At 46.0% G+C, this 69,057-nt stretch overlaps 5 protein-coding genes across 10 annotated transcripts; 3 read left to right on the top strand and 2 right to left on the bottom strand.

Moving 5' to 3' along the window:
- Positions 1-4,982: 4,982 nt before the first annotated feature.
- On the bottom strand, positions 4,983-9,507 carry LOC142600093 (cell surface glycoprotein CD200 receptor 1-B-like). Its single transcript, XM_075742910.1, has 5 exons — positions 9,372-9,507; positions 7,837-8,145; positions 6,809-7,060; positions 5,891-5,990; positions 4,983-5,070 (listed from the first exon to the last, which is right to left on the bottom strand). The coding sequence occupies exons 1-5, from the start codon at positions 9,505-9,507 to the stop codon at positions 4,983-4,985; spliced, it is 885 nt and encodes a 294-aa protein (XP_075599025.1).
- An 11,676-nt stretch (positions 9,508-21,183) lies between these two features.
- On the top strand, positions 21,184-28,206 carry GTPBP8 (GTP binding protein 8). Its single transcript, XM_075766002.1, has 7 exons — positions 21,184-21,514; positions 21,946-22,044; positions 22,561-22,691; positions 23,008-23,107; positions 23,525-23,643; positions 24,089-24,215; positions 24,822-28,206. The coding sequence occupies exons 1-6, from the start codon at positions 21,230-21,232 to the stop codon at positions 24,171-24,173; spliced, it is 819 nt and encodes a 272-aa protein (XP_075622117.1). The 5' UTR covers positions 21,184-21,229; the 3' UTR covers positions 24,174-24,215; positions 24,822-28,206.
- Positions 24,234-41,261, bottom strand: RMP64 (ribonuclease MRP subunit p64). 6 transcript variants are annotated; one of them, XR_012837652.1, is made up of 12 exons: positions 41,145-41,261; positions 40,782-40,936; positions 39,919-39,995; positions 39,680-39,811; positions 39,259-39,336; positions 37,970-38,331; positions 37,213-37,274; positions 36,546-36,796; positions 30,840-30,929; positions 28,500-28,624; positions 27,627-27,780; positions 25,902-26,237 (listed from the first exon to the last, which is right to left on the bottom strand). XR_012837652.1 is itself a non-coding variant. In XM_075765972.1 (10 exons), exons 1-10 carry the CDS (start codon positions 41,233-41,235, stop codon positions 26,189-26,191), a joined length of 1,347 nt encoding a protein of 448 aa, XP_075622087.1. In that variant the 5' UTR covers positions 41,236-41,261; the 3' UTR covers positions 24,234-26,188. The 6 variants fall into 6 exon arrangements, 3 of the variants coding, with proteins under 3 accessions (XP_075622087.1, XP_075622096.1, XP_075622080.1); XR_012837651.1 differs by having other exon boundaries at positions 25,902-27,780; XR_012837650.1 differs by lacking the exon at positions 28,500-28,624.
- On the top strand, positions 32,109-34,912 carry TAF13 (TATA-box binding protein associated factor 13). Its single transcript, XM_075766016.1, has 4 exons — positions 32,109-32,241; positions 32,453-32,531; positions 33,043-33,140; positions 34,035-34,912. Exons 1-4 carry the CDS (start codon positions 32,215-32,217, stop codon positions 34,203-34,205), a joined length of 375 nt encoding a protein of 124 aa, XP_075622131.1. The 5' UTR covers positions 32,109-32,214; the 3' UTR covers positions 34,206-34,912.
- A 2,387-nt stretch (positions 41,262-43,648) lies between the features above and the next one.
- On the top strand, positions 43,649-60,510 carry LOC104631656 (protein spire homolog 1). The gene is given in 16 exon segments (XM_010298211.2): positions 43,649-43,675; positions 43,678-43,731; positions 44,224-44,388; positions 45,138-45,263; positions 45,545-45,607; positions 48,484-48,645; positions 51,041-51,109; positions 51,598-51,724; positions 52,171-52,295; positions 53,627-53,702; positions 54,251-54,402; positions 55,530-55,661; positions 56,967-57,031; positions 57,882-57,909; positions 58,320-58,462; positions 59,607-60,510. Coding segments are annotated over 16 exon segments (1,686 nt in total). The 3' UTR covers positions 59,779-60,510.
- The last annotated feature ends 8,547 nt before the right edge of the window (positions 60,511-69,057 follow it).

Raw genomic sequence — 69,057 nt, 5'->3', positions numbered from 1 at the left:
ATAGCCATGACCTAAGCCGCCCCAGCTGCTCACTTGTTCTCTCCGTGGTGGGATGGGAGAGAATGGGAAGAGTAGAAGTGAGTGTTGTGGTTTAACCTGGCCAGCAGCTAAAACAACCACACAGGCATTTGCTCACTCACCACCACCACCCCCTGCAGTGGGATAGGGCAGAGAATCAGGGGGTGAGGAAGGTAAAACTCATGAGTTGAGATAAGACGGTTGAATAGGTAAAGCAAAATCTGCGCTCATAAGCAAAGCAACATAAGGAATTAATTTGCTAATTCCTATGGCAGGCAGGTGTTCAGCCATCTCCAGGAAAGCAGGGCTCCATCATGCATAACAGTTACTTGGGAAGACAAATGCCATCACTCGGCATGTCCGCCCTCTACCTTCTTCTCTCAGCTTTAATTGCTGAGTATGATGCCATATGGTATGGAATATTCCTTTGGTCAGTTTGGGTCAGCTGTCCTGGTTGTGTCCTCTCCCAAGTTCTTGTGCACCCCCAGCCTGCTTGCTGGTGAGGCTGTGTTAGAAACAGAAAAGGCCTTGGCTCTGTGTAAGCACTGCTCAACAATAACTAAAACATTACTGTTATCGACAGTGTTTTCAGCCCAATCCAAATGAAGAAAATTAACTCTACCCCAGCCCAAGCCAGTGCATTCTCCACCTCTTATTCCATACCATTTATGTCATGCTCAGGTCACACACTATCCAATCCATCCTCGTTAACCACCACCCCTCTTCCCATCCTTTGACATATACACACAGATATCGTTCCCTTAGTTTGTTGGCCACTGCCCTGTAAAATGTCCATAAACATCCATAAACTATTCACTGAGTTCATTTAGTCTGTGACTTTGAGCTCCATCTGTTATGGTGGTCACTCAGGACAGGAAAGGTGGTGTGTTGCATGGAGTTATTGGGCACCAAAGCCAGCTCAGGTTCAGTCACTGCTGCACTTGCTCTGCTTCTTGTAAGGTTTGTCCTCCATTGGTTTGGGTGGTTCCTGCTACAGTACTTCCTATAATGTGTGACTCAAATCAGGGGTTAGAACAATTTAAAGGTATTTCCATTACAGTCTCCATCCCTGGTCTCTTTGGACCAGGCCATAGGGTTTAACACTGCAATGAACTCATTCCTGTTACCCTGTTCCAGCTTGGACTTATCCATGGACTGCAGTCCCTTAGGGGTGTACCTGCTCCAAGAGGAGCTTTATCTATGGGCCTATCTGTGCCCATAGATAGCTTTATCTGTGGCACAGACCTATCCACAGCCACAGTTGCTTTGAGGTGCACCTGTTCCAGTGTGGCTTTATCTGTGGGCCACAATCCCTTCAAAGATGTACCTGTTCCAACATGGCCCTACCCATGGCCACAGTCCCTTCAGGGGTGTACCTGCTGTGTTGTGGACTTATCCATGGTCAGAGACTTTGAGGTGTTCCAGCATAGCCTTGTGCACAGCTCCTGATACTTCAAGGTGTACCTACTGCAGTGTGGACTTATCCACAGCCACAGATGCTTCAAGGTGTACCTTTTCCAGCATGGACTTATCGTTGGGCCACACTCCCTTCAGAGGTATACCTCCTGCAGCACAGATGTAACCACAGACACTTTGAGGTGTGTCTGCTCTGGCATGGGTTTATGCATGGTCACAGATGCTTCGGAGTGTCCTGCTTCCACGTGAACTCATGGGCAGGTCACAGTCCCTTCAACTCAAGTTCACACTGGAGTTCCAGTCTGTCCAGTACAGCAGCACAGAAACAGCAGTGATGCCCTGGCCATCTGCCAGCCCAGGTGCATGGCCACTGCTGTTATCAAAATATTCCCAGGCACAGCAGAGTAAGATGATAAGCAGTTCAGCAAGCAGTGAAAGCAAAAAGCAGCCACTAACAAGCACTAGACTCTAATATACAGTAAAGCAGGCAAGCCCCAGGGCAAGCACAGAAGCCTGACAATTAATACCTAAACAGCTATAACAGCTATAATTTACTAACCGCTCCAATCAAATCTGTTGTTACCATGTGGTAAACACACCAATAAGAAGATAGGGCATCCGGTGAGAGAAAGGAAGCAATGTTCTTAGTTGTTCCAGTAGTTGCCCAGGAGACTGGGCTGAAACTCCGACTGTAGAAAGCTTAAGTTGCTTTATCCTCCCTCCTGCAGAAGAATTTGCAATGGCTTTGAGAGTAAATAGACCAAAGAGTAGGGGCATGGCTGGTTACAGAATGCTGTGGACTCTGGTATGTGAGTCTGATCACTTTTATTCTTAATGGAGGATAGAAAGACTGAGCCGTTTGAATGGAAACTGCAACAAAGGCTGTGAGATATTTTTCTTTCTGGCTGGAGACCTGTCCAATCTGGAGACAAGGAAAAGAAACGTACTAAGTAGAGCTCAACAAGAATACATCCTGAATACCACTGGCACTGGTAGGCTGTTACTAACCTAGGGCGCATCTTTGTTGGTATCTCTGAAATTTTGACTTGGCCTGCAATTTGTGAAGAGAGGAAAGAAAGATGGGTTTTCTCTGTGTACTCTCTTTGCCTGTAATATACTTAGCAAGAGCTAAGCGGAGTCGCAGCTTTGCAGATGGTCTTAACGTAAAATGAGACTGCTGGTGGAGAAGCTACACGTTTGCATGTAGGTTTGTACGCGTAGGTGCGCAACACTTACTTAGCTGCTGCAGAGGTGAGATTTAGCCAAGTGCAACTTGCGTGCAGTCAGTTGATGTGCACTGTGGAAATTCAGTTACCAGGATAGCTACAAATATCAGCTAAAGTCAGTGTGGTTTTCTGCTTGCTGGCCTTTTGATAAAGCAGTTAGGTTACCACAAAGAATTTGCAGTAATTCTGTTAGCCTCCAAATTGTTTATTCTTCTAGCTCTTGCCTCTGAGTTCATTTGCACTGTGTGTCAGCTCTGCAGAGTTCAGACTCTGTTGTGACCAAACAGCCGTATGGGACAACAGATGGACACAATAGGGCTGTGTCTGTAAATGTGAAAGGAGCAGTTTCATGGCACTGTGCCAGCAGAATCAGTGTCTGCATCCTGCTGGTGTCGTTCTGCAGAAACCAGCCCAGGCAGTGATTTACATGAGTTTATCAGCTGCACCAGGAAAGGGTGAGGGGCAGCAAGGTAGTGGTAGAAAAGCTGCACAAGGGAGGGAGTGCGGTGACTGTGGCATTTCCTTTTCTGTATAAAGCTCGATAACTATTTTCTATGTTAGAGTGCTGAGATCAAAAAGCTTGATATTTTTTTAGGTTGTTTTTTAATTATTGAAGTTTATGTGAGGTTGTGGCCCTGGCTCCTTCAGTAGCTGGTTCAGATGTGAAATGAGGCTCAGAAAGCTTGAGATGTGGTCAGTCATGGCTACAAGCAGTGAATGAACAACAAAGATTGGGATCGTGTTCCAGCTTTGTGGAAGCGGTGGAGTTCCCTGCTCCCTACCCTCCCCTCCTCTCTGTGCTTGCAATGCCATCTAACTCAGCCTTAGACAGGTATTCTTCTGGCCTGGGGCTCTGGGTGATCGCCCTGTCTTGTCAGCCTTAAACCTGGCCTGTGTGCACAAGGCACTACAAACAAAACTACTAAATCTGGCTGAGGTTCATTGATGCCCTCAGAACAGCTGAGTTTTGTGGACACTTGTGCAGGCTTGCGCCCCACAAAGCGCCCCCAATGCCTTGAGGGGTTTAGTACCTTGGCTTCTGTGTTTTACTTTCTCTGTAACATATTAATGCTCCAATTCTAAGCCCGGCGTGCTGGCTGAGGGCTAGAGATCCATGTAACTGATGCTCAAAGAAATTAAATAAATTCTTGAGTAGCTAATGGAAGAAAAAAATAGAAGGAAAAAAACCCCCTTAGCCTGGGATTGGAAGAGTTGCAAAGAGTGTAGAAAGGCCCAACAGCTCTGTAATCTGGGCATGTGAAATGCACCAACATAGGGCAGCGTGCCTAGCAAAGGTGCTCCTGCAGTACCTTCCCATTTCTGCCCTTATGTAAGCTGGTATCTCACAGGAATATCATTAACATGAAATTGAATGACTGTATCAAGTGGAAAAGGTCTCCAGGGGTATTACAGTTTGGAATAGAGTCTTCTGTACGGTAACAATGATGAGATGTGGATTTCTGCTGAGCGTGGAGGAGTGAGGTGGGTCTGAAATACCTGTGGTTCCTTTGAAATTTCAGGTGCATAGTAACATTCAGCTCTAGTCGTATCTACTCAAAATAGAAGTTAAGAAATGGTGAAGAGACACAGTTATGTTTAGAGGCTTAGCAGCAGCAGTATGTCATCAAATGAATGATTAAACTCAAGGGTTCCCTTGTGATAGGGCCAGTAAGATGTGTTTAAAGACACTTTAATATTAGAGAGCTATGTTTTGTGGGCTGCAGCTCTCTGGATTATGCAAAGAGGTAAATGAGTGTGAGGCTTAGGTCTCAGGATTGTAATAAATTCTATGCTTCAAGTAGCAATAACTGCTGAAGCTCAAATATTCTCTCTCCCTTTTTTGTAGCTATTGGTGAAACACTTTCAAATTCTTATAGTGAAAATGAGAGTTGCTCAAATCTAGCTTCAGTCTTGTCTGATCATCCTGGGAAGGTTGCTGCTCATTAGTATAGAAGAAAATGTCTTCTGATTTTATTTTATCCTATAAGACATGATACATAAATACTAGAATACAATGTATTTGAAATGGAGTGACCTCATTTTATATAACATGAATTAATTTCCTATTGCATATATGTTAGATTTGGTTTTATAAAAAAAGATTGATACTTGCATGAGTAATAACACCATCTATAGTTGCACTAGAGAGATGATGGAATACAGATCTGGCACGGGTCAGGTAGGATCTGCCCTGCATGCTATGTTTCTTCACAGTAACACTGGCTGCATTGCAGATGTTTGCTTCTTTCTCCGGAATGCTTTGGTGCTGATGAGTCCCTGCTGCGTGTCACACTGGTGGCTGAAGCATACTGGTAGTTTCTTTCATCTCTGCTCGGGTGCTGAGTTAGAAATAGGCCCAGACAGCTTTGCAGATGGAAGATGCCTTGGCTTGTACTGGTTTCTTATTGACCTAGGAAACAAGACATCAATACTGTAAATGTGAGAATGAGGCTACTTTGGGAATGTGATTTTGGGCTCTAGAACATAAGAACAGAATTCTTCCCCTTTATTTGGTAGAGAATTAAAAGAACATAAAGCTTTATGTCTGTAACTCACGTGAGCATGACCAGAGCTGGCCATGCTCCAGCCAGCACCAAACAGAGAGCTGCCAAGAGCACCGGCAAAGTGTGGAGCTCAAGTGACTTGAACGCAGTAATTAGTTCTGCCTCTGTGGTGTTCGTACCGTGATTCTGTGCAGCAATTGCACCTTGTGACAGCGAGGCTAGTTCAGATAGAGTAATCGGCCAAGTTTCTAGACTGATGCCAGAACTCCTGAGCAGTTACAACAGCAGACCTGTTCTGTGCTCATGCAATACTTCCTGCATTTCTACATTGGCCCTTTCTTCCCTGGATTCCTTTGAGTAGGACAAACTGGACTAGAAGTCTGGGTCCGAGCTCAGAAAGATATTTTGCTGCCTCTTAATCTTCACAGCCTGGTAGTCTTTGTTCAGATCCCTCAAGCAGGTAGAAAAAACTACTATTCCCTTTGTATTTTTGCTCCTGAAAGAAATATGGCAGCGGGAAGAAGGTCCCTAATGCTCATGTATGGACTCCCTCCCCCTCTGCCCTAGCTGTGGTGGTATGGACCTTGGAGAAATCTCCATGTGCTGAACTGGTGTGTTTGTGACAGACTGAGGTGACCATCCACGACATGAAATAGTACCAGAAGCCCTTTTAAACTTCCCCAGGACTGGCCAAAGGGGTTTGTGGGTATCATGTTCCATACGTACCTGTTATCACAGAAGGCGTAGAGTTGAAGAACAGCAAGCAGGAAGAGGAGGCCCTGGAGACTAGCAAGGCTGACCACACAGTGAAGAAACCGTGTACCTTCTCTTCTCTCTGAAGAGAAACAGTTGCTTTTTTAGGTACATCTCACAGACTGTTTATTTACCCTGTGCCTCTGTCAGGATGGCATCTTCTAGACAATGCCCTCTTTGTGCTGTGCTTTGGAGGATGACCTAAGGTAGCTGGAATACAGTGCTGGGCACAGAACTGGGAATAAACAATGTGTCCTCATGCCCTTGATGGAGGACCATTGTCTTTTGCTGTACGGGCACTAATTAGATCCTCCTCTCCACCAGCTCCCACAGTCCAGCTGCAGGCCTTGCATGTGCATCCCAGCAAATTTCAGCTCTGATTCTCTTCCAATCGAGTACTTCAGTGAAATATATATGATTGCATGCAACTTCCCAGCAACCTCTTCAACTTTACCACCTAAAGCCTTCACCTACCAGCCAGTCTTTGGAAGCTGTTTAGGGGGCTTTCAGTCTTCCTGTCACACCCTACGTGTAACCCAACAAATAGCAATATGTAGTGGTACCACTGGATTACAATACGTGTATCTGGGTGATCACACCACTGACATCTTTGTGTGTTGTGAACTTCTGAATAATCCTCCCTTTCCATTTAGCCCTGTTGGTGGAAGGGAAGACCACTACATCTGTCTCCTTTCCTAGAATTTCACAGAGGACTTTACAGTTCTGACAGCACTTTTTTTTTTCCTTTTTAATCCTTCCTTCTCCTGACAAATTTCTCACTGGGAACTTCGGCCCAGCTGCAGTCCTGCCAGTGCCACTGATGTTCCTTTTAGCACATGAACAGAGAACTAAATGGGGTTTTGAACACCGGGCGCACAAAGGGAAGCTTACTTGAGGGATGACAGGCTATGGACTTGCTGTGGTTCCCAGCTGGGTGGGACACAATGCAGGTGGTATTAGTCACGTTGGTGCTATATGCTGTCAGTGTGCTGAGAACAGTCACCGTCCCGTTGTCATGGCCTTCTTCCTTGGGGGTGAAGTTGCTCCCTAGTAGCCACGAGACCCGAGCAGCCGGCTTCCCTGCCGCTGCCTCGCACACGGGGTTCCCACGGTCATCGCAGTACAGGGTCAGCCTGGGGGGCACTGCAAAGCATCAGGAAGGGAGGAGATACAGGGAGTTAGTTTGCCGCAGTTGGGATCGGATGTTCTTGTTCTCTACCCAAAATGAACACAGTGGAAAGAGGAGAATGAGGTTGGAGGTGCCATCCCATTACAGCGACACGTGCCAAAGCGACAAGAGACAAAGATCGCACCTCTTTTTCCCTTTTGGACAACTCTCCCCCATGCAGGTGAGCTGCCACAGCCTTGTACCATTAGAGGAGGTTTCCCTGGACATTGCGGTAGGGAATGATCCCAAATACAGGGCTGAATTAGACTTTTGTGCTAAGCAGCCATTGTACACGTGGTTTAAGACGTATCTGAACGCCAGCATAAGAGGAAATGGGTCTGTTCCTACTGTCTGGATGAGAACATCCCATGTTTGATAGACTCTTTTTCAGCACTTGAAAGTGTTACTGTCACATGTTTTAGTTCTTTTGAATTCGTGTGTTAATGATTGATTCTACAGGATAACTGGAAGCATATGCAGAGTCCTCTTTTAGTGTATTGGAAGTTGCTTCATGCCTGTTATTTCTAACTGGACAGTGGAAAAGGGGGCAGCAGAAGGGAGAAGAATTCTGGGAAATAAGGAGAAGGGAGACACGGAGCTGCTATCAATGAAATGCATGACAGTTTATCCCAGCAAGAAAGCTCCTCTTCTTACTGCACGCTTCCCCCAGTGCATGGGGAGAGGAGCTTTGTATGTGCAGGCCCAGACACGGTCCTTTGGAGAACTGTAAAATGAGGAAGGAGTCCCTTACCCAGCACGGTCAGGTAGTACATCTCATGGAAATTCCCTTCTCTTTCTGCTACTTCACAGGTGTACTTTCCTTCGTGGGCTATTCCCACTTGCCGTATCTCAAGGGCAGGATCTTGATCTGGTCTGTATTTCCAGTTCATGCTGTCACTGCAGTTTGTTCTGTCTGTCTTGTTCTGATCAGCCCTGTATCCCAAGGTGCAGGGGCCTCCAACCTTGGGGCTTATTTTCCATGTTACCATGGTTACATTTGATTTGGTAGTGCAGGTGAGCACAGGGCTGTCACCTACCATTGTTGGCACCCTCTTGTTCCCTGAGGGAGAGAAAGGAGGAGAAAGACGTGTGAGAAGGTGCCCAGAGATGTCCCTCATAGCCTTGGAGTTCTGGTCTGTGCTTCACAGAGGAATGTCTGCGCTGTTACATGCCAGCATGAGGCTGTGTCTGTGCCAGCCCAAGAGCTGTGTCTGTCTTCTTAGGCGGGAATAGATCACCAAATTCATGGCTGTGTTCCATACATTGGTCCTTGTTTCCTCTCCCTCCCTCTGTAATGTCCTCTCCCTAGGACAGTGGATTAATGACATGACTGGGAAGCAGAGTCTGAATGAGCTGCAGAGCCCATCTGTATGGGGAGATCTCTCAGGTTGCTTTTCTCTCAGCATCGCTGCCCAGTGCAGCAGAAAAGTGAATGTTTGAAGACATTCACCCCAGTTTTGTGCTGGATATAAGTAGCTCTCCTAATCAGGTCAAGCCCAGGTGGCAGTTTCTGCCCTGACACTCCAAAGCTTATATGAACCTACTTCCCTGATTATAATTGTGACAGATGAAATAGTAGAGGAGTATGATATTTAACTGGAAAGACAACACATTCCTGTTTGCTGTTAGATCCAGAGATCCCTGACAGACTCAATATCACTGCCTTGTTACCTGGCCTCACCTATCCTAACAAAAACAAACAAGAAAAAGAAAAATTTGTATAATTCATGTCAGGTAGGGAGAAGAAGACTTATAGCTGCATTTTTAGATCCCACGTTTTTTTAATTAGCTTTTCTAAGTATTCGACTGAGTTTGTAAAGGGGAAACAACCTTCCTATTAAGTCTTCCTAAAGCTTTCATCTCAGTCTAGTGCTGCAAAATCCCACTATACTTCATTTGTAAGGACAAGTCACTGATACCTAAGAGTAAAGCTTTATAGGATTCTCTGATCAGAAAACCTCCCATCAAAAGTTTTTAATAAATCTGTTAATTATCATGGAAAATATCATACTCAAAGAAAATTATTACCAGTTTTCATCAAATCATTGAAAAGCTCAAGTTCAACGTCTTATTGTTTGACAACTGAAAAGATCTAGTTGCAGCTAGATATGTTTTGATTTGCAGGTTATTGGTTTTGCATCAAAAAAATCCCTTCAGCCATTTGTAAAGATCTCTTCCCCTAGATTTTTTCATACTCAAAGAACTGAGTAAACATTACTCTGATACATTGCCTTTTCCTCCTCTGCCCTTAACAGTGAGTTGGTACCAAAGTACCGTCAGAAGTACCTGTAGCTCCCATGACTGCAGTGATGGTGAGCAGAACAGTGATGTACAAGGTCTTCCTGACAACTTTCAAAGTAGCTCTTGTGTTTGTGGGTGATCTGGTTTTCTTGCACCATCCAGCTTGCTGTGAGCTCCTCATCATTCCCTGCCAGTGATCGTCAGCAGCCAGAGTCGCTGTGCTCCTGAGGGCCCTGCAGTGCAGTCACAAAGAGGTGGTTCTTCATCTTTCTAGTGCCGAGCTTCCTATGCTGAACATACAGGAAATGGTATTGATATTTGCTTTCTGACCACAGACCTTTGGTATAGTATTACTATGGGAAGACAAACTCTGTAGCAGAACTTGCATGAAGTCTAAGCAGTGTGATTTTTCATGTCTGGTTCTGATCTCGCAGTGAGAATTTTATCATTGGGAACTGGGGGAAGGATATTCTTAGCTTAGCGCTTTGAAGGATGCTCAACATATTCAAAAAAGTCTCTTAAAACAAATTCTTCATCCCCATTCTATTCTTCACCACATACCTTTTCTCTAAAAGGCACTGGCAATCACTTCTCCCCTGCAGGGAAGGTAGGTAGGTAGGTACATCGCACATTTATATCACAGCTCCTTTTCTCTGATAAAAGTACATCTACAGACAGTTAGGCCAAAGTTGCTTTTTTTGCACCACTGGTTTGTTTTTTGAACTGTTCTGGTACTCTATTCCCCCCATACACACACAAGTGATCACTGAAGGTCGTTCCAGCGGTGAGCTGCGGGATTTCATTTAGAGCCAGAAGAGTCTCTTAATTTTTACAAGGTCCTTAAAGACATTTCCCCAAGATACTACTGTCCATCTTCCCATGGGATTAAGACTGCTGTCTTATACCAGCAAAGACAGCTTTCCTAGATGTAAGATGAACCTCCCTGGATATTAATGCACTGAATTTAATTTTATCAGAAAAATGTTAGCCTCCCCAAACTTTAAAGCCACCAAGCTGATATGAGTTGGTGACTATTGGCCTGTTCTAAGAACAGAACTGTCCCCCACAACTACTGTCACAGTAGATTTATGTATTTCCATGGCTGTGCTGAAATGTGCCTGGAAGGTCTTCAGTTCTGTGGTCAAATGACATCCAGAAATGGGGGTATCACTGGTAGGCAGGCAACCCTGTCTGCCCCCCACCAAGTAGTGGGTGCCATTTAACTGAGAAGCGTAGCACCCATTAATGACTCAAAGGGAAAGCTGAGTGTTGTGGTTCAGTCCCAGCTGGCAGCTAAAGACCACGCGGCCGCTTGCTTACACACACACACCCCCACACACACACACCCCCACCCACCCCCCTGGTGGGATGGGGAGGAGAATTAGAAGACAAAGGTTAAACTCATGAGTTGGGATAAGGACAGTTGACTGGGACAGCAAAGGGAGAGGATAATAACAGCAACAGTACTTATAATATACAAAGCATGTGATACACAATGCAATTTCTCACCTGATGACATGACCCAATGACTGTACACTCAGACTGCACACTCAGACCATTCCAAGGCCACTCCACCCCTCCCTGACTATCCCCCTTTTATGCTGAGCATGACATCATACGGTATGGAATACCCCTTTGGCTAGTTTGGGTCAGCTGTCCTGGCTGTGTGCCCTCCCAGCTTCTTGTGAAAATTAACTCTATCCCAGCCAAAACCAGAATGTTATCCACCCCTTATTCTGTACCATCTATGTCATGCCCAGATCCTACACCTCCCAATTGATCACCACCACTTTCCCTGTCTTTGAGATATATAAACACAGATATCATTCCCTTAGTCTATAGGCCATCCCTCTAAAATGTCTGTTGAGTTCATTTTATCCATGACTTCAGGCTCCATTTGCTGTAACAGTCTCAGGGCAGGAGAGATGGTGTGTGCTGCTGGGTTGTTGCACACTGCATCCGGAGCTTGTGGCTGGTGTATCTGGCGTGGCTCATGCTCATGGTCTGTGGGTTGAAGGTGTCAATTTCGAGGAAGTTGCTGGGCGCCAGTTGCTGAAGCCAGTTCTGGTTCCATCATCGCTGCACTTTGCTCAGTTTCATCACAGTTCATCCTTCGTTAATTTGGATGATTCTTACTGTAACACCATAGATATGGCACATAGCCATTGTAGTAGTGATGACATACAATGGCAGGGTTATTTAGCAATTAACATCATGCAGTTCAAATAACTGGCTATTCTCACCCAAAATCAAATCCCCTTGGGGTACATATTGGACTTCTGCATCCCCCACCAAGTGCACCCAAGTCCTTGAGCAAAAGCAATCCCACAGATGGGTTTGCCTTTGCCTGAAGCAGGGAGAACCCAGACTGTCTTCCCCAACACATTCTTTGTGCGCACTACGGGGTTTTACCCCCTTCTACGTTACGTGGAAATTGTGATTGGGCAGGGCCAGCTTGATTGGCAGACCTCCTAGTGTTAACTAACCAGGTGGCCTTTGCTAAATGTGTATCTCAATGTTTGAAGGTCTCACCACCCCATGCTCTCAGTGTAGTCTTTAACAGTCCGTAAGACTTGCTTTTCAAGACCCAGGATAGTGTTCCGGGCAGTGGCATGGGGCATGGGATATGTTTCCAGCCAGCCGGTGGTTGCTTCCACCATTGTAAGCACATAGTGCTTGCCTTGAGGGGTTTGTGAGAGTGTGATGTAATCAACCTGCCAGGCTTCCCCATTATTGATATTTCAGCTATTGTCCTCCATACCACAGAGGCTTTAACCGCTTGGCTTGCTTGATCATAGCACATGTTTCGCATTCATGGAGTACCTGTGTGATAGCGTCCATGGTCGAGTCCACCCCTTGATCATGAGCCTGTCAATACGTTGCATCTCTTCCCTGATGGCCTGAAGCAACCACTGAGCAACCCTTATGTTGCCAGTCTAGATGTACCTGAGTCACTTCAATCTGAGCAGCCTGATCCACCTGATGGTTGCTTTGAATGCTCCTCAGTGGCCCGACTCTTGGGTACGTGGGCACCTACATGATGTCCTTTTACAACCAGCTTCTCTAGCCAGGCAGCAGTATCTTGCCACACTGGGGCAGGCCAGATGGGTTTGCCTCTGCGCTGCCAGTTGCTCTGCTGCCGTTGCTGTAACCACCCCCAGTTCTCCATCATGACTCGGGAGGTTTGTGAGTGCCCCAAGCCAATGTCTGCTGTGCCTTACGCTCTTGTGGATCTGACGTGCTAGGCTGTCAGATCCACACAGTCCAATAAACCCGGTTGTCCCTTTCCTCCACCTGGCTTGTCCTGGTCATCATATTCATTACTCACTTCTTGCAAAAATGAGTTAGCAGTCCCTTTGAGAGGATGATAAGTACAATCAGGCCTTCCACTCTGTCCGGGGAACTGCCTGCTGGAAGCTGGAGCGGCATTTTTCCTGGAAGAATCCCCTTTTGTGATTGTTTTGCCTTGCAGCTCACATACTCGTGCCTGTAGGGTCGAGGTAGGTTTTCCATCCCACTTCCTTGTATCCTCTGTGGTCACGCAGGTAAAACCACAGGGTGCCTCGTGGTGTGTACCCTCTATATCCTCTCTCTTGAGCAGAGGAACACTTACTGCTAATAACTGAGGTACTGATCTGTACAGGTTGGGGACAGGACATATTCTCCTCAGGTTGCTGGACCTTCTGGGACAGTTTCTCCACAGCCGAGACAAGGGAGGACGAGAGACTGTCTTTGTATTGCCTGAGTCGGCCAGCCATCATATGGTATGGAATACCCCTTTGGCTAGTTTGGGTCACCTGACTGAAACCAGGACACTGGGTAAGTTCAAAGAGAAAGTTAGGCAGCCTGTGTTCACAGTTCTTATATTCAGAAAAGCCAACAGCAGTAATGTAATGAAATCTTCATCTCTGCTGGCTATTGCTGCAGCAGTTATATTTTCTGAAAGCCACTTTGTCAAACAATTTCAGGCAGCTATCTGCATCTTGGTCGATGCAGCTTCTGCGTCAGCATGGTGTGGTTTGGCGGTTACGTGCAACAACTATTTCTCATGTTTAGAGGCACGTCCAAGATGCAAAGATCATAGTTAGATCCCTGCAGTGCGACACATACCATAGTTTCAGCGATAGAATCTGTGGGTGATGTAGCTCAGCACTAAATGGCAGATGCAGCAAGAAATAATAGCCCAAGTCATAAAAATCAGCTTTCAAGGTCCTAATCTCTTGGGGTTTAATTGGGAGCAATGCACCCAGCCACCTGGAAGTATTTAGGGTAGAAACTAAGACAGAAAAACTCCTGATAAATGGAAAGGGAGAATTCCCTACAGCATGTGATGCAACCTAGTCCAGTTATCTTTGGGGTGAGGCCTAATGTTTTTGGGGTTGGGGGGGGGGGTTGCTAAATATTCTGCTTTCTGATAGTTAAGATGATGTCTGAAAATGACGTTCATATTTCTTTAGTTAGTCTTTTGGATTATGAGTCTTTGGATTACAGTTCAGCCACAGCACAGCAACTTACTGTGTGACTGTGAAGAGTGGCAAAGTTGTATATGGACAGTTTGGCAAGGGGAGGATTGATGGGTGTTTTTTTATTTTTGGAAGCCCAAACCCTCGTTCTGACGCTAGTCAGACAGCATGGTAATTTCGTGGTAAGAGCACCACTGTTGTGCCCCAGGCAGCTGATCCAAACAACTGAGCTGCTGGACCTGGTTGCTCTCCAGCCACCTCCTGCACAGCCCTGGGTGTTTCAGAGCATGCTGCTGTATAGCTGCTCGATGGTTATTAGTGGCTCAGCCCCTGGGAGAGCAGAGTTTTGCAAACGTTGGCATCATGCTGCGGCAGTGCAGTCCCTCTGTGAAGGCTTGTTTTAGGGTCTGGACTCTAGCTGCGCTATCCTCTCCATCTCCTGGTCAAAGCAAGCAACAACACTCACCTTGAAAAGTTTTCTTTTTTTCCTTTTCCTTGTTTCTTTTCCTTTTTCTTTATCTTTGACTGTATCACATTCAAAACATTTTACTTTCAGGGATGTTCATTATCGCTTTCTAGTATTGATGTGGTAAGTTTTGGTTAACTTTTAAGTGGAGTATTTCTATTCCTGAACTAGGGCATTTCCTTTTGGAACCAGAGAGGAAGGTATTTGCTGAAGCTATTACTGAATTTATAAATTATCATATAAATACTTTGCTTGCACCAGAAATGCTTTTGGGCCAGATAATTAGAGAATATTGTAATCTGAGCAAACATGTTGTAGATCTGCAAGGGACAGAACGAGACCACCCCCACCAGCTCTTACAGTGGAAAACTGTGGTCTATGTGAGCTATCACTACCCCTGAGTTGTGTCGGCCTTTGGATGCTATGCCCACAAAAACTAAGGTATGCTAAAAAAGGCAATCTCAAACTGATGAGGTAATCAGATTACATTTCTAGATGATTATTATAAACAAAACAAAGGTACGTTGTGGGATTCTCAGCCATGCGACACTAGGTTCTTGCATAAGCAAGTACTTTGCTTGGAAATTTGTAGCAGGAATTGTATTGTTTGAGCCTTTTTTTTTCATGCCGATGCACTGTTTTAGCACAGATATTCACTGTATGAAGGCAGAAGTTTGCTGATAAACCTAGTTAAGGATGTGGAGTACAGAAGTGTCCATGAAGCTTTGTCTGATACACTGAATGTTTCTGCAATAAAATCACTGTACAATGTGAGGCACTGCCAGACTGGGGAGGAAACACATGATGCTGTCTTCCTTTTTTACCAATTCCTTTATTTCAAGATGTACCTGCTGCTACTGTGATCTGGGTCATGGCCATAGCAACTAGTGTTAAGGAAACAAAAGTTTATCTCAAATCAGCTCTTGATGATATGGTTCTCCATCCCACCTGCACCAATCATGGGGTACTTTTCCATTTGTCAGTGTCCTCACCAGTCAGTGTTATTGGCACTACTTCTATTTCTTCAGCCCAGATTCAAAGCCTTTCTAACTGATTTAGTGCCCTTAAGACACAGAATTTCCCCCTCTTCTGGATATTCACGGCACTGTTTGCTGTGCTAATGACCAAGGCCAACTCTGAGAAAATGGATGGAGTAATTCTGCCTTATGCTCTTTGCCTCTCCTCAGAGACTACAGTGCAAAAACAAATGCTGCAGCAGAGGTCAGATCAGGTACAAATGGAAGAGATTCATCAAATTTGAGATGAATATCAAAAAGAAAATTTCAGTTCTGTGAAGCCAGTGGAAACTACTCTTCAGCTAGGATTAGCAGTGTTGGCTGCCACATGAACAATAATGCCTCTCTCTTCCATTACTTTACTCGAGAACTTCTAAAAGATTTTCCCAGTAATGAGTGTTTTAATTTATTTTTCTAAACTTTTGTTTTCATCTCAGGACCTCCAGTTCTTGAGAGTTTTGTAGCTTTGAATTCCTTCTTGAGGAAAGAGACACCTTTTTTTCCTTAAGTAGAATACTTTGCATAGAGGAAAATGCAGAGCTTCTTATATTTTATATAAGTAATTTAGCCTTTAAAACTGTCTATTCTAGTAACTCTAGTTCCTAAACCACCTTCCAAGTGGAAAGAACATAGGCTGTATTTTGGGAGAAAGCACAGATTTGGATGCACTCAGTAGCGCCCTTATGTCACAAAAAAAAGCAGAAAGGTTGGTGCATGCACTCTCTCCTTTCTGGCATGCTTCCTGGTAACACTATTTGGTCTTAGTTCCTCTTCTTGGAAATGAAGCTCAAAAGCCCAGCTGGCTTTGGCTGACTGGGCCTGAACAAGGAGCCCTCTCTGCTCTCCCACAACTCCATCTCCAGCTGCTCTCACAGCTACTCTTCTCCGAGGTGTCTGAAATGAATCATGGTTTGACCTGTCACATGATGCTGGAATAGACAAGATCAGATCAGACAAGACAACTGGTGTCACTACTTCCTTCCAGCTCCGTGCTCTTGACCATTCTTTGGAATTTAGGTCAGTGTCAATGGTTATAGATCCCTCTTTCATACTCCAGAGGAATGATTGTCAGAGTTTTTAATGCGGACTAAATCATTTTTGTAGTCATTCTCTGACATCTGAACTACATAACCCACAACTGAAAAGAGACATCTGCTGCCACAGACATGAGCCATAGGCAATTTTAGTCTGAATGCCTAATGTTTGGCAAGAATATATAGAATAGAAAGTAGAGTCAAGGGAGATACAAAGCAGGCTTAAATGTTGATATTTTACCAGCTCTGTCCACAGCAACCTGCCATTTCCACTCTCCATACAGTCTGCCCACAGAGAACCTAGACTGCAGTTTGGTCCAGGAAAAAACAAACGAACGAAGAAACAAACAAACAAAACCACCTTCTACTGAAATGCACAGTTCTCATCTTCAGGTTTTAGATGTGGGATGCTCTTGTTTATCTAGCCCTTTGCTAAAATGAGAAGTATTCAGAAGGTCCTATGCCATTTTAATTTGTTCCTGTTGCCTATGAAGGTACTGTCACATTAAAAAGGAGACTTAATTAGTGGCTAGGGCTCTAGCCTGTGTACTGGGCACCTCTGTTCACATCATCCCACCTGCAGATGTACTGTTAAAAGGGCCAGTGGGTTTCTCTGCTGCCTTCCATCCTGTCTCTGGCTGGCTGTTCTGGGAAAATGGTGCTGGATAACATGTGCCTGGTAAGGGCAACTACTGTAGAGCAATTTCAAGCAGGCAAGTCTGCTGCCAGCAGCAGTGAGCTGTGTGGGATGCTGAGGCAAAAATACCTAAGAGCACTTGCTCTGTTTTGCGTGTCACAGTTTACCATAGAAATATGGAAATCTGCCTGCTGGAGTGGTTTCAAGCATAATCTCTGGCTGGTATGGTTTTTCTGTTACTAGATTGTCATAGTTTAACCCAGCAGGCAGCTAAAACAACCACACAGATGTTTGCTCACTGCCTACCCCCCAAAAGCGGGATGGGGGACAGAATCAGAAAGAAAAAGGTAAAACTCGTGGGTTGAGACAAAGACAGTTTAATAGGACAGAAAAGGAAGATAATAATAGAATATCCAAAACAAGTACAATTGCTCACCATCTGGAACCAGTGCTCAGCTAGCTCCTGAGCCGCCTGCCTCCCAGCCAACTCCCCCAGTTATATAGTCAGCATGACATCATATGGTATGGAATACCCCTTTGGCCAGTTTGGGTCAGCTGTCCTGGCTGTGTCCCCTCCCAGCTTCTTGCGCACCCCCCACCTCCTCACTGGCAGGGCAGTATGAGAAGCTGAAAAGTCCTTGACTGCTCGGCAGCAACTACACTATCAGTGTGTTATCAACATTATTCTCATCCTAAATCCAAAATACAGTGCTGTACCAGCTGCTAGGAAGAAAATTAACTCTATCCCTGCCAAAGCCAGGACAGTATCCCCCCTTATTCTGTATCATCTATGTCATACCCAGGTCCCACACTTTCCAATACATCCCAATTAACGATCACCACCTTTCCTGTCTTGTGATATATACACACAGATATCATTCCCTTAGTCAATGGACCACCCCTGTGCAATGTCTGTATAATGTTCTTAAATGTCCACAAAAATTCCATGGTGTTCCTCTAGTCCATGACTTTGGGCTCCATCTTTCAGTAGTCCTTCAGGGCAGCAGAGGTTGTTGCATGCTGAAGCCACTTCTGGTTCCATCACCACTGTGCTTGCCTGGTTCTATCATTGCTGCACTTTGCTTGGTTTCATCAGAATTCATCCTTCATTAATCTGAGTGATTTGTTTAATTTAATAGCACTGATATGGCATATAGCAACTATAGTAGTGATGATATACAGTATTATATTGCAATTAACATCATACAATTCAAATAACTGGCTATTCTCACCCAAAATCAAATCCCCTTGGGGTACATATTGGACTTCTGCATCCCCCACCAAGTGCACCCAAGTCCTTGAGCAAAAGCAATCCCACAGATGGGTTTGCCTTTGCCTGAAGCAGGGAGAACCCAGACTGTCTTCCCCAACACATTCTTTGTGTGCACTACGGGGTTTTACCCCCTTCTACGTTACGTGGAAATTGTGATTGGGCAGGGCCAGCTTGATTGGCAGACCTCCTAGTGTTAACTAACCAGGTGGCCTTTGCTAAATGGGTATCTCAATGTTTGAGGGTCTCACCACCCCATGCTCTCAGTGTAGTCTTTAACAGTCCATAAGACTTGCTTTTCAAGACCCAGGATAGTGTTCCGGGCAGTGGCATGGGGCATGGGATTGTTTCCAGCCAGCCAGTGGTTGCTTCCACCATTGTAAGCACATGATGCTTGCCTTGGCGGGTTGGTGGAGTGTGATGTAATCAATCTGCCAGGCTTCCCCATTATTGATATTTCAGCCATTGTCCTCCGTACCACAGAGGCTTTAACTGCTTGGCTTGCTTGATCATAGCACATGTTTCACATTCATGGAGTACCTGTGTGATAGCGTCCATGGTCGAGTCCACCCCTTGATCACGAGCGCATCGATATGTCGCATCTCTTCCCTGATGGCCTGAGGACTCAAGGGCCCAGCGAGCTATAAATAAATCACCCTTATGTTGCCAGTCCAGATCTACCTGAGCCACTTCAATCTTAGCAGCCTGATCGTTGCTTTGATGTTTCTCAGCAGCCCAGCTCTTGGGTACGTGGGCACCTACATGATGTCCTTTTACAACCAGCTTCTCTAGCCGGGCAGCAGTATCTTGCCACACTGGGGCAGCCCGGATGGGTTTGCCTCTGCGCTGCCAGTTGCTCTGCTGCCATTGCTGTAACCACCACCCACAGGACATTGGCCACCGTCCATCTCTGTCAGTACAGAGGCAGAGCATCGGCCACTTTTCTCGTTCAGCAATGTCTAAAGCCAGCTGGATGGCTTTCACCTCTGCAAACTGGCTCGATTCACCTTCTCCTTCAGCAGCTTCTGCGACTTGTCATGCAGGACTCCATAGGGCAGCCTTCCACCTCTGGTGCTTTCCCACGATGCGACAGGACCCGTCAGTGAACAGGACACATTGCTTCTCATTGTCTGGCAGTTTATCATCCAGTGGGACCTCTTTGGCTTGTCACCTCTTCCTCTGGCGATACTCCGAAATCTTTGCCTTCTGGCCAGTCCGTGATCACTTCCAGAATTCCTGGGCGATTGAGGTTTCTTATTGGAGCCCGCTGCGTGATCAGTGCGACCCACTTACTCCACGTAGCATCCATAGTGTGGTGTGTAGAGGGGATCCTCCCTTTGAACCTCCAGCCCAGCACCGGCAGGTGGGGTGCCAGGAGGAGCTGTGCTTCAGCACCAACCACCTCTGAAGCAGCTTGAACCCCTTCACGTGCTGCCAATATCTCTTTTTCAGTTGGAGTGTAGCGGTGCCTCCAGTGCAGTCAGCTGTTGGGATCCCCCCATCACTCCAGAAATACAGATGGGTTCTGCCCCTTCGTAGCTTGTTGGCATTAGGGTACGCTGTGCACCAGCACTCTATCCCAGTTTCAACACAGATTTCAATTAAATTAGGTTGCTGTGTTACCACAAAAAAACCCCAGCAGTGTTCCTGAAATAATTCCTGAAATTTTTATTCTTCCGTTTTTTTTCTCTACATTTACCTATGGTTATTTGCACCACTGGGGGTGATAGGAGAGAGGCTTGCTCTGTAGGTTTCAAACTGGTTTGGAACCAAATAATGGTCATAGATTTATTTGGGAGCATTCTTCTAAGCATGCACCTAGCAGCCAGTGATTGTGGTCTGTCCTGAGCTACGTGCATTTGAACTCTGTCTTGCTGCAAAACAAACCAGATTTTAAGAGGACTTAATTTACGGGACTAAGGTAGAATACAGGCTATTTTCCCCTAGATTTCTACTGTTCGCCTGACTCTCATCAGTAACTGCTTTCACTGATCATAAATTTGAGAAGTTTATGCATTTCAGCAGAAGCTTGTCAAAAGATTTGAAACTATCTCTGAGAAACATGTAGGATGCTGGCAGGCCTTTTCTTAGGGGATAGAAGTTCCCTCCCGATAGCTTTGTAACTGAGCTCAATACCAGGCAAGTAGGAAATAGCCTGTGTTATCTTCTAATGATCCTTCCCGGCCCTAAAATCTATTCATTGTAATAATTCAACTGTCCAGATTTACAGGGCTTTAAACAAAGGACTGCGACTGCAGAAGAAAAATGGGTCTCTGTCTCCAAGGAATGGCAACTTTCCCCAGGACCCTCAGGCTTGCCTGGGTGTAAGGTCGAAGATCAGACTAGCTCTTGGAAAACCGATTATTACAGCAGAGAGACTGAGCACGCGGAAGGACGTCGTTGCTTTGCCCCGTTTCGTGGCCGAACTTGGGCGTAGAGCGCCCTTAGCAGCTCAGCGACGTTCGTGGGTTTGGTTCTAGTCTATAAACACAAGATCAGCAAGAACAAAAGATAAAAAGCCGAGGCTAGGGAAAGCGTCCCGCTCTCTCGGGGTCCCATGAAGACGGGCGGCGGTACCGCCAGAGCACCGGCCGCCCGCAGCACCGCACCATGACAGGCCCTGGCCCCGCGGGGGCAGCCGGGGGCGCAGCGCCGGGCCCCGCTCCGCCCTTTCCCGCTCCGCCCATCGCCGCTCCGCCCATTCCCGCTCCGCCCATCGCCGCTCCGCCCATTCCCGCTCCGCCCATTCCCGCTCCGCCCATTCCCGCTCCGCCCATCGCCGCTCCGCCCATTCCCGCTCCGCCCATTCCCGCTCCGCCGGGCTCCGCTCCGCCCATTCCCGCTCCGCCCATTCCCGCTCCGCCCATTCCCGCTCCGCCCATCGCCGCTCCGCCCATTCCCGCTCCGCCCATTCCCGCTCCGCCCATTCCCGCTCCGCCCATTCCCGCTCCGCCGGGCTCCGCTCCGCCCTGCGCCCGCCGCCTTCCGGGGACGGGCTTGGGCCGCCACCCGTCGGGATGCTGCTGCCGGGGGCCGGTGGTGCGGCGCGGTCGCCGCTGGCCGCCCTGTCCCAGGTGCTGCGGCTGGAGCGGAGCCGCCGCGCCGGCGTCGTGTTCCCGCTGCAGAGGCTGGAGCGCTACCTGGCTCCCGGCGCCGACACGGCGCGGTTCCGCCTCTTCCAGCCCGGCCTGGCCGCTCTGCAGCGCGCCGAGGCGCTCTTCAGGTCCAGCCGCGACCATGCCATCGACTACGTGAGCTCCGCCGTCCGCATGGACCATGCCCCGCCGCCGGCCTTACCGGAGGTCAGGGCGAGCCCGGCCCCGGCGCGTCCCCTCCCCGCCTGGCAGCGGGGCCCTCCGTGCCTTCAGCTGGAGGCCCCGCCGTGCCCCCGGGCTGGCCTGAGCTGCTGGAGATGAACCGGTGTTGGCGGTATTCGTGTAGCTCTGGGGGCGGCAGTGTCTGAGCGCTGCACAACGCGTGGTGCATTTATTACTCCTTTTTTTAAACGATTCATTTGTTGTTGCCCCCCGTGTCGTACAGCTCGGCAATGTGACGTGGCCGGCGCAGCACTCGTGGCACAGGACATCGCTGTCCCCAGGCCTTGGTAGCAAAGGCTGACAAATGGCCAGGACTGACTGCAGCAGGAGGGTGTACCCCTGCCCAGACACGTGAGATGGGGGGAGATGGACAGGTGTAGAAATACTAAATACTCTCTCTGCCTCTCCTACTTCAGGTGTGCTTCATCGGCCGAAGCAATGTGGGGAAATCGTCTTTAATCCGGGCCTTGTTTTCACTATCTCCAGAAGTGGAGGTCAGAGTGTCAAAAACTCCCGTAAGTGACGTTTTTCCCTTCCCTCCTCCTGGTCAGAAGCTGGTGCCAGCGCAGAGGATAGGGCTGAGCGGGGCGGGAGGAAATAAGCTCTTGGGTAACTTGAAGCAGCAGGAGAGTGTGTCAGCCATGGTGGCCGCCAGCTCATGGCTGGTGCAGGCCTTGCTCTAGCAAAGGAAGAGGTGGAAAGAGCCCAGCTTCACTCTTCAGCCAGGGCTGGCGCACGTGCCTCACAGAAGAGTTGCACAAGCTGCGCAGGTGTGCCGTAAAGCCCTTTGGGAAGAATCCAGCACAGACCCGTGAAGGTATTTTTGGTCTCTTTTAAAAGGATAGAGATGCGTAGGATGCTACAAGGGTAGGAGACTAGGCAGCTTAAAGCAACAGTAGCATTTTTGCAACCTTCTCAGGGAGGGGCAGGTATGGTACAGACACGTTTTGTGGGGCCTCTCCTAGTTCACTGCTTAAAGCACATTTTTTAAACAACCCCCTTCCTTCATCTTACCTAAATCCTCTCCCTAGGGCCACACCAAGAAGATGAATTTCTTCAAAGTAGGGAAGTACTTTACTCTGGTGGATATGCCAGGATACGGTTACCGTGCCCCGCAAGACTTTGTGGAGATGGTGGAGGCCTATCTGCAGGAACGGCACAAGTAAGGGACTTAACTGTACCTCCACAGAGCAGCAAAAGCCAGACATCTATATATAGCCTCATGTAATTACGTGTAAAAATGCAGGAGGAGTAGCTACTTCTAATGGTAACACTGATTAGTTCCGATGTCGTTTCCCTGGGAACCTCTGTGGTGTTACTCATTCATGCTTAGACAGATGAAAACAGCAGAAAAGATAGACGTGCTGCTCCATGCTGACCCTCAGCTCCCATGCATGGCTTTTCTTGGCTCCTCCTATCCCCAGATCCCGTGATGATGAAATAATGGTGGTGATTACTGTTGTTTGTATTTCTGGCAGCTTGAAGAGGACTTTTCTATTAGTTGATGGTGTAGTAGGACTCCAGAAAACAGATCATATTGCAGTAGAGATGCTAGAAGAGTTTGGGATTCCTTATGTGGTAGGTAATGCTTCATTCTTGTGTGGTTATAAGTTACAGATAATCTATAAAGGTGTGTACCCTTTACCCAAGCTTATGGAGGTTGTCCTGCCTAAGTAGTACGCCCCCCCCTTTTATTGTTAATAAAATACGCCTAAAATGTGTTGAGGGGGCCAAGTGGGATTTAAGGGATTTTTTGCTTGATTTATTAAACAGACACTTTTTTTTCAGTGCTCAGCTTGAGGAGCTTGAAAAGGTCCACTCCTTATTCACGCTATAGAAGTGCTTTGGAGAACTGTATTACACCATTTTCCCCCTAGATATGACCCAGAGCTTTCAGCCTGCCGTGCAAGATGGTCTAGGACTCTTACAGATGTTCCAGGCTAGCAGCAAAATAATCTTTTCCTCTTTTAATCCTGCTTTTCTGGATCCACGCAGATGGTGTTAACAAAAATTGACCGAGCTTCCAGGGGACTGTTGTTAAAGAATGTGCTGGACATCCAGGAGTTTGTAAAGGAGAAAACTCAGGGGTGCTTTCCTCAGCTATTCCTGGTCAGGTAAAGCTCTTCTCTGTTGCTGCCTTTTCCTTTCAGGTGATGATTTGCAGTGGGGCAAACCACCTGAAATCGGTCCGTCTGCCCTAGCAGTGGGTGGTACTTCTCTGTGCCCCAAGGACAGCGGGTGGGCTGCTGGTGGGGAAACACCCCTTCCCTTCTTCCCCCTCCTCTGCAAGGGAGCTGAGTTCAGTTTTCAAGGCTGCTCTTCCTTTGGCCTCTCTCCGAGAGAGGCAGCAGTCCCTATGCTGCACGCTATTCTATGTGGAGTTGTGTTAACAGTAGCGAGCTGTAATGGTTTGATTACATAGCTGAAGTGCTTCCTGTCACCAAGGTTGTACTGCGCTGCGGGAGATGTAATTTAATACAGCCACGGGCTGAGTTTGCTTGTATTGCTCCAAGACACGGCAGCATCTGGTGCTGAACATCCACGCCTTTGTTTCCACAGTTCTTTGGAGTTTTCGGGGGTTCACTTGCTAAGGTGTTTCGTAGCCCACGTTACTGGAAACCTGCCTGCTGTAGAGGCCAGCTGAAAAGACCAGCTCCTGATCTGCTTGGCTTACCCAGAACAAAAGGTACCAAAACTAGAGGTCTGGGTTTTGGTTGTAAATAACCCGAAGTACTAGAATTTATTTTTGGATAAACTTGGATACATTTTTGGATAAATTAATATTTGTAAGGCTAAACTTTTTGTTTAATAACGTCATCTGTTCAGGAAGATTGCACTATGAATGAATTCAGATTATTTTAAAACTGTTTTCTAAAACCTACGTGATTGTGCTAAGGAATAAAAAGCAGAGAACCTCCAAAGAGAAGCTAAACATTAATACAGCATTTCCTCTCCCTCCAGTTAAGCATTCAAAAAGCTACCACAGCATACCTAAGCTCCAATATATTTAGGATACTAGAGATAGTCCGGTAATCTCATTAATAAAAAAGCAGTTAGTTTAGAAAAGAAAAACTGTAGCTCTGATGTTAAGCAAACTGTACTTGCCCAGTTGAATAATACACAGAGGTTTACGTCTCTCAGCTTATATAGCAGGGGCCAAAAACTGGCACCTCTGCAACCTGCCTGCTCTAAGGCGATCTAGAGTGGAAACAGCCAGCACTCTATCTGGGAAGGTGTGTTTAGGACTTGTATATTTTACTTTTCTAACTCTCCTGCATTGTGCGTTCAATAGGTGTGGTGTGATAGCATGCCTCGCTTGCATACACTGAGGTGTCCCTGATCCAGGTGGATGAAGGAAAGGATACAACTTTAATGGGGTCTACTTTTTGATCACTGTTGGCTTGAATCAGAGTGGAATAAAAGACTGACAACTAGGGGAGCTCTTCTTCTGCACTTTATCAGCCATCAGTGCTGCATCTGCCTTGTGGCTTAAGTCCAGCATAAGCTCTGCAGCTGCACTCAGAAGAACTGCCAGAGATGAGACGCGTTGTCCACTATCTGCATCTGTTCCACCCTGGCGGCTGAAGCACAATACCGATGCTCTGTACTCCTTAGGGGCACCGTAGCGGCTCAGGAACTGAGTCCCACAGCAGCTGTACCTGGCTGAGGCACCTGAAGCCGTCCAGTTCCAAGGTACAGAATCGGACACAAGGACTGCTGTCAGCAGCAGGAGTTGTATGGGAGAATTTAGACCAAAGCTATGAAACGCCTACGTCAAACCCCGGCACTTGGTCTTGTCATGTCTTAACATTGCCAAACGAGGGTATGCAGTTGTCAAAGTTACTTACGTAAAGTATTTAAACCTCAAGAAAGGCGGTCCTCTTGTGAACCACTCTGAGGGCAAGAAGATGGTATTTCAAGTGTTTTCTTTCATTGTTGAATTTCTTGTAACTCTCAGACTAGACATGAAGCGAGGTCTGTTTTCAGCATACGTGTAAGAAGTGGGGGGGTGTGAGGAATGCAGCAGAAAGATGTGGATCTCTAGTTTCCACATCTTAGCAGAGATCAAACCTGTAATTCTCTAATATTTTACCTCTAAGCCCAAAATGCCCTAGAGCAAACCAGCCCATGGGATGCTTGATCCTAGGGGGAAGTGCAGTAGTATATAGAGAGCTAGAACAGGTGTAAAGTGAATACTTCAGGAATAACCTTTTCTTAGTATCTTAAAACCAGGATCTTCCAAAAGCATCAATCCTGTCAAGGCTGTCATTTGCAAGGCCTCAGCCTTGACTGAAGAGCCTCTGAAAATAAGCCTGTATATGTAAAAAAGTGCAGTTCATGTTTTAGTCCCTCTTCAGAACAAAACCCCTTATAGTGCTACGAAGTCTTTTATTAATCACGTAAATACATTAACGATGTCTGGTAAATCCATTTGTATAAAAAGTGCTTTGAAATGGCAGCAGACTGTGAACTGGACCCTGTGATCCTCGTGTGTGTGTACAGTTGCCTTGAGGTGTCCTTAGTGGAAGACACGTGGAGCTAGGCCATACATTTTCTTACAGCTGTACTAGAAACGGTAGGTACAGTTTTGATCTGAAGAACCAGCTTTACCTCTGGCCATATCTCTGTTTTCTGCTGCATTGGCCAAAAGATCTTCATTCACAAACGCTTTAAATACCGGAATAACTCTTGCATTTTGCTCAGCCATCTGCAGGAGAAAACACCAGTTTGTTACATGCAAGAATCAGTGCCCCTGTGACAGGTAAGATAGAAAATAAAATCAGATCGTCTCCTTCACTTAAACATTAAAACTTTGGGAGCATGCTTTGGGTAAACGGGAGTCTGACGCACTAGCAGGCTTCCTTGCCAAGTTCTTGAGGAACGTGCTGTGTTGCCAAGTGAGGAACTGCATTTGCTCAGACGTGGGACACACAAGCTCTCCCTTTCTTTTCCCCACTCATTGGTGGGCCTGGCAGCATACTGAAGTAGTAAAGGTCCCTTCAGTTTTAAATGCTTTTGATGTCTGACATTGTTTGCAGTGTGTACACCACACTGCAGGCATCCAACGTTACCTTGTAAAGCTTTGTCTCTTCTGCACCTGCATTTACAGAAATGATGTTGAGTACAGGCTCCTATGGAAAAGGATTTCACCTTGTGCAGCCTCTCCGGTCTTTCAGCAGTACTTTCTCCTTCTTCCTCCTCTACTGTGTCTGGTCTAGTCTGTCACCATAACCCTGGCACTACAAAGCCAGTGTTTTGACCTTACTCTTGCAACAGTCCACTAGAGCCACTATAGCATAGAAAGCATTTTAGTAGGGACCTTGACCAGATACTATGTCAATAATTCTATTAATGAAGTAATCTAAACAGGTTTCTTGGGTAATTTTAAAAAGCAGAGGCTTTTTTTTAGCAGTTAGACATTTCAGATTTAGCCTCTCGGAGGCATTTACACAGAGAGGCAACACGCACTAAGGCAGAAAGAGCTCTCCTTTACTGTCACTTTGAAGGTTGTTTCTGTGTTGCCTTCTTTCACTCTTGTCTAAAGTCTTCCTCCTTGGGCTCAGCGTTGTTTTCCTGCTGTGCTCAGAACTAGGATGTAGTAGTAGTTCTTTGATACAGTATGAAACAAATTTTGGATGCCAAACAGAACATGCCAAGGGTTGAATACAGACAATTCATTTTGCATTAAGTGGGGTGGCTGCCCACGAGAAGCAAGATACTGCTACCTCAGCTATCAGAGTTTCGGGCAAGAGAGGAAACAGATTTTTGGCAGCAGCTAATGTTTCCAGTCTGTATCATTGGCTAGTCCTACTCATGCTTGAGGTTACTTTAGTACCAGCTTATCCCAGCTATAACATGGTACTGTATTTTACAGAGACACTGTAGCTTTTTTTGTGCAAGCAAGGACAAACTCAAGGAGACATAGAGCTGCTTACGCCACTCTCCTGCTTAAGTGTTTTGGAAACAGGGTAAGACCAGAACCCATTTACAGAAGAGGCATGTGAGGAAGGAATAAGTTGTGGCTTTTGTCCCATACTACAAACTGGGCATACAATGAGGAAAGGAACAGAACTAAGAAAAGGCAAACCGATCTTACCATATGTCCCAAAATAAAAATGACTAGTTCATAAATAAGAGGTGTGACTTAACTCTGCAGCCCTCTATATGAGAAGCCAGCCTCCACAATATGCTGGAGCCAGTCCTGTAAGTTCCTTTAATTCTCATCCGAGGCATTTACAGCCAGTTGGTATCTAAAAGCATTAGCAATAAAAAGTAAAGTAAGCATCCCTTCTTTATCTGCACACATGATTTTAATACTGGGTTTGGTAACTGCAATTTGATCTGCTCCTAAGAATTAGCCACAGCATTAAGTATGTGTGTGCAGATTTATTGTAACGCTAATTTAACACTGTCCAAGCACTTGTTAAATACGATCTCTAACTACTTCAGGTATAACTAGTCTGCTTTTAAGCATCTCTTATATAAGCACAGAAAACTGTTTTGCTCAATAAGGTAATTATTGAGCAGCCATCAACTGTTTAGTTAAATATACAGCAGATTTTTTCAGGGAAGGTAGTTCACATTTCTGTATTCTAATAATCTGCAGTAGTATTCGTGCACCTTGTGGCACATTTACAAAGTTTATACAAGACAATAAATCTACCACTTGCACAGACGTAGCTACTTAAACCAGTATTTTATCAGAAAAACGCTGAGAATGATGGAGCAGATATTATGCCAATAAGTAGTAAGGGGGAGTGGGGGACAGGGAATAAATCTTAGCACTCTTGCTAATGCTGTTCCCCAAGAAGTTATTCTTCACTGATTCTGGTGTGATGAATACAGCACTGCTGGACTGTTGCCCTCGCCCCTGATGCCAGTGCAGAATGTGGTGTCTCGGGATGGCACCAGCCCCCAGCTCCCTCAGGGAGGCTGCTTAGGCTCAGACACCAAAAGGCACTGCACTCACTTCTTTTGAATTCGTTCCTTGGGGTCCTTCAGTCCTTCATCAAGACTCTCTCTGACTCTACTCTCCAGTACGTTTTTGTTTCTCCAGCGTCTGCACCTCAGCTGCACTTCTTCCTCTTCAGCTTCCTAGAGAAAAACCTGTGTTCAAACTTGACTTGACAAAGCATTTATTAGACTAGGGGAGTGAGCCTCCTACTGGAGACGTAATGGATTTTTCTTCATAAGGAAAAAATTCTTAAGACAAAATTTTTTCTTAAGGCAACACCCAACAAAGACACAAGAAACTTGTATTTCTCAAGCATCAGTAAAACTAGCTGAACCACTCACAACAATTTATGAAGGATGTAAGCAATTGTACAGTTTAGAAGTATTAGGGATTCTTTTTCTTCCAAAAAACAGGCATGGGAAACCTGGTACTCAGCCCCCAATTACAGGAGACATTTCAGAAATTTTAGAAACTGATGATGGAAAAAAATAAGGAATAATGCCAACTCCTTGCAAACCTTGGGGAAGAGTTGGCAGGTAGATCTGTAAATAAGCCAAGCACAATGACAGTTTGCATGCTGTCAGAAGGTACTGCTGACAGCTTTGGCTCATAACAGCCAGGGTTCAGGGGGCCAAAGTATTTACAACATTTGGGATAAAGGATTAGTCTTGGACAATTTTTAAAGACCATTCTAATAAAAAAATATTTATTTTATTCCCTCCCCAACGTGACTTCCAAGGCATAACTACGACATTTGTTCTAAACTTAGTACTCTAAAGGAGTAGGTGTAAGAACTTCACCAACAATATTAAGAGTACATTAAGCAAATTAAAAATAATGCAATAAAAATAACAAGAATTTTTTTTACAGCATAAAACATTTCAATGTTAAAGTTTCTTTAAGAAACACTAATAAGTATCTAAGCTGACGAGGATAAATTCTGTCCAAGCCTTAGCTGTTGCATTACAAAGAACCACAGTTCTCCTTGCAGCTCCAGGTGGAAACTTAAGCACAAATACAAGTTAAACGGCATGGTGCATAGGCCATTCTTTTATAATCTAGCTGAAAAGAGCACTACTTAAGCAACTGATCTGCATCCATTTCCTTTGTTCGCCCCTCCTCTGATTTTTTAATCTAGTTTATGCTAATAGCATGAAATGTACCTCACAATTTAAAAAAAAAAAAAAAGGAAAATATTATTTATCTGTTAACAGGAGCCAAGTGTTATACAGAAAGGAAAAAAGGATTTATGAGTCTCATTGTACTTGTTCTTTGTCTTAGGGAAAGTCGTTCTGAGTTGTATTTGGCCCTGACAGTGAGGGACTGCCATTGAGGACCTTCAGATACCAATGCAGACTCCTACACTGAACACTGTTACAGCAGGAAGCGAGCAGCATACACAGAAGTTACACAACACACTCACATTAAGTCCTGCTTTTGGTGAAAGAGTGAACTCCATGCTCTGAATTAAACTTAGTTTCAAAGTTGTGGCCATGGGAAACTGCCATGCTTGTGGGAATTACCTTTCGTTTCCAAGTTGTTTGGTCATAGTCAATTGTGCTTCAATCTGTGAAGCACTGAGAGCCGGGGAAAAAAGGAGAAACTTCCCTGAAAAGGCTACACAACCATTCCTGTTCCCTTAATTCCAGAGCTCTTGAAGAACGTATTTTCTTTCTGTATTTCTACCCTCACCATCAAGGACAGCAAGAGCATCTAATTCCATCTCTTTACAACTGCCGACAGATTCACTCACCAGCTCTTTGCCTTCAGCATACTTCAGCTCTCAGAGCCATCAGTTACTTCACTGGAAAAAAAACTAAGTCCATTCCCCTTCCTGTATGTTATTTACTATTAAAAGCGTAATCTTGAGTTTATTGATCTAAAATAATTTAATTTACTGTGTTAGAAAGCAACTGCTTTTCATTCACAGTGCTCAAATTCAAACCACCTGCCAAGCATGGATGCATGTTCCATGCTCACTTTGTAAAGCAAGGAGGAGGAACTTACCCCAAATCATGCTAAAAAAAAACAAAGCCAAGGATAAAGCCTGGTCTTTTGTTTTGGCTAAGCAAAATCAATTCCACGTGCAAGCAATGAAACAAGCTGTCCTCTTCTCCCTTTCTACCTATATTTACTTAGACCATATTTAAAACCTTAGCATGTTGTAAGAACATGTACCAATGCCATCAGTAAAGGAAGAAAAAGCGCAAGTTTTAACTTTTTTTTTTAATGGTCTAAGAGCTAATAAAGTCCTAAGTATTTAGAATTCATGCAAAGTAGAGGGACATTTACTTCCACAAAGCCTTCTCCTGACAGAACAAGGAACTCTGTACTGTAACTGCACCAGCATCTTACCTTATATTGTTAAGTTTCATCTTCAGTTTTGCCTGACCAGACCCAGGCATCAGCAAAACTTTGTGTGTTCTTTCCCAAGACACAGATGACCTGAAAGGGAATTCCACAGTTCATTTGAGATCCTTTTTCCATAAAACCCTGTCATGAAGCAATCTACAATCTTTCAACTTCTCAGTACCAAGGGAAAAAGAAAAAAAAAAAAAAAAAAAAAAAAAAAAAGCCTGCTGACTTTTGTGCAATGCCCTAGCACTATTTTTCCTAAAATCAAAGTCAGAAATTGAAATTAGTTTTGAGCTTCAATACAGCACATCCACTGTTTTTCGTATCTGCAGAATACACAGATTTGTACTCAACATAATACAAGTGCACAGGAACTCAGCTTCAAGTCATAACCCAGCTGCCAACCAAAGGCGAAGAGGAGGCTACTCTCATGTTAGCTGTTCCATAATTATCTGTTGCAAGGATAAATGAGCTTCTTCACAAGCTTTGGCATGAGAAGAGAGGCCAGTAAGGGTGACAGCATGGTGGGAGTGTGTTACTGACCACCCAACCAGGGTAAGATAAGTGGATGAACACTTCTCCCCTCTTTAAGCAACTCCAGAAGTCTCTGTAGCAACAGCTTCTGCTTCTCATGGGTGAGCTGAACCTGCCTGACAACTGCTGGAAGGGCAACACAACAAGACGCAAGCAGCCAAGATTTCCATGGGGTGTCAGGAACCAGGCATTGGATGGCCGGCCAGGGGTGACACACAGCTGCGCTTGCTGCTCACTAACAAAGGAAGAGCTCACTGGGGACATGGTAATCAACTTGGCCACAGGGGCAATGAAGCAGTGGAGTTGAAGATCCTGAGGGGACTGATCAAAGAGAGTAGCAGATCCTGGACTTCAGCTTACTCAGCAACCGACTACATGGGATCCCATGGAAGGCAGCTCTGATGGGTAACGGGAGCTCAGGAAAGCTGGCGGGTCTTTCACGAGACCTCCAACATATAGCAGGTGGAAGCAGGGACAGCCTACAAAGGCGGAATTTAGAAACTTCCCCGAGGTGTGTAGGGACGGTGTGAGGAAACAGCCGGCTGCGGTCTCCAGAGAGCGAGCGGTAACGCAGGACGGCAGCGCCTCAGCTGCGCAACCGTCGCCGGTCTGTGTGGGAGCGCCGAGCGGGGGCAACGGGCCCAGTGAAGTGAGGAGGGCCGCGGGAGGGGAACTGGCACCGAGAAGCCGCCGGGGAGCGCAGGCGGGGCAGAACCGGAGCAAACCACCCCAGCCCGCCCCCTCCACCGTACCACAACATGGCGGCCTCCGCTGGGGGCGGGGCGGAGGAAGCGGAAGCTCTTCCGCCCCGCCCGGAAGCGTTCGCCGGGGCCTGATCGCCATGGCTGATGAGGAGGAGGACGCGCCGGTAAGTGGCGGTCCGGAGCGCTGGACGGAACGCTCCGGCTGCATCCCAACCGCAACCGGGCAGCCTTAGGGTGCTGCGGGAACGGGGGCGGCTGGTGGCCCAGGCCTCGCCCCGAGCCGGGGTTGGGGAGGGAGGGTAGCGGGAAGGGAAGGGGTCCCCCCCCGCCGCCCCGGGCGCTGATGGCGGCCTCTCCTCCGCTGTGCTCGTCTAGTTTGAAGAAGATGCGGAAGAAGCCGGCGGGGGCCTGGACGGCGGGCAAGGCAAGAGGAAGAGGCTGTTCTCCAAAGAACGTGAGTCGAGCCGGGCCAGAAACCCCTGCCCAGCGCTGGCAGGTCACTTGCCACAGGGCTCCCTGCGGCTTTTAAGGACGATGAAACTCTGAGGAGGCAGCTGTGGAGTTCCAAAACTCAACACCAACGGCTTTTGTTCTGTGCCCTGGCTGAAAGTGCAGAAAGCTGTTGTGCAGACTCCAAAAAAATACTGCTAATGCATCCTCTGAACCTAACTGCCAAAAGTCAGTCACGATGTCAGTCAGCGTTTGGTAGGCTAAACGCATATTTCATCTGTCATCAGACAGGTTTTTCTGTATATACAGCACTAGGCTTTTGTTGGCCTCTGTCTATGTTTGCTGTATCTTTGTTTCCTGTATGTTTGCTCAAGAATTGTCCTGCCCCACAGACAACCACACTGTCCTGGTGCATGACACGTGAATGCATAGGCCGGTGAGCTCTAACTAGGTGCACGCTGCTGGCAGCACTGAATGGATGAAAGGACCCTCACGCTGAGTGTTTCTTTCTGCAGTAAGATGCATGATGTATGGATTCGGGGATGACCAGAACCCTTACACAGAATCAGTGGACATTCTTGAGGACCTGGTAATAGAGTTTATCACAGAAATGGTAAGTTGACTCTAGACAGCATGGTCAAAACATCCTCGCTAAGACTTTATAAGTCTTCTGAAGGTTAATGCCTCTGACTCAAATACTGCATTATTCCAGGCCCAAAACTCTGATGCTAGTAGGAAAAAGCTAAACTTAGACTTTGATCTTCCATGATTAAGGCAAAATTCATGCATCTTGCTCCATGTAGACTTAGAAGAACGTCTGAAGTTCTGAAGTAGCAGCTAGATTAGTATTGGTAGGGGGGAAATACACAGCTGACTTTGGGGTTTGCTGTGGCATCACTATACGTGCAGCTGACAGAAGACCAGGCTCAGCTTTTCAAGTTTCTTGACATTTTGTGTACTCTCAGTGTATTTTCATGGATAGGAAGGTAGTTCTGCGCTACAAAAGAAATGCAAGCTTTGGGGGGCCTGAAGCCTTCACTCTTCCAGACATTTGGATACTGTTTGAAAGTTGTTTGTTTGTTTTTTGAGAAAAGTTATTCCTACTGTTTGTGGATCCCCTTTCTTTTGAAAGGCTGGCCTTGCCTTCCCTCACTGAAATGCCCTAAACTGTCCTGCGATACGGGTACTTCACATTGCTTCCGAGTTCTGCCTGATGCTGTTCAACTGCTTTGCAGGCTGGGTGTCCTACGTGTACCTGGCTTTAGTTCTGATGCCATTACTGTTATGTGTATGTAGTGCTATGTGTGACAGGCAGCTGGGGACAACAGAGTGACAGTGAGTCCATGGTTTACTGGGAAGTTCTCATGTGACTAGGGTGGTGGTGCCCAGATCCTGCAATTTCTTACTTTTTGATTCTAAAATGATAGGAAATAAAGTGGAATTGAGAGCTTACAAAAAATCAAGGGGCAAAGGAACCCTCCCCAACTTTCCTCTTTTCCTCCAACAGACACACAAGGCCATGTCAATTGGGCGGCAGGGTCGCGTACAAGTTGAGGACATTGTCTTTCTAATCCGCAAAGACCCCCGGAAGTTTGCCAGAGTTAAAGACCTCCTAACTATGAACGAAGAACTGAAACGAGCCAGAAAGGCCTTTGATGAAGCAAACTATGGATCTTGATCCTGTGCATGGGCTGCACTGGGCATGCATTACTTGGGCACTTGCTGCCCAAAAAAGAAGGGATATCATGTGCGGTGTTTGGAGGGGTTATTCGGGATGGAGATCACTGCTGGGATGTCTGCCCTCGCTCCCAGCCTTTTCTGAAAAGTATTCAAGCAGCTGAATGTTATCTGATTGTATGTGGTATACTTAGGTACTTTTATACCATTTTAATGAAGTAAGAGAAGAGTTCTAAAGATTCTTGTAATGGCAGGAAGTCTGTTTGAAGGAGGACTATGTTGAATCAGATATTTAGAGGGCTAATAATTCCCTACAACTATTTCAGTTATCACTGGGTATTCCTGTGACAGGAAACCTAGAAAATGGATCTTGGTTAACAGAAGAAAGGCTTCAATGCCAAACTGCTATAGAAGTTCTGCTCTTTGCTCTGTATATGCTTTTTGAATAAAACATTTTAAGCTTGTGCCCACTCCTCACAACTAACATTGATCAATTCACGCAAGAGTCATAATACAGGGCTTTTAGCACTTAATGGGCTAGGAAGGTTATTTTTTCTTTGGTCCCAACAAGCACAGCTCTTTTGGTTTTTACCACTAGTAAGCCTAGGAAATTGAAGTTAACCTATTCCAGATTTACTTGTACTTACAGCCTTTCCTTACTCCTGCTATGCAGGTGTGGTACATTAAAGCAATTCCTGTTTTTCATTTTGAGACAGTTTTTTCTTAGTATTTCCTGGTGATCCTGATCTTGGGACTTGGGTACAAGCAAGAACCTGGCAGAAAGCACTAACCCCATTGGCTTGTTCTAACATTATTTCATTAATACATGTTGGAGTAGCTGGGCCTTGCATTGCCAAGCAGGCAGAAAATGCACTTCCATTAAAAAGATCTCAGGCCAGTGAGAAATATGTTCACCAGTCAGGAGTTTACTGCTGCAGGCCACAGCTGTGCTTTCCCCTATTTGTGGAGCAGCTCAGAGGCAGTAGGTTCAGTTAAGTCCTCATTTCAGGCCAAGGACAACAAATGCTGAACAGTGGTAACACTGCAAGTCAAGGCTGTCTCTTAAGGCACAGAAGGAAGGGTGTAAGACTGCTTCCTTGGAAAAGTGGTGGCAAGTCTTTTGTCCTCAGCAGCAGTAAGTAAGTGATCAGCTGCAGCCTTCTGCCATGGGTGGTAACTATTTGCACTGTGGGTTTGACAGCAGCACTTCACATGTGTGCAAGCAATAAAGAAGGGACATCAAATAAGGGTAACTCAAAATCACTGTTCCTGGACAAGGCTAGGTAAAAGGATGAAGACTATTCAACTGTTTGGAACACCCTTCCATAAAAAAAAAAGCTGGTTTACAAAAACATAATAAAATAGTTGCTACTTTCTTAACAGAATTCAAGGTGTGAGTTCCCAAGATGCCATTAGGGTTCTGAGGATTTAAAAAAAACCCCAACATTGGAATGACTTGACCCCTTTCCTCCTTGCAAGTCCAGGGTCAGACACCCATTGCTGCAAAAATAGAATCAATATCCATGTTCTCAGTAGCTTCTTTCCACGCAGGGCCAGGGCTTCTTTCCAGCAGCAGCTGCTGAGGGGTCCCTGCTGTGCTTAGCTGGACACAGCCTGCATCAGCACTGGAACATCCTTCCCAACTCAGAGGCCCATGCTGGTAAGCTGGGAGGATGAGCGAAGCGCTGTCCTCACAGGCCCCAGAAAGCTCAGAAGGTTTTTGCCGAACAGTCTTCAGAGTTCTCTTCAAGCGCGTGGATGATCTGATCCTCCTTCGACAGAACCGCGCCCCGAGGTACTGCTTTGGCCAGCGTGCGTTTTGCAACCCGTACAGGAGGTATTTACAGACAGATGTTTTGACACAGCACAGTTTTTTCTTCAAGCTTAAGGGGAGGAAGGTGCACAAAACATAACTTTATCAGCTGCTGAAGTGTTAGTTCATTTGGGGTTTGGAGAGATTTGGTTATTAGCCTTCTCTACCAATTTCCTTGTCATACCAAGGAGACAGAACAGCACCTCATGCAATAGTAGCCCAGGCATTCTGAAGAAAGATGACATCCCTTGCATCATATAATCATTACCATTAAACATGCATGTGATTTAAGTTGCATTTTCATCCTCCCTCCCTCTTAAGTATTTGTGCATTTGTTAGCCTTTTAAATCCTTTCACAAATGACTAAAGCTAAACAGAATGTTCACGTCAGAGCGTCGAGTAACCTGAACTAGTGATCCTGTTTGAGTTCAAAAAGAATGGGTTAGACAACTGCATTTGTCTACACTGTAGCAAAATACATGATACTAAAGTGTCAGATCCAGAAACCCCACACCCATGCAAAGTTACCTGCATCCTTGAGCCTCCACGTGGTGCAACCGGTTGCTTTTCAACAACTTGTTACGCAGAAAATAAGCTGCTGGTTTGAATTTGTTGCCTTTGCACCACAGAATAGCTTTTCTGAGTGCTTCTGACAGTTCCCCAAATGACATAGCTGTTTGGACCATCTGTACAAGAGATCCAGTATGCTGCGATTTTGCTATACGAGAGAAGAGTGATGGCGACTTTGCTTTAAAAGGTGTCGATGCAATGCTTATACCCTGAAACAATGAATAACAGAATTAGTCTTAAAAACATGACATGCCCGATCCTCTCTGCTGGAGAGGAGCAGAGCACTGAGGGTTTTGAGAGAAAATTCTTTATTTCCTAAGGAGAAAGTGGTAGACCAGTCTTGTTTTGTGGAATACAAAAAGAGGAGGCAGATAATTAGAATTTGTATTCCTGTCTACTACTGACTTGCTCTCTGGTCATTTCACTTGACATACCAACAAATGCTCAAATTCCTAAGCCGAAATTAGTAGTGATTTTCAGTGCAAAGCTTCCACACTAACTTGGATTGTTAGACAAGCAAAAATAAGGCCAGGAAAGGGGACATTTTCAATTAGGAATATCATGTTGTGAGTATTAGGGTCTTTAAAGTTAAAAAAAAAAATGTGTAAAACAGTAGCATACGAACCTCTTGTGTTGGAAGTCTGGATGGCCTAAGTAAGCTCTTCACATCAAACCCCCGGCGCTTCCCTACAAAGAGAGGGGAGTTCTCGTAAAGACAGTTTTAAGTCTTTGCACAGAGACACCACAATGCTTTGCCCTGCTGAACTCTCAGATCTCCTGCCGTCTCAGCAGGCTCACACCTGCACTCAACATTTCCAGGCAAACTCAAGGGGACTACACTCATCTCACATGGCAGCTGGCAAGGGATGAAGAGGATGCAGAGAAAACTTAATGGGTAAAAGCTTCACGACAACACCTGGATGCCTGCAGTCACTGGCCATCGCCCTGACTGCAGGGGAGGAGTTGGGCACAGCCCGGAAGCAGCAAGCACAGGATACCTGCACCCTGTACTTACAGCCTTATCTACTCTTGTATGGACTGCAAACAGTGCTCTTAGCTTCCGTCACTATCCTTGGGCCCCATCTATGCAGAAGCAGCAAAATATGAGTAACTATTTACAGGACCTATAAACCGCATTCATTACCAGCTTCTCTCCAGGCTGTATCATGGTTAAAACAAGCAAACAAAAAACCCTCACAATCCTGACAATATCCACAGCTTTATGAAGGCAAGGGTACATGCAGCATTCTCCTCCTCTTCCAAAGACAGGAGAGTCTGTACTAGAACTGCACTCTGTGGACAGTAGAAGTGCTTGGCTCTGTTGGACAGAAGTTGCAGTCTCAGATGTCAGAAACCAGTAGCATCGTGGCACAAGGCTTTACCTCTGCTGGCTCTGGTCACCAGAACTGGCTCTCCAATGTCCATGGGGCATGGGATGCTACAGTTTTTCACAGCACTCAAGCAGGTCGCAAGATTTCTCTTTTTCCCAGCCTCTGACGCTGCCTCTGGCATTGTTGGGAAGAACTTCTTCAGCCAGCTGGTAGGTTTTTTTGTTGTAAGCATTCTAGCCTTTTGCTTTTTCACCTCAGAAGAAACGTTAACTCCAAGGAAGGTACTGATATCAGAAGGGAAGGTAAACCCCTTGATATAAGGCATCTGTTGGGTCTTGGATACCAGATAAAGTGATGTCAACAACGTGCCATACAAGGACATGAGGGTCCGCAATACACACCTGTACTGAATCCTGAAAAGAGAAGACAGAAAGGTATGGAGTCTCCTCTAGCAAAACCTTGCGCTCACTGAACAACTACCTTCAGCTCAAGTGGAAGAGCTGATGGAACAGATTCCAAGCTGCCCTTTCCCTATTGCTCCTCATTACAAGCTTATCTTTTTACACTCCATCACCACGCTTTCCTTAATATTAGTCTGAGCTTTAAGGAACTGTTCAAGATCAGAATGTAGGAGCGACTTGACTTGTAAATCCCTGATCAGGAGCCACTATGCTTCCCTACAGCTTTGCCGAGTGCCACACCTAGGACTCACCAGGTTCTCAGGTGACATCCAAATCGTTTGAAATCTTCCCCCAAAAGCAACCTGTACCAACTCAGAACAACGGTGCCAGCACTGATGCCGTACAATCACCTGCTCTACATTTACTGGGGAGGCAGATTCCTTGTGCCAAAGAATGTTTTACTGAGTTCTACGCAATGCTGTTATTCCTTCAGCTACAGACAGCAGTTACTTTCTCAGTGTTGCTCTGCCATACTGAGAGAGACTAGAACAATGATTTCCCTGGAAAACTCAGCAGTATTATAGAACTATCACAGCCTTTCCATTTCAGCATGAGGCAGGACTTACTGCTTGCTGCAAAGAGCACCAGATGTTAGTGTTTGTGGCAGGCTGGCATTAACACTGTGAATTTATTAGTGCTACATAAAGTCTGCTATAAACCAAGAACAAAGCCTTCCAAGACAGCATGTAAGAAGTCTCTCTCCACTTACACAACTCTTCAGGTGCTAGAATCAAGTCCAAAAGGATGGAAGCACTCCCCTCCTCCTCCTTCTCCCAATTGAATAAAGCTCACTCAGCAGCAAGGCCTAATTAGAAGCCCTTCTCCCTGACAGACATGTCAAACAGACAACAAACAAGACAGAATTTTTAATACACAAACCATAGCCGGCTCAACAACCCTGAAGCCACAGTGTTCAAAAGTATGAATTCTTCTGAGCAGAGATGTTTAATGGACAAGCTGAAGATTATACAGTTAAGGATGAAAAATAAACAGCATGTAATGAAACTTGCTGAACACACCAACTAGAGGCAATTCACAAGGCAATATCGTGGATAATTTGGGAGATGAGTATCCAAACTTTGGGTCGCTCAAGGCCAGAAGAGCAGCTGGCCAACAGCCTGAGGTTCCTACATAATGACTTGAAAATAAGATGTTTCGCTATCAAAGAAATGTCAAGTTGCACATATGAATTCCTCAGTTGAGTCCATCAGCAACACAGAGCCTACAGCAGACCTACCTTTGGTCTCATGAGGTACTGCTGGTGAACTGCAAGAATGTTTTCATGGTGAAAAAAGGATACAGAAAAGCTTTACAGCAACAGTCCAGTAGACGTAGTATAAGCTTGCAACCTCCCAATACCTTCAGAGCCACTGTTTCCAGTATAGGCTGGCTGGGAACTAAGCACTCTGCATGGGCTTGGGATGCGTTTTTCCTGTGTTGATACAAGGATGAGGAGATGGTTATGATCTAGCATTCCCCCCTTTAGCTCTGCAGACGAATGCATATATCCTGTATAACATATAGAATCATGACACTTACTTGGGAATCAGTCCTGCCAGAGTTTCAATGCAACCCACCAAGTTCATTTTCCATAGGCGCTTCAAACATTGTTCTACCTAGAAAAAAGAAAACTCCCGTGACTGGTATTTTGAGAGATGGCACTGCCTTGGTCTCAGGACTGTCGCTATTGTAAGTGACACCTTCCCCTTATGAGCACATATGGCAGGCATGCAAGATGGAATGTTCTGGAATGTTCCCATATCTGTGGTATGATGAAAAAGAGCCTTTTATCACACTACCATCAATGTGGAATTAAGTAAAAGGCTGGAGTAGGCCATTGTTAATCAGTGCTGCATAGCTTCTCCTGCAATATACAATGGCCTTTGGTATTGGCTTTCCTTTCAAGAACGAAAATGCATAAAAAAATCAAGAAGGTAAGAACGATTCCTGTTCTATTTCGAAACAGTGATTTGAAGATTCTGACAATCCCTTTACCGGAAAATTGGTAAGGAGGTCACTTTTCATCTTAAAACAAAAAGTGCCTAATCAAGTAGCCTAAGATTATTCTTCCCCTCTCCCATTATTACAATTAATTGAAAATCAAATCCCTGTATTACTACATATTGAAAGGTCTGTAATTGTACCTACTTCAGGTTTTAGCATACGAGACCAAGTATTGGTTCCACAGGGCTGGAAAGCAGAAATTGCACTGGCTGCTCAGAGCCAGGAAACCCGCTCACTGAACTGTGAGGAGCTTTAAAGACAACAAAAACGCACCTGCTCCAAAATACTTTTCGCTCGATGCCCCAGGCACCCAGATGCCCTTCCGGGACTGGTGACTGGGGCCAGGGTGCAGAGCCCAGCTGCCGGGTACCTGCCGACCACCCGGGGCTACTCCTCACCTGCTGCAGCGCCAGGTAGGGCCGGTGCCGGAGCAGCCTGCTGTGGTATACGTAGAGCACGGCCCGCAGGACGCGTCCCTCGACGGCCAGGCCTGTTCCCGACAGCCGCTTGCCGGCGGTGTCGCACCGCCGCCGCAGCACCGGCAGCCACTTCCCTGCGGGCGGGACACACCGCCTCAGCGCCCGCCGCCGCCCCACGCGTCCCCCAACGGTCCCCCTCCCACGGCCGGCGAGCACCGACTGAGCAACCACCGCAAACGCCAGCGCTCCGCACGGCGCCAGGGAGCGCCTTAAAACGCCTCCCAGCCCTCCTCGGGCCCTGAGCCCAGCCCGGCCGCACGGCGCGGCGTCCGCGCCGGGGACCTGCAGGGTGTTCGGCCGCCAGGGCCACCGTCGCGCTGCTCGCGGGCCACGGCACGTCCAGCCTGTTCCACGCCGCCTCGGGCGCCGCCATCTTCCCCGCGTGGGGGCGGCGCTGCGCAGGGCACGACGGAGGCCGGACGCGGGCGGGACCATGGGGCGGGGGGGGTGGGGGGGCACGGGCCGGACCAAGTCACTCGGGTGGCGGGCCGGGCCGCTCCCCGCGGCAGGGACTTCAGCCCGCAGGCCCGGTGGAGGCGGACAAAGCGGCGCAGGGGCTGCTCGCCCTAGGGGTCCCCAGCGCCGGGGTGTCTTAACACCTTCCCGGCACAGCATGCTGCTGGGTACCCGGTACCCCAGAGCCGCGGGAAGGAAGCCCCCAGGCTTCCCCCGTCCCCCATGGCTGCGGGGAGCTCCGGGCCTCCCGCCTGGCACGACCGGGCCCGGCCAAGCACCGTGGGCAGGCTGATGCCCGGGGCAGGGTAAGGGCCACAGGGAAGCCCCGAGAACACCGCTGCGCCGTGAGCCCCCCGGCCGTGGTGGGGCGTGTTGTCTGCGAGATGCCATGGCATGCCGGCCTGGACACCTCTCCAAGGCCTTGGGCCTGACTGCATTCCCAAAATGTCCTAAGTGAGAAGGGAAAGAAATATAAGTTAAGGGAGCTATTCATACTTGTTAAACCTCACAGTTCTTCAGTGTCTGCCTCGGGAGTTTGGGCTGTTTGGAGCCAGCACGGCAGCAGCTGAGGTCCCCTGTGATGCACTGCAGCAGCAACAGAGTTCTCAGGGGATGACCCCATCACAAGCTGTGCGACTGTCCCCTACCATCGCACACACACACAGCCCAAAGTGCAAAAAAAGCTGAGAAAACTGCTTCACACTGGTAGCATTTTGGGCAAGGAAGGGCCTCGCTGTCCTTACCCTGGGTGCCCACCCGGCCTGCCTGGTCCCTGCGTGCCTTGCTCCCAGCCCCAGCGGTTGGGATTTGCCATGGCAGGGCCAAAGGGTCAAGGCCAGGTAGGAGTGGGGTCTGTGGGGGATGCAGATGCCCTGTTGATTGCTGTAATGTATTAGTGCTCCCAGAATAGTTTCCCATCAAATGGATTGAATTTTTGTGGTTGTCTGTGAGTTTTTCTCCCCTAAGACGTTATTTTCTGCCTCCTTTCCTCTCTGCCTGAAGTTGAATGTACTCATTTCTTACCTGCCAACATTGGTATTCCAATTAATACATTTGTTAGAAACAATGGAATTAAATTGAGCATGTTTTTTATACAGTCTTCTCTTTAGATTCCATTTTGTTGTATATTTTCTGTTTTCTTTCAAGGAGTCTCCTACAAATACATATTAAAGTGGTGTCCCTTTAAGAAGAGAGAGCAAAATTGGCATTAGTGATTGCACCTGAAATGAAGAGAGGTGAGAGCAAAGCAGGAGGCAGAACTGATAAAAGGCTGCCATGAGCCTGTCCTGGAAAGGAGGGTGCTAAGCTTCCTAGGCTAAGAGTGGAGATAAGAGGTTAAAGATGAAAATGGAGCCTCCACCGTGTGAGCAGAGGATCACAAAGGTCTCTCTAGCTGAGATTCTGAGGTGTTTTGAACATCCTATAAGTGAGGAGCAAGCCTGGGCTGTCTGCTTTCAGTGTTGCCGAAAAATGGAGCAATTGGCTCAGGGGCTGTGCCCACCACTCCATTCTGTGTTTATAAAAGGTCCTGGAAGCATCTTTATCCATGATGATGGTACTGCTTCCTTCAAGGTGTACCACAAGTCTGGTAAGAGCACAGGTAGATACCAAGGGCTGTTCCTATAACAAGCTAAAGTGTGGGGACAAAGTGGGGATTATTTTTTTTCCCCCTTCTCCTCTCTCTGTATGTTGTTATGAAGCTATTCTGCTGCCTATATGTTATTTTAAAGGGCTGTAGATGAGTGGTAATACAGATGTACGGCTTACTATTTTTTGTAATAGTGCTTTAGCAAGTAATTTGGTTCTAGGGAATAGCTGGGATGACAGTTTGTTAGCACTTAAGTTATTTAAAATAAATAGCCTGAGGCTCTATTATATGTCCTGCTCTGTTCATCTTCCAATGTATGGTTCCTTTGTTATAGTAACCTTGCAACAGATCTACAATTGACTGTTTCCCTTTTTTGTCACTATATGTAGCCAGCAAATGGCAACAAGCCTGTCTTATGCACTGCTTCGTTGCACTGCTGCAGAGGTCAATGCTAGGTTGACTTTTTAGGGACAAGAGCAGGTAGTAAAGAATGAAGAAAAAGATGTAGTGCCTTCTTTGTAGTTAGATACCTATTAGCAAACAAAAGAAGTACCCAGCAGCAGTTAGTTTGGGGATAATGCTCACAATAAGAATTGTATCCTGTGTTGCTTTCCAGGAGTCCCCAAATATAGACATACTTTCACCAGGTGTGACTGACCTTCGTCAAAGGAGTTTGTTTCCTTATTGTCAAGAATTCGTCCTGGTTTTCTCTCTTGTCAGGGATTCTAAAAGCTATTTATCAATGCCTCTGCAGTTATCTTTTTCTCCTCATCCCCTCTTTTTTCCCTTTCAGATACTGGCAGCATTCAGCAGTCAGAGGACAAGGTAAGCCTGTGTCTTCACCTTCGTATGTGTGCAGATATAATCCTGCTGTAGTAGCAGGCCACCTCAGGAGATTCAGATGTCTTTGGAAACTATTAAAGTGCTTAAATTTGTTGTTCCCTGTGAGAGTCACTCTGTCTCCTGCAGTCTGGAAAATGAAGCAAAATGCTAGGACTGAACTCCAGTAAAACAATGGGACTGGGAAACAATGTGCACAGATGCTGCCTACTGTGGAATAGCCCACAGTCTTTTTGTCTTAATAACAGATAACTTAGAGGCGCTAAAGCCATTTAAAAAAAAATCTTAAAATAGCTTGTTTAGGGAGTATCTCAGGCTATGCGATGAGTATCTAACTGCCTTTTAGGCCCCTCTCACCCTGAGAGATGTGCTCAGCCCTGAGGGGCAGTGGAGGGTATGCGTGAGGCTGGGAAGCAAGAGCTGTGAACTTGTCCGCAACACTTTTTGCTGCACTGCTTCCTTGGTCTCTGTCTGCAGCTGCTGGAGTACTTGGGAGTGGTGATTTATGAAGCCCTGGACTGGGGAATTGACAGCCAAGTGGAGCGAGAACTGAGTGATCCTTTGGAGAAACTGCTGTGCCTCATGTTGAAACTGGATGATGAAGCAATGAAACCAGCAGTCACCCTGCAGGATGTTATCAAGGTTTCCTTCCTCCTACTTAGTAAACATAGTAGCTTTAGAGGAGTTGATGGAATAATGCTGTTAACCAAGGGGCAAGACCATTTCTGGGAAAAAGCTGGGTAGCTTGTTGGAGAACACAGAGGGTGCACATGGTTTTCCCATCAGAGGGAAAAGGCAAAACCATCTTGGGTGTGCGCACGTGCCTGTGGAAACGAATTAAGAAGGAAGACTGAGCATGGCTCAGCTGTGTCTATGAAGTCCTTCTGTACATAGTCTCCAAATTGGGTACCTAGAAGGCTACGGATATTGAAAAAAGTTACTTGTCCATAGTATTCAGTTTCTGCAAGAGCTGGGATTTGAATGTCTCAATTCAAATGAATATTTTCCTCTCAACCACAATTTAAAGGTATGAGAAACTTCCCACCCCTCAGTCTGATCAGGGCAGGGGAGAACAGGACAAGTGACTCCGCCTGCTGTGTTTTGTTGCGATTTGTCTGCACTGGAAGCTTCTCCTTCTGGGTACTTATTTCAAACTACACCTTATGGAGAATGAGATATATAAATTACACAGCTACTTACATTAGTGTACATATGAAATTGGACATAATCTTATTTCTTTGTTCCTCTGCATCTGCAATAGATTAAAAAAATATAGAAATGGGCTGTGAGGAAGATTTTTTTAACCATGGGTTGAGAAAACTGAATCTTGCTTTATTCTACTGTGATTTTTTTATTTCAAGATCTCCTTTAAATAGCTGCACTTCTTTCAGGCCTGTGAGGAGCACTTGACCAGGCCTTCTGAGGCTACTAGCCATTATGAAATGACCTGTAGGAGTCTGTTTACTGAATATATGGAACTTCAGAAGCTTGTGACCATCATCCAGACCTCCAAAGAGGTATGTTTGGGATCACCCCTTAGTTGCTATTCCTTCTACCTTCACACAGTCACCTAGTTCTAAAGTAACCTTCCCATTGCACTAGAAATGGTCGCCTTTCATGATGTGAAAGGCTACTGTCATATACTGTCTCTGCACCATATTAGTGATTTATTGTAGCTTTTGAAAGTTTGGGTGTTTGGGGCTTCTAGGCTTTTCAGATTAACATTAGTTATTTATATGGAATAGATAGGAAATCACTGAACGGTGCAAGGTAATGAACTCATGTGCTTGCTTCTCAGAGTCTGAGAAAAATGGATGTGGAAGATTTGGTGGAAAATCCCCTTCAGAAGGAAAAACACTGGGTAAGTGATTTAATTCTTCATTATGGGGGGTTGGGGTTTTTTGTCTACCTTGGCTCTCTGAGGCTTTCCATTGACTCTTGTGTAGAGCTTGAACACAAACAAAAGGTTTTGGGTTGTTCAAGAGCTTAAGTTGTTAGACTTGTCTGCAAAACAAGCTGGGGAGTGAACTTGAAGTTACACTATTTCATGTGTTAACCTCATGTGGACATTTATTCTACACGGAGTGTCTTTGTGGTTCAACTTAAACCATTTCTAAAAATGAAGTTGGAGGCAGTCTTTAGAGTAAGTGTCCACAAGTATTTACTCAGGCTGTTTCTTCCTGCAAATGAGCCCCAAACTCCAGCTCTTGGCAGGAACTGACACCTGCCGAAAGCAATCTGTTCCTTTCTTGCAGCTGGACTGAAAACTCCCAGAAAACTCTTCTGTTGATGGTAGTACTGGGGTGGACTAGTTGACTCTTATTATGTGGAGTCTGTGCTGGTTCAGGGCTGGAGGGGACTGAAGGCCAGTAGGTCTGGCCATCTTTGTGGCTATGCAGCTCCAGCAGCTGAAACAAAGGGGTGAAGGAAAGTGAGGTTGGAGATACAGCTCCTACATTCTGCTCACTGCCTTTCTTGTCCTTCCCTAGATGTTGGACTGTGTGTTTGGGGCAGAGAAAGCAGCTTATTCTGTTCTTTTCAAGGCCCTACACAGTCAGGGCTCAGTCAGAAACAAATAGCTCTTCTGGCTGGAGCTCTGCCCAGCATAAACAAATGCACTGTAGTCTGGAGTCTGTGGAGACAAACAGCAAGCCCCGAGAGACTTGTGGACTCGCTCCCTTTGTCTAAATAGCACTTGCTTTGAAGCGTGCTCAAACTATTCGTATGAAAATGTTTGTGAAATGTGTGTTTGGGCATATTCTCAATTTTGTGATCTATTAAAATAAACTGGCAAGCTATCTCAAACCACAAACTCATCAACTGCTATAGTTCTTTTCTGCAGGGAATACATGAATAAATACATGGGCTTTGCCGTGTGACCTGAAGGCTAGTGTATTTGGCCTCTGCTCCTTCAGGAGGCATGAATTCCAAAAGCAGGATGTCTGTTGCAAATCTTCTGCCTCTAGTTTCCAAGTCCCTAAGTGCCACTTGATTGCATTGCTCTGACAAACTTGAGTTTAAAATAACCAGGATGCCAACTTCACTGGGATCCTACAGGTTAGAACTGGTGCCAAGCAGCCAATGCTCTCTATGGACCTCACTTTTTCATGTTAACTGCTACGAAACCGGCCTTCTGAAACAGACCACAGCCTGATGGTGTGCAGGGTTGTACGATTTCAGCAGAGCTGATCCGTACATGTCATAAGACAGTCTTCACCTTGAAATCTAAGCACTGAGACCTCTTAGGAACGCAGCTGTCTTACCACTCATCTGTTAAACTGAATGCAATGGGTTTCGAGTGTTGTAGCAGCTTATGTTGTATTGCACAGCTGTGGGAATTTTATGCAAAGTTTGACAATACACGGGATGGTGGAAGTAGAATAATTGCAGTGATCCAGTCAGTAAAGAAAGAAAAGTATGAGTGATAATGATGTCACCTACATCTGAAAAATGTTTTGGGTGTACAAGTTGCTCTGAAATAGCCAGCTGAAGGTAATTCTTGTCCTGAAACTAATGTGGCAATATTACAGTACAGAAGTCTCTCTTCAGGTCATATCTTTCAGTCAAGTTCTGTCACCATGTGAAATACAACTCTCAAAAGTGCAAATGGCTCAGGATAAGCTATTTCAAAGGTTTCTAATACTGACCAGTTTGCCCAGAGACTTTTGTGTGTTCTCCTACATGATAAGTGTAGCCCAGGAGATATGGCTAGTATATGGTCACTCTCTGATAGTTCTAGTTTTCTGGAGTTGAAGTATGACTATACCAAAGCCACGCTAAAATAATCCAACAAAAAACCTGTCTCCTTGAAGGTAGCCATCAGTCAGAGCCTGCATAAGACTCTTCTGACATTATACCAAGATACCTGAAAGGATAAGTTGAGAGAAGATGCTTCATACTGTAAGTGGAAAAGGAAGAGGACTCTAAGTCAGAAGCCTGGTTCTGAGGCAGTTTTCAAAAATGTTTTGCTTCCCTTTCTCTGTTTATAATACAATCACTTGTTCTTACTCAATTTGCCTTTGGGATCCAGATAAGCTGTTGACTTAGCACTTCCATTACAATGTTGTCTAAACATGCTATTGAGTGGATTATTTTTTTCCTGTCTTTAACTTTTGTTGGGTTATGCTGCATGCCTGAGCATCCTCAGATATTAATACAGGAATAGGATGAGCAGATGTCGGTTATCGGCTTGCATCTCCAGGCTGAAACTGCTAATGTGTGCTGCTGTGAAGGTTAAAGTATAAGAGCCCTTTCCCCTTGTCTTCCTCTTTTGTCTGTGGGCCCTTCAACCCTTGGTTTCTGAAAGTTCAGAGGATTTTAATGGTAAGATTTGGGATTTCATTCCAAGTGTTTCCTAGGGTCCAATAATACAAAAAAACCTCTGGCACCTGGAGCACTTGCAGGCAGTAAGTATTCAAGAAAATGGGCCTAGCTACCTGGCGGCAGAAGCTGTGTTTTGCTGAAGTACATTCATAAAGTTAATGACAAAATTCAGGAATGAACCTGGCAAGTCAGCTCCCAGATTCCTCCTTGTAAATTAACTTCTGCAAAGAGAAGCAATTCACTGTTCTGGTACTGTGCCCTGATCTGCAAGTGAGTTGAAGGGGGTGTTAAGGACACACTTCTGTGTTTCTGAATGATTTCAGTTGCTAAATGTGCCCTATTCTGGGGAGGGAGGGAATGCTGCTCCATGCATTCTAGCCAGCTGTTGACTTGGCCCTCACTGGTTTCTCCAAGGCATCCCTGTGGCCCAACGTCATCCGTGAACTGCAGAATGGTGTGAGGCTGCGCAAGGCCACTGAGCGACCACAGCATCACGTGCCTCCAAAAGAAACTGTCCGCTCTCCCTTTGAATTACTTTTGGATGATATTCAGCACAAGAGGTACACCCTTCAGAAGGTGAGTCATGAGAGTCAACAGACGCCTCTGAAACCACCTCTTCTACCTCATTTCTAAGCAATATTTGTTGAGACCTCTTCTCCAAAAGCCTGTCTTTTGCAAAGGTACTTCCAAGTCCAGAAGGGTCTAGGTCTCCCTCTCAGCTGCAGCTCAACATTAGATCACACTGTTTGTCCACCCAAGTGCTTCATTTCCAGTAACATTTTAATTCAGGGATAGCAACACTTTTAGGAAGCTGGGTGTTAAACTTTTTCCACTTCCAGGGGTCAGCCACTCCCTTCCCTGGAGCAATTACGCTGCCTTGCACCCAACAGTTTCATGAAACGGACCCTTGCCTGCTTATGCTTTCCACCTTGGACACTTGTGGCCTCCCAGGCTCCTTGAGTTGAGCTGTGCCTGGCATCTCTTAATGCTTCCCTTCCCGTCGTCTTCCCTTCCCGTCGTCTTCCCTTCCCGTCGTCTTCCCTTCCCGTCGTCTTCCCTTCCCGTCGTCTTCCCTTCCCGTCGTCTTCCCTTCCCGTCGTCTTCCCTTCCCGTCGTCTTCCCTTCCCGTCGTCTTCCCTTCCCGTCGTCTTCCCTTCCCGTCGTCTTCCCTTCCCGTCGTCTTCCCTTCCCGTCGTCTTCCCTTCCCGTCGTCTTCCCTTCCCGTCGTCTTCCCTTCCCGTCGTCTTCCCTTCCCGTCGTCTTCCCTTCCCGTCGTCTTCCCTTCCCGTCGTCTTCCCTTCCCGTCGTCTTCCCTTCCCGTCTGTTGTGGGATGTGTGCAAGTGCAAAAGCACTTTAGAGCGAGTCTTTGCACAGCCTCAGGCAGAGGACTCTAGGTGGTGTCTATGAGCTACTGCAGGAATTTAGTCAGGGTAAAAAAAAGCTGAGCCCCTTCCAGGGGCAGCTGCGGTGCTGACTGAAGTAGTAGGGGCTTCGAACAGCATGGATGATTGTTGAGGATGACCAGATACAAAAATGTCTGGGGTGCCTCTAAAGGCTTGTGATGCTGTTTGCTTGCTGCAGCTTGAGCTGGGAATGATGAGCACATCTAAAACATTGGCATAAGGCTTTGTGGCATTGGCGTGCTTTGCAAACAGACATTTTGGCAGAAGATGAGACACAACTCTACTTGTAATAAAGAGTGATATTTTAAAAAGTGAAAACTTTGCATACCATACTACACTTCAGCCTTTTTTCTCCTTGGTGCTGCTAGAGTGGAGGGGTTTAAAAGCCTCAGCTAAGCCATGCACCTCTGTAAAACCCCAGCTCTTGCTTTTCTTGACTGTGGCTCCAGCCTTCAGATAAGGCTATAACATTTCTCTGGAGATGATATCTGGATTGATATATAAATTAATAGTAGTGGAAAGGAGACAATACATCATAACTACTTGTGTTCCTTGCAATGTACTGTGTATCAATGCACTGTGCAGTACAGAACCGTAACTCAAGGTGGCAGGATGAACTGGGTCTTGATTTTTTTTTCTTATTTTTTTAATTTTTTTTCCTGTGGTCAACAAGAAGCACAAACGTATTTGAGGAGTAGTATTCAGAAATGCTAGAAGAAAGCATAGTGTGCTACTGCTCAGATCTTTGTGAAGGCTCTTAAAGGAGGATTTCCCCGTCTGTAAAACTATTTTAAAGCTTCTCTAGCAAACAGTGGTCTAATTTGCAAATGAATGAAAGCACAGCTAGTGTGGGAAGCTGTAGTGTTCTACCTGGACTCCCACGTGTTCTGAAGTTGTACACACAGGGAAAATAAATGGCATAGCCTCAAAGAAAGAATAAGTGAACAAGGCAGCTGAAGACATGCATGTGCAACTTGACTTTTTTGTCAGTTCTCCCCTATGCAGCAAACACAGGGCTTGATGAGGGAGACAGTCTGCCTCACATGAATACCTGCCCTGCAATTCTATCTTGCTGTTGTTCCTAGTTTATGTAGCCAGTCTCTGGGACTCCAGCTCATGCATACAGCTGCCCGCTGCTGCAGTTCTTGTTACAGTCTTGTTAACCCATTCAGTTTCTCTCCTGTCTGGAGCTGAGTTCTCGCTGATGAATGTGTTGTGACCATGGTGCTTGTCAGGATCATTCCTGACATTAAAATCCAAGTACATTTTCCAGTGGCTCCTCAGAGCAGTTCACAAGCTGCTGGGGCTAGAAGGCTGTATGCTTCTTGTGCAAGCCCCAAAGAGCTGTGCAGTGCTTCTGATTGCCTCTAGTTTGCTTCAGGCAACTCTGTCTCTACCAAAAACCCATGTAAGTAAACGTCATCATTCTACACTTTCCAGCTCAGTTTTGTTATGCCTTCCCCATTCCTCAAAGCCTGACTGAAGTCATTCACTGTGCCACTGAAGGGGAGGGTATACCATGAGTAGAGAAAGAACTATTGCTTAAGCATCACTTCTGCTCTTCCAGGTGATCATCGAGCAAAAACACAGGACCCCCAAAGTTGATGTAGCTGCTCCCAAGCCTCATCTAAAACCTGTAGGTGACCTGGTGTTGCATCTAGTGACAGCAAAACAAGATGATTCTGGAGCTGACAGGACAGTTTCTAGGAATATAGAGCTAATGTCTTAGCTACGGGTTTGGATTTGGGAGGGGGATATATTAATGATACTTAAATTTTGGGCAGACCTTTCCGTCAAAACATGGTGCTAGGAAAATGGGAGGTGACATCTTCATAGGAGAAAGATGATCAGTCTCTCTAGTCCCTCCGTTGCTTCTTCCATTTGGAACATTTTGTGGTCCTGAAAATACTTGTGGAGTTCTTGATGTCAAATTTGGGAGTTCCTAAAGTATTCTACTATGCGTTATCTAAAGGTTCTCTCATGTGTCTCTCGTGTGCAGGGCCCAGTGCCCTCTTCAGTGAGAGGCATGTGTAAAACAGTGCTATTGCTGAAGGAGTAGTTCTGTCACCACTGGTGTCCTTGCTTTAGCCACTGGCTCTTTCTGGTGCTATGCTTTGCCTGCAGGTGCTGGAGAGGAAGCTGAAAGGGTGTATGCCATGGGAGTCCAGCTGGCATGAACACCTCATGGCAGGAATAAAACCACAAAAGCTTTGGTCTTCTGCAGCAAGGGAAAATGAGAGCAGGCCCAAAGGTACCTGCTACAAAGTGACCCATCCAGCATGCAAGTGAAGTCAGCGTTGACTAAAAATAATGGATGGCCTTTGAAATGAAAGCCCACTTATCTTTTCCACAGTATGTATAAATGCAAGGGAGGCGGGAATGCAAATTTTGTGGACAGAGGTGGTATGGCATAAGAATAGTTCTTTCTAGAAAATATGTTTGTGGCTTGTTAAGACTCAAAAGATGTTTCAACTTACCCTTTTTTTTTATGGATGTTCAAATTTGTCTGTCCACTAAGTGAGAGGACAGGATTTTGACCATTCCCCAAAACTAAAAGATTATGTAACTACCAGGACAAAGTCTAGCCTAATATCAAATTCTGATGTGTGAGTATCAAATTTGTCATTTTCTTATCACAGAACAATATCTTATCCTGTCTGTGTGTATGGGGTTTTTTGTTCTCCCTTTCCACTGCAGAAATGCTTGTGACACCAAATATTGCCTTGAAATCTCCAAGCGATAGATTCTTAACTCTCCAAGATGCCAGTACCAAGTTTAAAATTGTCAACACTGCAACACAGCAGCTGGGACCAGGAGTTCAGGTAAGGCTTTAAATGAAAGGACTCTGGAGAGGCACAAGTACTTCAGGCATTAGATCTGCGCACACACGTAGCCTGGAATGTCAGGTTCAAATCCTAGTGTTGGCAATCTTGTCTCTCAAAAGTGAACAGATATGGTTCTATTAGGTTCACTGACGTCCTTTCCTCTACAGAAGTTCATGCCATATTTTAAAAACTTCTTTTTGTGGCATGGTTGCAGCCTGTAGAACCAACTTCTGCTCTGGTCTCTTAAAACTAGATCCCCCAGAAATTTTAATATGCATAGCAGTTGGGCCAATATGGGCCAGAACTATTCCCGCTCTTACCTTACAGTGAGGCATTTGATGCTAGATGTATATGTATTTCATGTGGTATGTGAACTTATGGAAGGAAAACGTACTGATTTATATTCAGGAAGCAACTTCACTGGTGAATTCCCACTCCTGCCTGTGGAGCAATTTCGGGAGCACCATTCTTCAATAAACCATGATACATGGTCTTTGGGTTCGTTAACTCCTGGCTTGATCATGAAAAGCTTGATTGCTTGGTTCTGGGATTCAGCCTGAGCATATTCAGAAATTCTGTGGAACAGAACTTAAGCCCTAACACATCCTGTCTAGTACAGATTGCTGGCATGCAAATAGGAATCTGTTTTCTGTAAACATTTCTGTCTGAAGTGCAGTTGCTTAACTGAGGAAAACGAGTATGAATTAATAAAAGAAAATCTTAGCTATATTTGCACAAGTCTGTGCTACTTGTAGGAATGTTCAGCATCTGAGCACCCTGTGGCTGATGTATTGCTGCTAAACTAGAAGGACCTTCATATGGAGAATAATATAATAAAATTTGTTTTCTGCTTTTCTAGAGAAGCTAGAAACAATGCTGTTGAGATACAGCATTGGGTTTGAGTCAGGTTACTGGAGCACAGCCTCTTGAACTGTTCTCCAGTGTTGCTACATGTGAGCTGGAGCCAAGAAAATGGTTCCAATGTACTCTGGGAGTTGTGTAGGGAGGACTTTGAAGTTGGTTCCTGAACAGATGAAACTTTGGGTGTAGTATCTGTATTGAACTTGGGTGAAAGAGAACAGATGAATTTGAAATTTCTGTAGCTTGGATGGAGCTTCCTGGTTGTGGGGAATTAACTTGCTATTACTTCTTGGAATATAAAGTTGCTAAATGTACAACATCATTTTTCTCTCCACTTTTGGCTGAACCTTGAACATTTCTGGTCAGTCCTGGGTATCCTGGGTTTTGTTTAGCAGCAGCACTTCTGAGGAAGTGGGCTTGGTGTCTCTTGTATGCAGCTTAAGAACATCCTGTCCTCTCATCTACAGGAAACAGCTCCCAAGGTGCCTTCCAGCACCTGGCTTGCCTCAACTAGGTCATCAGTAGTATCCCGCAACAGTACAGGTCAGTGCGCTTCCAGCTGCACATCTAAACCAGGTGACAAAGTACAGTCCGTGGCCTGCTGGGTTCCCAAATCCTTAGGTTGGGCTCACTGTACCCTTTCTGATCAATTGGAGACGCTTTACAGGAGAAGCTCCAACACTAAGTAACGAGTCTGGGGAGATGCCCTTAAAATACCATTCCTCTGCAGTTGACTGAAGCTTGTATAGCTCCTGCACCTTCAAAACAATGATAACATGTCCCCAAAGGCCTAACTGGAATCCACAGTAAAAGCTAAATAAGTGTTTTGAATGTTCAAATAGAAAGTGCACCACTTGACTTTATGAAACTAAATGGTGCTAATGAAACCTCATCACTGCCTATTGACAAGCATAATTACTGTAACCTCTGCTTTTTGTCATCTGAGCTGATGGGGGTTGAGGGGGAGAGATGTAAGCCTTGCTACCTTCAAAAGGCAATGGAGTGCTTTTGAGCATTCAGCTTTTGGGGTGAATACTTAGAAGCTGCCAGTTGGTTTTTTTTGCACCCTAAAACTCTCTCTTCCTATCCAGGTCTCACCGCAAATTGCGAATGTCCTCCCATGAGTGCACCCACACTAGGAGACATTAAACCTAATGGTTTCCTGAATGCTGGCCAACAGCAGCTGCCTCCTTACAGAGGAAGGTCCAAATCTTTAGAGAGAGGCCTTCAAAGCGAGGAACTTGTAAGTCCAGCATGTCAGCTAGCAAGCCTGGTCTGATACAGCTGATAATGACCAGAGCTTGCACCTTGATCCTCATGCAAGCAGTAAGCATTTCTGTGGGTTTTATCTTAGGCCACATTGTATACTGATCTTAAGTTGGGATAGTATTCTCTCCTTGGAGATAATTTAAGAGAAGACTGGATGCTGTAGTGTCCTTGTGGAGGCTTTCCAGTTTGAATGATATGAAATAAAGATGTTCCTCATACAAGAAGAGAAAAATATGACTGCATTACTTCAAAGTATCTGTTAAGGCTTCCTCAAGCAGACTATAGTTTGCAGTAGGGCCGTCCTGCTTTCTCTGTCTCCCCTCGTTCTCTCTAGATTCTGATATGTTCACAAACATCCTTTAAGCTGTAATAAAGGGAACAAGTGGTTGACAAAATGTAGGTAGCACAGCATCAGTGACTTTTAAATCTATGCAGTGCTGAAGTCATCAGGCTCTGAATGACTGTTGTGGGAGTAATACTGGGTTTTGTGCACTTCTGTCCAACCTTCTGAATCATGGCCTTGCCCTGTCCTGTCCTGACAAGGTGTGCTGTGCCCTTGCCTCCTCCTTTCTTTCTGCATCCCTCCCTGTCCTACCCCTGCTGAGTCTCTAAACTGACCGTAACTGTGTGACCTCTTTGTTCAGCACTGTGGTGGGGGATGCAGGTGGGTTGGGCTCCCCACCTGGGGATAAAAGCACTGTTGTGTCTTCTGGTCAACCACCAGACCATTTGCGTGGTTCTTGGGAAAGAGAAGACAAGAGTGCCCTACTGTGGAAAGGGATCCTGTACTTGGTCTGTATGAAAAGGTAGAAATCCTCCAGATCTGGCTCTGGAGATGGTATTAACTACTGTGGTGACCAAGGGACCTGCTTCCCTAATGAAGTGTCAGGAAGCTGCTTGAAAATTATAGCAACTACTGAAAGCCATGTAGTAGTTTCTCTGCTAGTATTGTCAGAGTCAACTGATGCTCCCCATCACTGGCAAAACTGAGTTTTGGGGGCAAATGCTCCTGAGTCTTTTGGGACCCAGGTTTGAGGATGACCTCCCCAAATATCTGCTTCCTTCAGTTTTCTCTGATGCTTAACTTCTGTCTTTCAATAGGACTGTCCCTTTCCTACCAAGTGGCCATCACCAACCATTGCTGAGCTGATTGGAACCAGATATGCAATGATGGTGCTGGAAGGGCAAGGCTTCTTCCAAGGAGGTAGTGATGGTGTCTTTCCAAAAGCAAAGGTATGTTTCCTCTCCTCTTTGTGCTGTCTTTGCCTTTTCAAAAGCTGACTGGCTTCATGGCCCTCAGTGCTGAACTGCTTCAACCTACCCTGTTCATACAGCTGATCTGAATTTGGCCCTAGCTTGTAAAAATCTTTTAATACTTGTGTGGTGATGGCTTCTAATCAAGCTTAAGCTGTGTAAGTTCCCTGGAAAGTAACCCAGCCTTTGGTTGATACTTCTTTGTTATTTCCACTCTAGGAGAGCTGACTGCCGTGACTGTTGGCCAGCTCTGAAACCACAGAGTAATTAATTGGGATTTGGTACTGCTAAACAGTGAAGCAAAGGCTCTTAACTCAGGCTCCCACACCTGAGTTGTGCTGACTCAAACCACCTTGCTGAGTGAATGCAAAGGTTGGGGAGATGAGGAGGACAGGGAATGACCTCACTCTGCTAAACTGCTGGCTTATTCACCGAGCCTCCTTTAGAGGGGCTGTTGCAACCAGCCCCTCTAGAGCAGATGTTGTGAGTACAAGCCCTTTGCAACGCAGATGTGAGGAAGTCTGTGCTACTTGGCTTAGGGGTCAGCTTCTTGCCCTCACTTATTTAGCAGTATAGACAGAGCCAAAGGATTCTGCTGACAGAGCTGTGCTACTTCTACAATCTGTCTGATGCTCCTGAGAATGAATCCTTGTTTTCTTCTCACCTTACTACCAACCCTGCTTTAACTTGCCCGCTCTCTGCCTATTCTAAAATGGTTCTCTTACCCCCTTTGTGTTCTTGCTGCTGAAGTTTTTTTAGCTTTCTTAAGGTCTACTTCTCAAGATAATATCACTTCTGACTGCCAGCTGTGTATGAATGTGTTCTTTTTTTATAAAGTTCAAGCGACTCAACAGCTTCCTTATGACTCATTTTTTGCTTCAGGATTGGATTCAAATTTGCCCTGACTTAATCTCTCTGGGATTGCTGCAGTCTACCTCAAAGAATGTCTCTCTTCTTCCCTCTCTCTTAACTAGCTACTGTTACACTCTTGCACAATACAGCTATTGTTTGCTCAAGACCCTTTTTTTAAACTCCTGTTGTCTGGCAGCTGCCCCAAACCTCTGCATCATAAAAACACTGGCCTACAAGTAAGACTTTTTTTTTTTTGCCTTTTTAGCTTTTAATTCCTGTGTCTTTGCTATCCTTTATTGGACCTCTGTTATTGTATGTGGATCCAAACCCTTTAGAAGGTTGGTTTATGTGCTTGCTCTTTGGCAGGCAGCGGATACAGTTGGTACAAAGATATTTCCCATTGGCATTCACAAGTAACTTTCCTTTCTACAGATCTGTTTCAGCTGCCATAAGCAGATGTTTCTTAAGTGGCCTTACAGCTGTTACCTCTGCAGCAGGTGAGCTGGTACAAAAGGACTGAATGAGGAGGGAGAAAAGAGTGAAAAGAACAGTACTGACAATACTCAGCATTCAAACAGTTGTAAAACTGGATAGGAACAGGTTGCCAAACCCTTCAATTTTGCCATACTGCACAAGCCAGGCTGAAATGTCTACAGCTGCAGAGGACGTGGAAAAAAATTGCCTCTGAAGTGGTATCTCAATTTTAACTCTTACTATTAAGCTAGCTATGACCAAATTTACTGTACAAGTATTAGATTAAATTTCTCTGAGATCACTCTCTGCATTTTGCTCTAAAGGTTGGATTTAACTGCAGTCCAGGGCTTGAGCAGGTTCTGGGAGAGGGTCTTCACCAGAATTTTCTATTGAGGACTGGAAAAGTGAACTCCAGACCCTATGACTGGAAAAGGAGTTGGAGCTACTTGTATCCACTTATTTGTCAGAGATTTTCTGCTCATGGGAGAGGAAAAGAGGAACTTCAGGCTCATTAAGGCTCACTTAAATCTATTTGAAGCAGTGGTGAAGCACTGAATTGATTACAAGCAACAAGTAAACAACCACTGGGAATTGAGTAACTGTCTGGTGGTAGTGCTGGCTGAAAAGTAATGGGTGTTTGCAGATAAGGCCTTCAAGCTATGGATGCTGACATTTCAGATGATCTAAACTAGCACAATTAGGAGGGCTAGCAAACCGAATAGGGGAGTTCTTGCAAAGCTTGCTCACTTTGCCATCAAATGATTGTGCCACAATCACAAATTAAGACTTACTTGGGAAAGTCACCTTTAGCTGCAGGATTGCTATGTGCTGAGCTTTACTCAAATGATAATGCTGGGAACTTTTTTCTCTTAGTGTTGTCTGCTGTGACTGCTGCATCAAGGCAAGTCTAGTCTTTACAACAGCATATGGGTGTTTTACATTTTCTGTTTTCCCTGCACCTCATGTAGTCACAGGAAGCTTTCCTTCACCCCACTGATACCCCAAATCTACATTCTAACTTGTTTCTAAGAAAAAAGAAGAGGGAATATTACAAGATACAAAAGCAGCCATGATACTGCAGGCATCTCTTGTCATACTCAGCTAAAACAACTCTGGTTCCTCTTTCTTTCATCTTGTGTAAAGTGGTTGGGATTACTCTGTGCTCTATTTATACAAGGGTCAGGAAGTTCACTGCATTAATGTCTATCTTCTAAGTGCACCAATAAATCAATTGCATGCCATGCAAACTTTCCTGGTAAGAAGGAGAATGCGTTTCCCTGAGAACTCAGGTGACTTGTGCTGTGATTCTAGATGTCCATGCCCTTCAGAACGTGTGTACATCTCCCACTTCACCTCGTAAAACTTTTGAGACTCTCCAGAGAGGAAGACCCAGCTACTCAAGAGCGGAAGAGCTCAGAGTTGCTGCATGAAATAGAGCACTGGGAGTGTTTTGGGTAAGCTGAGGTGGGGATGTTCTGTTTTTACCTTGAAAGATGTTACCAGTTACTTGTATATGCAAGTCTACAAACGTGCAGACAGCAGTGTGTAGTATTATGCTGGTCAGCTGAATGTTATGCTGAATGACTGGTTTAGCCACTGGTCTAACTAGTCTACGGTTCTCTGGAAGTGTTGTGGATCTTAGATGACCAAAAGGGAGGACATGTATGTGCTCTGAAGTCCATTTTGCTTTTTAGCTATCAGGTTTCTGACATGGATTCAGAAGTGTCCATATTAGCCCACACATAGAAGGTTCCTTGCAACAGCCTCGTTTGTATGAGAATTTCCAGACCCCATTATATTCTATCTCCCATAGCTGGGGGTCTGTCACTACAACCCAGGAATAGCCGCTTTATACCTAGAAATAAAATATACTAATGGTCTCAGGTACAACTGACTGAAGAGTAATGCCACAAATGGTTTCTCAGTCCCTCCACACACATACAAACACCCTTTCCTTTTTGTCCCCAGAAAGGGCTTTTGACAGTTCTGCGTGGAAAAGACAGACCTTGTAGGTATAGGTGCAATATCTAGCACTGGAAACATACATTATCTGTTCTCTTCTTTCCAAATCAATTATATATTCTACTGGAGGAACAGGTATCTCTTCTCTGTGAAACCATTCTTTAATGTAGCCAAAATAGTCACAGGAGTTTCTGGTTCAGTTTGTACCTCAGTTGCCAAAAATCAGGGGCAGTGTTCACTACTGAAGTTAACTGTGTGGGGCAGTGGTTTGGTTTGTCTTATAATGCAGGTGCTGCAGATGATGTCTGAGTGACTGCATTACTGCCATACTTCAGGATGGCAAAAAAAAAAAAAATCCTACAGCATAAGGGTGCAGCCGTAACCTTGGATCAACCACAGATATCCATTAGCCCTTTGGCTGACATACTGTCAATGGAGAGAAGGTGTCAGTAAATGAAGCTGTTCTAGTGCTTAGTAGCCTTCCTAAGTGGAGCTGACTGCTCTGCTTAACTCATGCATTTAGCTAAACCACTTAGCAGTTTTGGATCATGCATGGGGGAAGGGTGGAGAGCACTGTGCCTGCTAACAGAAAGCTAACCAGCTTTCCTGCTTTTCTTTTTCCCTCTCCCACTCCAGTGTACCCATTGTTTTGGAACCCCATTGCCTAGCACAGCCTCTGTGCTGTTACACAGGGACCATGGCAGACTGGCTGACTGCAGACATCTGTACGCGATGTGAGCAGTATCTGTTGAACATGGCTTCCAGTCAACAGCAGAGCATCCCTCTCAGGAGAATTTCCTGGCCTTGAACCAAACTGGAATGACTCTACCGTACATTTCTCTTGTCACCTGTTCTGTACCTGAAGTAAATGAAACAGCTTTATGCACCTACTGACATAAAGGCCTGAATAAAAGACCTCCCTGCTGGTTAGTCTAAGCAGGAAGCACAGTTAGTATTTATGTATTGTGAAGTATTAAAAAGCTTTGTGGGTTTTAGAACTGTTTTAATTCTTTTTATGTGTCTTTGGGGAAAATAAATGTTGAAGCACTATCATGCCTCTAGCATTTCCTCCTTTGCACCTGCAGTTGTCATTATTCTGTGGCACTGTTTGCATTCATTGCTGAGCAGACTTCGGCCTACATAATGAGTAAGGGAAACTTTAACCTAAAACCTCAATTCCTGAGAGACTTGGGAAGTGGAGCTCTCAGTTAATGCAATAACATCACCGTGCATTTTGCAATCACTTATGCCTTCCTGATAACTCACTAGAAATCACTTAAAACTCACTGCTCTGATGCATTTAATGCTGCAGCAATGGCTGTCAGGCAGCCTGCTCAGTCTGCTTGCTTAGGAAGCTAGCTCTTGATTTGTTTTTTGTCTGTGTGCTAGCTAGCCTTTGCCACCAGAGCCCTCTGGTGCATGTCACTGAAGGATCTAGTATATCTCAGTGTCATCATCACCTGAGGGGCAGACAGTTGTTCTTAAGAGATTCTTGCTCTTTGTATTGGCCTTAAGCTTTGTGCTAAGCTAAACTGGACTATTATCATGTATGACATTCTAGAAAAATAAAGAACGTTTTGGTAAATTCTTTGTGTGGTTAAAACCAAAAATGGGATATTTGATAGTATGTCTGTTTCTCCCCAGGAATTCCCTGTATGGAAGGGGTGTAGGTGCTCTGATGGTGTTCTGCCTGGTGTGTTTTGCAGGGCCTGGATAGACAGTGTTGAAGGATACAATGGACTTGTAGTTGCAATGAGTCATACTGAAGAAAATAATGGCTGGGAAGGGCCAGTTCCTCTAGACAGAGGAGAAGGGAAGAAAGACATGTTTAAGCTGAGCCCAAGGTCTGCATCCAAACTGCCAGAAGGGTCAATACCTCCAGCTGACTTGTGCTGGCCTAACTCTGCTTCCTCTAAACTGCCTGTCTGCAAGCTGATGCCTCACTTGCAGGTTTGGGCAAGCTCTGCAAGTAAATGAATGTGGGGAAGCTGGAGCTTGTGCTTCCTTTTGGAGCAAGTTGAAGTGTTCCTCTTCCTTCAGTCAATTAGGAGGGGTGCAGTCTGCCTGCCCAGGTCCTCTCCTGTATGTGCTAATCACTGATGCTGCTGGGAGGCACATCCATTTCAGGCAGGTGGGCTCCTTGCAGGCTGCAGGGAATGGCAGCCAAGCCACAGCTGTGCTTGCTGGCAAGATGGGTGCAGTATGGAGCCGGGGGCATGAGGTGCTCTTGGACGCTTTCTGAGTGAGGTAGTTTAGATAGAGCTAGAAATGAGCTGAGATCAGCCTGTTTTGATTAATGTTCAAGTCCAAAATGTTTCTTGGAGCCTGGGTGCAGCAGAACCCAGTCTCTCAGAACCTGGAGAGAAGGTATCTGTATGGCACTGAGGTAGACTTCAGTTTACCTGGAGAACAAAGGCAGTTCTATGTTCTGTCTCTTGCACATCTGCTGTGGTGCCACATGGGCTTTTTTTACTGATTTCCCCTTTTCCTCCATTGTGACCATGGGCAGGATGAGGAAATGCCCTCACTGCAGAGCAAACAGGCAAAGGGGTGGGGGGGAGTGTGGATGCCAAGGGACAGCCTGCCCTTCCCTGTCTATCCCTGATCTAGCAAGCTGTCAGGAAGACGTGTGTTCCCATCACTCCTCTACTATACTGGCTGCATTGGCCCCGAGTGGGCTAGTAAAACCTCTGTCCCCTGTATGGAGTGACATCTAGTCGTCTTCAGCTCTGGCCACGCAACCATTGCTCCTGACCATGGCAAGTCATGACAGCTTGTGGGGGGGCAGGCTTACTAAAAATGTACATCTGTTTAAACACAGCCAAAAGAGCCCGGTCATCTCTTTTTCCTAGCTAGAGACTAGGCCTTACCTGGGAGCCATGGCATGCAGGGTGGAGCAGGCACCACACAGGCAGCCTGAACCTAGGGTGCAGAGTGGGAGACTCCGGTGTAGAACAGGTCTGGGACCAAGCCTTAAAGGCACCAAGAGCAGTACTTTCCAGGGGTGCAGAAGTCACTGTGCAAAACCCATTCTGTTTGCAGCCCCTGAAAGGTGACGGTTTAGCGGAAAGCCTTCCCTCTCCAAGCACATGCCAGGATTTGATGTTTTGTAGGTTTTTTGCTGATTCCTCTCATCATACGGACTAGATCCTTCCCAGCTCAGAGTCAACTGATCCTAGTTATTAGTGTTGTGTTCAGGTGAAACTTGCCTTTGGACATGGAGACCTTTTGGTATTTTCCCACTACTGCAGAAAGCGGTCTGTCTGGGCCCTGGCATTGGGTCCCTTCACACAGCCCTTAGTACCTTAAAGCACAGCTGCAGGCTTTAGTCCTATCCCAATAGTGAATCATGACTGAAAAATGGGAAAAGAAGTGTAAGTACTACCCCTACTAATGGCAGGAGCCTGGACTGGGGGGTGCACTGGGAGCAGAGGAGGGAGATCTCAGTATGAGGAAAAACTTCCTCACTCTGAGGGTGACAGAGCACTGGACCAGGCTGCCCAGAGAGGTTGTGGAGTCTCCTTCTGTGGAGATATTCGAAACCCGCCTGGATGCAATCCTGTGCAACCTGCTCTAGGTGATCCTGCTTTAGCAGGGGGGTTGGACTAGATGATCTCCAGAGGTCCCTTCCAGCCCCTGCAAATCTGTGATTCTGTGATCTGTCTGCGCAAGCTTACTTGCATCTTGTTTCCTCCTCGGGTCGGCTCTGTGTCCACTGATTTTTGAAGCCAGCAAGGGGCAGGCAGGTCTGAGTTGGGACACCTTTTATTTCAGCACGGGCCCTCTGAGAAGTGACCCGCTGAGAGTGGCGGCTCATCCCAGCTAGGCGCCCGGCTAGACACCTCGCCGTCCAGCCTGCCAGCTCCACCCGCACGCAGGGCCCGTCCGCCCGGGGAGGCAGCCTGAGGCGGGAGCCTCTCTCGCCCGCCCGCGCTAACGGCCGGTTCCAACGGCTCCCGCGGGCTCTCGGCCCGGCACCCCCGCGGTAGCTAACCGCCGCCTCGCCGCTCCGGCAGGGGGCGGCCACGGCCCGCGCTGCCCGCGGGGCTGGGGCCGGGGGGCCTCGGGGAGGCGGCGGGGTGGTTGCCGGAGGGGAGCAGGTGGAGGTGCGAGGTAACCCCTAGCCTGCCTGGCGGTGCCCAGTTACGGGCTTCGTTATTGCCCAGGCCCCGTCCTGAGCCACTTCTAGGATATAAAAGATGTTTTTATTATTGTTATTTTTATTTTTCCATCTGTCCCACGGCACTCCCCTGAGCCCGGGGCCCTGGAAGGTCCCAGGGGGCATTTCCCACTGGCAGCCTGGTCCTGGGCAATGGCGGTGGGGAGGCGAGGGGTGGCTGGGGTGAGGGGGGTGAAGTGAGGGTGCTCGGGCCAAAACAGCCGGGACAGAGACACAGCAAAACAAAAAGGAGGTTTTAGGTGGAGGTGAGAAGCAGGAGAGGGCTGACTGCAGTAACCTTGTGGAGCTGCAAAAGTTGTTTGGTGTTTGATGCTTGAAGCCAGCTAGGAAAATGTGCTCCTGTAGAAAGTAGGTACAAACGTACTTGAATAACCTCACCCACTGCCAGCAACTTCTTGTTCAAGTGAAAGGTGGTTTTGAGTGGGGTTTCACCCTACATCTGATTCAGTTCTGCTTTTTTTTTTTCTTTTGTTATAAAGGATAAACATAAGGACATCATGTTTTATGCATGAAATAAAACTGTAGATGCGGTGTTGGGCAGGATTAGATTTAAAAGCTATGGGGGCGAACTGGGGAAATGGTCTGGAAGAAAGAGGAGTCAATTGAATAAGGATAAGTGGAAGGTCGTACACCTGAGCAGCAATATGAACTCCCCAAGTACAGAGAAGGGAGCGATGGGTTAAGTAGCAATTCTTCAGAAAAAGGATCAAAAGCTGAAGGCGAGTCAGCTATGTCATGTTGTTGAGGTGATGGAAAGTCAGTTGAGGGGAGATGTGGGGTAATTGGATCCAGCCCAGCGGAGAGCAGAGAGAAGGAGCGGAAGTTGAGAAACCATTACCTACCAGGGAAGTTTGAAAGAACTGAAATTCTCTAACCCAAAGGAGAAGAGAACTGAAGTCTTTAAGCACATAAAAGGACATAATCTTTGCTCCTTGTCTGCGATGGAGAAGAGGGGAAAAAAAGAAAAAAGAAGGCTTAAGTCACAGCAGGAAAGACTCAATTTAGATGTTAGGAAAAATTTTCTAATGACAGGGATAATAAAGAATAGACTGCCTGGGGAGTGGAGAGGTTTAAGATCAAGTTAAGCAACATCTGTCAGGGATGTCCAAGGTTTAGGTGATCCTGCCTTGGGTTAGCAGGATGGACTGGTCTGACCTTTCAAGGTCCCTTTCAGCCCTAATTTTTCAGTGGTTCTGCGGGCCGACATTAATCTTCTTAATGGTATTTAAACAGTCAGCAGCTTCTCTTAAGTAACTGCTAGCAAGTCTCTTCTCTTGCCTGCGGTTTAAAATTAACTTAATTTCCATGCATCACTTTCACCCTCCAGCTCCCAACTCCTGCATAGCCAACCAGCAGCTGAATTCCTTGACTGCTTGTCTGTACCTTCTTTGCGGCTCTGTAGCTATCCACAATGAAAAAGAAAGGACAGAAATGCTGCGTATCAGTGGCTATGTCATCGGTGTCAGGGTGGCCTCCTTTTCTGCCTTCATCTGTAGGAGATAAGGTCCCTTTTCTTGTGATAGCTGGATCTCGTATGTGGTTATTTCGTTTTGTGGGCTCCAAGAACCTGCCTTTCCACATTGCCCACAGCTTTCTGAGGGAGCTTGTTGTGCCCTGCCTCTGGGAAAGGCTGGCCTGTTTCTGAAAGGAATCCTGTCAGACCATGGGTCTTCACTGTCGGTTTGTCACGGACACTGCCCAATGTGTGTGGCACTTGTGCGTAACGATGTTGTAATTAATATGTTGTCCACAAGTGATTTCTCTTCAAATGACACAGACTCCAGAAAGGAGGAGTCTGTGGTGTGAAGTTGGCCCTTGGTCTGGGAGCACGTCCTTCCACCCCTTGAAACTACTAATAAAGGTGAATTAAGTTTTTCATCTGCCAGCAACAGAATAAGAGGGAGAGAAAAATCCAGGCCATGATGAGCAGTATCTCCAATCCTTGTCTAGTGTCCTCGGAAAACAGAGAGAGCTGGTGTGTCCTGAAGGCAGGGTGTCTGCAAACTTCTTAGTTGTTTCCTTAAAACAGAAGAGACAGCATTTCCATAGCTGGGAAAAACTGTCCCTAATGAGAGAGAGAACCACGGCCTGGAAGTCCTCACCTTTGGAAAGTCACTCCCTGCCAGGCGCTGAGCTGCTGTGGGGTGGGGTGACCGGGGTGACGCTGCTCAGCGTGACCGCGAAAACTGGGTGGGCATGGCACCAAGAGGATCACTGACCCTGCACCACAGCTAGGAGATCAGCAACAGAGGAGATAGCCATAAACAAAAAGAGGTTAGCCAAAGTCAGGAAAACGTGTGGCTTCCAAACCTTCATTGCATCCTTCTTAGTTATTTACCTAAAACAGAAAAGATGACATTTCTATAGCTGGGTAGAATCGTCCCTAAGGAGAGGGGGGAACCACAAATATCTGCCCACAGAGAAGCAGTTCAAATTTCTCCCACTAATCTTCTCCAGTGGTTTCAAGCAGCCAAGATAATTGCGGGCCAGATACCCAAGCCTTCACATTTGCTTTTGTTAACAGAGCAAGAGCTATCCTATCTCTGTGTGACAGGTAACTATTAACAACATTATTTTATATGTGGGAGTAACGTATAAAGAAATGAAGCGGCCACTGCAGCCGCAGGTTGGAACACAGGGTCTTTCACTCTTGGCCCTGAGCTCCTTCTTCCAGATGGTGCTGCCAGCTCTGAGGTGTGTGTGTGGGTGGTTGTTATTTATACGCATAATAAAACACCACCTCAATGCAGCTGGAGTCCTACCTTTGAGCAACATTAACACGCCTGTGACTTCATTTACAGCTATTTCACTTTGCCTCTCTTGATGCTAGGAATGAGAGTTTCAGGTGTGCTCCCCTTTAAAAAAAAACCTGCTGTGAAATATGCGTATGTTAAAGTTGGCTGTGTTTTTGTGGAGCCTATATCCCAAACTATATAGTAGTCGCTTTGTACACAAGTTGTACAAAGGCACAGTTCCACTCTAGTGAAAATGTATTTATCAGAACTACGATGGTATGAATCTTTCTCATTAAATAAGACCTCAGTTTTTTAAGGGAATGTTAGGAATAATAGAAATACAGCAAGCTCGTAAGGCCCTTGCAAGGTAAGGGTGAAGCAAGGTTACACTTTAATTGTTGTGATTTGGGAGAGGTTTTTTTGGAAGTGCTATAAAAATCAGAAGCTTTCTTGAGATATTCTGAACACTGCTGTGCCCCACAGGATTCAGGGGAAGGATGAGATCAGCCACGCAAATGTAAGTTGCTTTACCTGGGGAACTCGGGTCCAGCTACACTTGAGCACCCTGCGTTTTGGGCATTGCAAACTCAAAGGTTTCCCATCTGAGGGGTGCTGCCAGCTGCAGCGAGCTTCATCTCTGCTTAGCTCCAGAGCTGGAGCCAGACTGCATGCTAACACAGTATGGCTGCAGGCCTTTTCGGTGTTTTTACTCTGTGGAGTTTTTATGAGACCATATCTGTCAAACGTATGTGTGAAGATAAATCAAACAAGCACAGCCACGGCTATTAAATACATGTGAAATCTGAGTGGCTTCCACCAGCCCCTCAGTCCCTCCCCCCCAGCTGCCGTGTGTGCTGAGTGTTTTACAGAAACAGAACGGTGAAGGACGGCTGGTTATGAGAAAGAGAAAGCAGGGGGGTAGGCAGCTCCGAGGGAAGGGGGTGATTTCCTTGCAGGGGGAAGCAGAGAGCTACAAGATGGGTTTGGGGCTCATGCTGCTGAAATATTTGGGTCTGGAAAGAGCCTGTTTTGGATCTTGATGACTTTTGAAGAAGGAGAGACTCAACAAATTCCATCAGGGATGCGGTCTGATTGCTGTCATGCCATCCAAAGCACAATGACGATGGGGACTCAGCAGAGGAGGCCAGAAGGCACTCCATGCAGAAGTGTAATGATGCAGTCTCAGACCATGCTTGGGTCTAATGCTGGGTGAGCACCGTGAGGTAGCTGTGCCATGAATACCAAAGCATATGGACACCCAAGCTTCTACATGCCTCACAGCCTGTCTTCTCCTGGAAAATAAATTAATCTGACCTGATCACCACTCAGATTTTCTCCCTATTCCCTAAACTGTTCTTCCCCCAGAAGGCTGGTCCTTCCAAGGTCAGGGTTGAGGTTACTGACAGGTCAGGGAGGGCAAGGTCGGGCTTGAAGCTGACTGTCTGTACCAAAGCTGTCCCACATAGGGAGAGGGCCTTGCAGTTTCCAAAGCCATCAATCTCCTCCCTGCTTTTACCAGCTATTCACCTCTCCCAGTTTTAAGTGGAAGAAAATACAGCCAACCTCTTCAAGCCCTTGTGTCGCGCCTCTGGGAGCTGCATTTTTGCTCTCGAGTGGTCAGTCACTGAAACAGAATAGCCAATATATCACTCCCAGTATCTTTATTTGGCAGTTGAAGTTGGATCAGTATCTGAAGGCTACTGTAACCAGGAAATGGTTCTTCTGATTTTTGACAATGGGGCCACTTCTGCCACCAAGAAAGCATTTATCACCAAGGTTTGGCTGAATGCCATTATTTACCCCAGCATGCAGGAAGAGCATCCTCACAGAGGAGATGGGGACCCAACAGGAGCCGAGGCTAATGAATCACGTGGTAACAAAGCGTATGGTGCTGGTGCCAAAGGGGAAGCAGGAGGAGCAGCACTATGCCATGTGCCCTGGACATGGCCCATAAGGCAGGAGTGTGGCATGAAGATTATTTGATCTGGCACCTACATCTGTGAAATCATTGCACCTCCATTGATTTTTAATGCTGACTGACACTAGAAGAGGATTTGACCCATAGGAATATAGTCTGCTGCACATAGAGTGTCATGACTTCTCTTAGTCCTTCTGTGCATATCACCGATGTTCAACTGAATGAAAATAAATACTCAGAGATGGTTTTTGCCAGTAAAAACATACAAGGAAAGAGAAGGGTCATGTGCTAGTAAGTGCATTTCTGCTGAGTTGCTAATGCAATGCAAAATGATTATTAGTAATAATTAACAATGCACATGAGACTACCATTGAACAAATGATCTGTGAACACCCAAAAGGCCAGGAGAACACGTAGAACCAATCTTTCTTTGCAAGTGAATTTGGATTGGATTCTGTGGGCTCATAGGGCTTAGTTGATGTGCTGGCACTGTTACTTTCAATGAAATCTAAATCAACCAATTTACACAAGCTGAAAATCTTATCCTAAGTTTTCTGTTGATCATCAGAGTAATTATTATTAATGTTAAATATTTAAGGGGCTAGCTTTTCATTCAGTGTTGGAATTGGATTTTTTTAAAGAGCGTGCTGTAGGTCCTGGTATATAGCATTTACATGCAGTTCCAAGTGATTCAGTTGACACCAGATGAAATGCTGAGTCTATACTGCCATGTCAGTGGGGAACAATTTTATTCTGATCCCAAATCATAGAAAGCACAATTCAGAAGTCCTGAAGTGCTTGGTTGTCAGGGCAGAGCACAGGGCGCAATTTGAATTTAGAATGGGAATGCAGAGGAAGAGGTGGTCGTGACCGATGGCAGCGATGTGCCTGCAACTTACCTGTGTGTATAAACACCTAACGACCCCTACTCTGCCATCCAAGGATGATATGTAGGTTTATAATATGTTTTACTCCTAAAACTGTGCTTTCCTGTATGCAATTCCATTCACAAAGGCAGGTTTTTGTGAACCAGAAGTAACACAATGGTAACTATCAAATCTCTGGTCTTCAGTTTATCCTACCTATCTCTACTGTGGTCACGAGCCATCTTCTGTTTACACTGCTGCCCTGTAAACGGAAAGAACCTTGATAAGCTCAGGCTAGAGATGCAGATTGGCTTTGGCACCTACCGTACTGCCTGTTGTGAGAAACCCCCTCGCACTGGGATCTGTACCATGCTCTAAGGCAACGTGG

Source organism: Balearica regulorum, chromosome 1 (assembly GCF_011004875.1).
Source record: "Balearica regulorum gibbericeps isolate bBalReg1 chromosome 1, bBalReg1.pri, whole genome shotgun sequence".
NCBI classification, from domain to species: domain Eukaryota; kingdom Metazoa; phylum Chordata; class Aves; order Gruiformes; family Gruidae; genus Balearica; species Balearica regulorum.
This window is presented reverse-complemented; position numbering and strand designations above follow the sequence as displayed.

Excerpts from the sequence above, each read along its gene's own strand:
- LOC142600093 (XM_075742910.1), bottom strand. The coding sequence starts at position 9,507 with ATGAGGAGCTCACAGCAAGCTGGATGGTGCAAGAAAACCAGATCACCC. Across the intron at positions 5,991-6,808 it reads CATAGCCTGTCATCCCTCAA|AAGGTACACGGTTTCTTCAC; the intron begins GTAAGCTTCCCT and ends CAGAGAGAAGAG. Across the intron at positions 5,071-5,890 it reads TACGCCTTCTGTGATAACAG|GTCAATAAGAAACCAGTACA; the intron begins GTACGTATGGAA and ends CTTGTTTCCTAG.
- GTPBP8 (XM_075766002.1), top strand. The coding sequence starts at position 21,230 with ATGCTGCTGCCGGGGGCCGGTGGTGCGGCGCGGTCGCCGCTGGCCGCC. Across the intron at positions 22,692-23,007 it reads TATCTGCAGGAACGGCACAA|CTTGAAGAGGACTTTTCTAT; the intron begins GTAAGGGACTTA and ends TATTTCTGGCAG. Across the intron at positions 23,108-23,524 it reads AGTTTGGGATTCCTTATGTG|ATGGTGTTAACAAAAATTGA; the intron begins GTAGGTAATGCT and ends GGATCCACGCAG.
- TAF13 (XM_075766016.1), top strand. The coding sequence starts at position 32,215 with ATGGCTGATGAGGAGGAGGACGCGCCG. Across the intron at positions 32,242-32,452 it reads ATGAGGAGGAGGACGCGCCG|TTTGAAGAAGATGCGGAAGA; the intron begins GTAAGTGGCGGT and ends GTGCTCGTCTAG. Across the intron at positions 33,141-34,034 it reads TAGAGTTTATCACAGAAATG|ACACACAAGGCCATGTCAAT; the intron begins GTAAGTTGACTC and ends TTCCTCCAACAG.
- RMP64 (XM_075765965.1), bottom strand. The coding sequence starts at position 41,235 with ATGGCGGCGCCCGAGGCGGCGTGGAACAGGCTGGACGTGCCGTGGCCC. Across the intron at positions 39,812-39,918 it reads CTGGCAGGACTGATTCCCAA|GAAAAACGCATCCCAAGCCC; the intron begins GTAAGTGTCATG and ends GTATCAACACAG. Across the intron at positions 38,332-39,258 it reads GGGTTGTTGAGCCGGCTATG|GATTCAGTACAGGTGTGTAT; the intron begins GTTTGTGTATTA and ends TTCTCTTTTCAG.